At 40.0% G+C, this 72,089-nt stretch overlaps 1 protein-coding gene and 1 long non-coding RNA gene across 2 annotated transcripts; one reads left to right on the forward strand and one right to left on the reverse strand.

Moving 5' to 3' along the window:
* Window positions 1-292: 292 nt before the first annotated feature.
* On the reverse strand, window positions 293-9,244 carry SCOC (short coiled-coil protein). Its single transcript, XM_032857279.1, is given in 5 exon segments — window positions 293-1,898; window positions 3,416-3,499; window positions 3,837-3,908; window positions 9,039-9,186; window positions 9,188-9,244. Coding segments are annotated over 5 exon segments (489 nt in total). The 5' UTR covers window positions 9,230-9,244; the 3' UTR covers window positions 293-1,755.
* Window positions 9,245-9,287: 43 nt separating this feature from the next.
* LOC116867672 lies at window positions 9,288-36,989 on the forward strand. Its single transcript, XR_004382644.1, has 3 exons — window positions 9,288-9,488; window positions 13,928-13,968; window positions 36,888-36,989. It is a non-coding gene; the product is annotated as an uncharacterized LOC116867672 (long non-coding RNA).
* The last annotated feature ends 35,100 nt before the right edge of the window (window positions 36,990-72,089 follow it).

The following is a 72,089-nucleotide window of genomic DNA, read 5'->3' on the forward strand; positions in this document are numbered from 1 at the left end:
AGAAACTTCTATATTTTATTAGTGTATCTCTTGTTATAGGAGCTTAGCCTAACCTAAAAATTACAACCATGTTTCCCCTGGCAATCTTGGATCGCTTTCTGAATTCTTTGCTTTTATTTTAAAAAATTAATGTAGAATACCCTGTAACATTTGTTTTAATAAAAATATTCCCCTACATGTCCAGTAACTAGTACTTAAATAAGATATGCTACTTACCCTGTGGCTTTGACCAACCCTGCATATACCACTACACCATTATACACACCACAGTTACTATATTAACACACACACAATCTCTCAAACAGCTTTTTATTAAACAGCAAAGCAAAATTGCAACACAATTTTAAGTCTTCGTAGATTAGGTCACAAAAGGGATGCAAAATATTTGCAGTGTAACTATTCTATTTATACAGCTAAAGTCATTCATTGACTCATACACCAATACAAACATAAGATTATTCCAGGATTAAAAGTAGCCCAAATCTAACAACCAAAACAGTATTAGTGGATCTCTTCCTATTTAACATTTTAACATTACTTCTGATACTAATTTTCTTACCAGATGGAATCTACAAACTAAATTTTTAGAAACTGTCAAAGAATGACTAAAATTCTGCAAACCAAGTAGTTGGATTTACAGAAAACTCTGGGAGAAGTAGTGAGATTAAAATACTGAGAAAATATCATCTAGTATACATGTAAAACTCCCTCATCTTATTCATGATTCTGATACTAATACACTCTGAACGGATTCTGCAAAAGTTGATCTGCTGGGTGCTACAAAGAAACATTAAGACTAAACTCTTTGTAACTGTTCTCTTTCAGATGTGGTTGACATAAGGTTAGTAACATTTAATCTACTCTCTCAGATCTAGTCTGTGTCAGAGATCACACAAATCTGGAGTAAAAACATTTTGGAGTTGCTTACTACAGTTTGCCAATTATCTTTTCAATCCTATTCATATTTTTCTCAAAATTTTCTATTCCAAACATATAACCAGAGCTCATCTTTTCAGATATTAAGTGGGTTGTTTTGTGCAAAAGGAAGGTTTTAACAACTAAACCTTCCCAATTTGACAACTCAGTTGCAAAGAAAAGTCTTCATACTTATAGCCTCTGTTTTCAACTGATTAAAGAGAAACCAATAATCCTATCTTATTACTAACTATGACAAGCCCTAACTGAGAAACTATCTCATTTTAGTAAGTTTCAACAATTCAAGCTCAGGTTACTCTCACAGATGATTAACTATTAAAATTACTTTTACAAATGTAAAACCAATTTTCTCCTTAAGGAAAAGGAAATGGGAAGGAAGAAGCAAATGGAGAAGAGGCACAACATGGTGGACAGGGTACATAAAGCTGTGCGTTCAGTACATGATTTTGGTCACTTTTCACAACATGGTGGTTATTTTCTTGTATTTCTTACTATGCCTATGTCTTTATCTATTATTATAGATAAAAGACAGTGCTAAACCTATAAATCAAATTTGATAAAACATTCATTTCAAGTTTCATAAATATATGCATTTCTAATTATAAAGTCTCTACAATACATTTGCACGTTTTCATAGACTATTATATGCAAACTCATGAAGTCTTCCGTTATGCTCTTAATTTTGCCTAGATCTGACATTATCTTCATAAATATTCAATTAAGCCACAAACAAAAGTACTATAACTTTTTAAATCTATCCAGGTTTTAAAGAAAAAAAGATCAGCAGCAATTCAATAAAACAGAAGGGATGTAAATCCCTTACTTTCTTTTGCTTTTTGTGTCAGTTGTTTGAAAAACACTAGAAGCTGACATGAGGTTTTCTATATATTGTCCAAGAACTTGGTTTTCTGACTTTAGCTTCAGATTTTCTTCCTTAACTGCATCTACTCTTGCAGAGAGGTCTATATTTAAAAAGAAAAAAAAAAAAAAAGTCCAGTATCAATAAAATGATGCCAATGACTCCATATTATACAAGACTTAGGATTCATTCTTAAAAGAGATAACACGATCTTTAAATTTTCTGCTTTTAAATTCAGGTAACTTTAGAAATTAAGGTAAACAAAGTAAACTGAATCCAAGTTAATAGCCAAATCTTAAAAAGAGATTTCACATTAAACTAAATGTTGGTAAATGGCATCTATGTGGAGTAGTTATTTCTTGAAATTGTTATTTCCATAAGATACAAACTTGGTTTTTAAAATGTGAATTTTGGTTCACGTCTTATCAACATTAAAAAAAAAATCTTTGTTAGAAATGCTTAAGAAAACGTGGCAGGCAAATACAACTCGATTTATACGTTGGATATAGGTCAGCTTCCAAGAAATTGAGCATTTTGTATTTTTACATTAGCAAGAAATTCAAAAGTTCTTAATGATCAAATAAAACATTATCTTCATTCATTCATTTAACAACTAAGTATTGGGTGCCCTTTAAGAGCCAGGCACTATTCTAGAGACAACAGTAACAAAAGTCCTTGCCCTCACAGAGCTTATATTCTTATGTACATGTGGACACATGCACTTGCAGAGCCCCAAGTAGGGGTCAAGAGAAAAAAGAAGGGTATGAGTTGCAGGAACCAAAAGGGAAGTTGTCTTTTTAATACAGTATGGTCAGCGATATTCTGATAGAGGGAATTGACCAGAGACTTAAGAGAAATGAGGGAATGAGCCATATAGAATGCAAACAACCTAAGCAGAGAACAGAGAACAGCAACCACTAAGACCCTCAGTAAAAGCTTGCTGAAAGAATGGCAAGGAAGTCAGTGTCTGAGGTAGACTGAATGAGGCAGAGTGTAACATGACTGATTCTGAAAGGTATAAAGAGGTAAAAGATTTCCAGAGGGTAACCTGGCTTTTATTAACTGTGAAATGGGAAGCCAATGCAATGACATACATGATCTGCTCACCCTGCTGTTAAAAACAAACCCAAAAACAAAAACCAAAAAACACATAACACAACCTCTTAATTTCATCAAAAACCAAGATATTTCAGTGGTAGTATTAATTTCATGCAAGACATTTAGAAAATGAAAAAACTCAGATCAATTCACTTTTAATCTCTGAAGCTAAAACACTTTTAAAGTAAAAACTTTAAAGTTTTTGCATAAAGTGTATACCTTATTAAAGTGGATTTAGTAATATCTTTGCACAGGGGTTTAAGGGGCTCTCATGTAATAAACAGCATTACATTAACCCCGGAGGGATGCACAGGAACACTATTTGACTTTCTTACTGAAGCGAATTTGTTCTTTAAAATCGACAGCCAAAGCTGCAGAGAGGAGGGAACAGAAACTATTGAAATCAACTTTGAAGCTTCTATTTTAAAAACTGGGGGCATGATAAGGAAATTTAGCAGAACAAATGCTTACAATTTCAACTAACTGGATATTGTTCAAGAAAACTACAAAATGGAAGCAAACCTTCAAGTGTGTGTTGAAGTTCCAACACTTGATTAATAAGTCGTGTTTTCTCCTCCAGTTCCACCTGATTTTCAGCATCCACTGCTGTAATACAAAGGCTCAGATTTACTAGTAATTAACATCAGGTACCATCTGGGTAACACAGCACTTAAAGATATGCAAAATGTTTTATATCCATTGTCTTACTTGACTTAAGAGGCCTGGAAAGGAAGAAATTAGACGCCCACAAGGCAGATAAGGACACCAAGGTGAAGATAAATGATTTTGCCATTATTAATCCTTTCTAGAACTAAAGAGGTTATAAATAAGTAAATTAGCCAAATCCAAGCATTCTAAATATTGCTTCTCTCTTCTTTCCATTGCTTAAGCCAAAAGCATTCACAAAACCAGGAACTCACAAAAAGGGGAAAAAAGCACATACCATCCATGTCGGCATTCATCATCTTGGGTAACAAGTTTTTGGGCCTTGGGTACAAAATCCCTGATGAATGGTCTGCAATAAGAGAAAGTTAGAAACAGACACATATGGCAATAAAATACCACTGTACATTTTAAAAAAATTTGAAAGGAGAAAATGATCAAAGTTATGGAAGAACAAATACAAAATATTAGAAATTTTAAATATGTTATCTTCTTGGAAAGTGATATGGTAATAAATCATGCTCATGAAAACATTTAAATATTTTTTACTAAGCAATTTTGCTCTTGGAAATTTGGCCTAAGGAAAATTACAAAGAAGGAAAAAATTATATGCATAAAATTTTCACTTCAACCTTATTTACAACCCACGAAACTGGAAACAATATAAACTGTCCATTCAGTGTCTGGTTAATTACTGTAGTTTCTAATTGAGTGGCAACTAAAAATAATTATGATGACTATAACATGGAAGAATGTTTACAAAATTGTGTGTTCACTGATGTAAATTATGTAAAATATACATAAATACAAATAAAGAGAACAGCAAAATGAAAAAAGCTCTTATGTTAAGGATGATGATAGGGATGAAGACAAATCTCTTAAAAATATTTTTCCTTTTAAAGTATTACCTTATACATACTGTTTAATATTTTTTATTGATAAAGTTCAAGAGAAAAATACTAGTTACCTGAAACACTAAAATGGGAAAAATGAAAAAATATCAACTTGTTACCTTCTGGTTATGGTTAAAACAGATTAAATAGGATGCATATAAGTAAATAAATATTAATATTTTACTGTTTCTGTAAAAGGTTCTAAAATATTGGGGCACCTGGGTGGCTCAGTCCGTTAAGCATCTAACTCTTGATTTCGGCTCAGGTCATGATCTCAGGGTCCTGAGACTGTTGGGCTCCACAATTAGCTCAAAGTCTGCTTAAGATTCTTTCTAACTCTGCGCCCCACCCACAGGCATGCTCTCTCTAAATAAATTTTTTTTAAAGTTTCCAAAATATTAAAGCATAAAATTCCTGTGAAACATGTTCTGCTCTATAGCTAACATTCATTTCATATTCAGTGTGCTCAAGATTTTTAAATAAACCAGATTATTGCTGGAAACAGATTTGTAAACAATCTACTCACTGAAGCAGTGAGTAGACAGGTATAGACCTGCCAATATTATTACTCTTTCAACAAATTTATAGAGCACCTACTATACCAAGGCACTCTTACGCCTCTGTATGCTAAATAGTAGAACCCAGATCCTACTGAACAGGATGTCTATATTCTAGAACCAGAATCCTAAGAGTTATTAGTGTATTGAGTATTCCCTCACAGTTTCAGTTGTTGAAATTGTGTGACACTTCAGATACTGGCATGAACATGGAGATAAAATGCTCAGTGTACGTATGTATAAACTACCTCTGAAATAAGAGATCACTTGTTGGTCTAAAGAAGAAAGACATTTAACATCCCTTACATGGCATTATTAAAGACTTCACTAGCTACAAATGGTATAAAATTGACCTAATGCTTAATAAAATCTACTGAGTCTTCTAGCATCTTTCTACTTATGTAGCATTAGAGCTGCTCTCCCTCAAATTGTTTTCACATGGTTTTAATCCTCAGGTTCTTCGTACTTCAGAGAAAGTTCACACATATATATGTGATATAATATGTACATATTATATACATAGTACATCTGCATTATACATATGTAATATAATAATATAACATAATATACATTATGTAATATAATGTACATAATATGTAATATACATATGAACTTTTTCTGATGCAACAGCCAAAAGCAAGTGATCTTGGGAGTACTTAGCCAACAACAGCCTGCAGCTTGGCTATTTCTGCTGCTAAATAATACACAAAAAGTACTTCAAAATTCTGACATTTAGTGTTTTTAAAAATACAGCTAAAACAAAATTTTCATGACAGCTGAGAAGAGTTATAAGATACAAAAGCAAAGCAACAGATAATCATGCAATCAATGCAACTGACTTTGAAATCAAGTTTAGTATAGGGATGTGGAATACTTCTTTTGTCTATGTTTCAGTCTAATACTAAAATTAAACCAAAAAGTCTTCTACAAAGGTAAAGTGCTCCAAACTGATCAATGTAATAATGAGGCCAGTTTCTGAAATTTTGGCCACATGTAACCCAAACAATGGAAAATCTATGTATGGCTTATCAACAGTTTGACCTCATCTGAAAAAACCTGGAAAAAAAATTTCAGACTTCATCTGAAAAAAAGGCAGAAAAATGGGATGAAGGGGGCTTATTAGAGGAAAAACGAAGCTTAGAAACACACACAGAAGACTGGGGTGGAGGCAAGAGCACAAAAGCCCGGTGGGCACAAGGACAGTGCTAGGAGATATATAACACAACCCAAGAGGACACCATACACATCACAGTCTATGTAAGATAACCTCCATGACTGTACAGCACAAAATCTGTCCAACTCTAGGTGGCAGCCCTGGGCAAAAGGGTATTCATGACTCTTCAATGAAGCAGACAAGAGCACTGTTGGCTGCCTCTGCACAGCAACAACAAAGACAAACAGTAATTTTCTTATTCTGATGTGATTAAACAGGCTGGCCTCAAAATGCTTTCTTGCATATATTCAAGGTCTTCCAGTAAATTTAGAGTAACAGACTGATTTATTTTATAAGGTCAGAAGGTTCATTGGGCTCTTTTATCAAAGTATTTTAGCCACAGGTTTTATTTTCTTTCAAAATAGGGTCAATCCTAAAACCTCACAATGTCTACATTAGCACAGGTACTATGTCATAATATGCACTTAATACCAGACTGAGTTTTTCAACTATAAAATCTTCTTCTCAGTCTATACTTGCTATCACATCAATTCAATTTCATGTGAATTGTACTTTTAAGAATTCATTTTTGGGGCATCAGGGTAGCTCAGGTGGTTAAGCATACTACTCTTGATCTCAGCTCAGGTCTTGATCTCAGGGTCCTGACTTCAAGCCTGGTACTGGGCTCCATGCTGGGAATGGAGCCTACTTAATAAAAAAAAAAGAAAAAGAAAATCCAGACCGAAGTATCTCTAGCATGAGGACACTGAAATGAGTGTGGGGTGCTAAGGCTGATCTATTTATTCTAAAGCTGCCTTCGCTCCGAAATGGATATGGTTCTTAAGGATCTGTCAACTCTGACCTAAGCCTAGGTTGGCTCTTAAAAGCTTTTCTCAAATTACAGTACGTTCTGGTACCTATCTTCATCTAGCCTTGATGGGGAGAAGAGAATCTAGAATTATTTTGATAATATAAGCCCAGGAAGCAAAAAGTACGGAGAGAACAAGAGTCAGGAAGTGTGACAAACATTAGGATGGATCCATTTTCTATGCCCACACTTCTGTGATCAAAGACTACCGTTTTACCAAAGGAGACCTCTACCTTCTCTTATAGTATCCTGAATAGTACCACTGTTAAGAAGCAGTTTAGCACAGTGATAAAGGACATAAATTTATATTACCTGGATTTAAATCCTAGCTCTGCTATTTATAAGCTCTGAAATCTTGAGCAAGGTTAACATCTCAGCCTCAGTTTTCCTTATCTGTAAAATGATGAAAGTATATACCTCACATTTTTGTTTTAAGAATGAGTTGAAATGTATGGTACTTTCAATGGTACCTCATAATGTTAGCTATTATCTCCTCTACCTTTTGGCTCTAATTCAGGCCACAAAAAGAAGTTTTGATAAAATCATCTGGTCTAGCCGCTTCATTTTACAAACAAATGGAGACCAAATAATGGCTTACTCAAAATCACAGAAGTAGTCACTGACAGAGCCAAGACTAGGCTAGTTGTTTTCCATCACACCACGACAGGTATGCTCACCTCTGAGACCTAAGATTTTGAGACTTTTTCCTGATACCCACCTAACTTGTTTGCATCTAAAACTGATTTTCATGTCATCCACTTACTAGTGAATAAGACTACTAAAATAATGTCACTGTTGATTAATATACTAAATGCTTTATATATATTATTAGTTCATCAAATCAACAGAAGGGCATTGTAATTTATATTTGTGGGTGCTGTACCTCAGAAAGGTTACGTATCTGCCTTAGACTTCACAGCCAACATTTGTACCAAGATGCTGAAAGCAGGTCTAACTATGAAGTCCCTGTTTTTTCCATTGTATAATGGAAATACAGCCCTAATCTATGTTTGCCAAATATTTTTGCAATCTTCGATGTTAAATTCCTTTGACATTTTACTAAGCAACTAAAGATAAATTTTACTCCATTCAGGGCGCATCCACTTTCAACTAGGTCTGTCTGTTCAGGCCTGTTCAAGTTTTGCATTGTTCTGGCTAGGTAAATCCAGTTTCAGATCCCACAAGATTAAGGAATTGACTGGCCAAAGGAGGACAGGAACGGAAGATGTATCCCCAGAGAATGGCTAGCTATAGTGAATTTAATCGAGGAGTACAGCCACGGAATACAGGAATATGCATAGCTTCGGATCATCAGTTACAGACAGCGCCGGGGACATAGCACAGCAGGTCCTTAACATTGTTACGTCATAGTAGTGGAATCGATACATTGTATAACAAAAGTCCTGCCTTTCCAAAGGCATCCTCTCTCCTTTTCAATCCTAACTCCCCGAAACTTGCTCGGCAGGATCCTTGTGGGAAGCCCAAGTAGAAACTAACCGGGAGCTCCTTTCGGCGCCAGGAAAGCTGTCGCCAGCCCTTATTTTACCGCTCGCTCGCCACCCTCCCCGCCTCGGCGTCCTCCCACCCCCCACCTCCCACCTCCCGGGCTCTCGGCAGAGCAGCCACAGACTAGTCCCGGCGTGCCAGGCCCATCCTGCCCAAGCGTCCCTCTGCAGTCCCAGTTCAGGGCGGGAGGCTGGACAGCGGCCTTGGACTCAGAAGAGGCGCGAGAAGGCGACGGGGGGGTCCGCCTAACGGACGCGAGCAGCGGACCCCTCCCCAAAGGAACCTAATAATAAGATGAGAAGACGGTTACGCAGGGCTTCTGCAGGGAGTCAGGCCTGAAGCGCCCACCAAATGCCCAGGCCCGAAGCCGCTCTTCCTGGGCGCCTGGGGCGCCGGGCCGCGTCCAGCCCTCCCGCCTCCCACCCCCGCCCCCCCAGGCGCTGTACCGGAGTCGCTACTCCAGTCGCGCGGGGCCAGGCCCTCCGCGGTCCTTGACTGCCCTCACCTGCGGTTGAAGGAGCCAGGAGTGGGAGGGAGCGGGAAGACGCCTCAGGCCCCAACACTTGGACCAACCGGTACCGACAGCTCCGCCCTCTGCGCCCACAGAGCGTGCGCCGTGTCGGGATTCCCGCCCTGTCCCTCCCCGTCCCGCGCCGTGGCCCACCAATCCCCACTCAAGAAGACACGCCTGCGCATTAGCTGTACGACGCCCCAATCGTCCTTTGTCAAAGCCCCAAGATCCACCTTTTGCCATAACAAAAGGACGTTGGCATCCAATCAGGATTGAGGCTGTTGTGGGCGGGTCCGGTAAAAGCAACAGCCAATGACAGAACAGGAGCGAAGTTAAGCGTGAGAAAGCCAGCCCAAAGAAAGCAGCTCTTCAGTCTCAGCAGGAGCCAGAGAATTTGCGGTCAGAAAGCCAGTATGGAAAATTTTGACAGCTGTCAGGAAGGAGGTTGGTAAAACCAAATGCTGGGGAAGAGGGAAATCATTCAAGTTTAAGAAAAGGGCATTTGTGGACATAATAGGTAAAGCCAGTGCAATACCGAGGTACCTCAATTCTAAAAGGAGACTTTTCCAACTTTTCTAACTTCCCAAATCGGAAAGTTCCTAAGTACACCCCTAGTGGATTGTTCCTCTCCACATCCTTTCCAAACGATTATTAAATCCGTAGTGCACTTGACCATTTAAGGATATTTTAGCATTGAGAAAATACCTTAACAGTACTTTGGTATATAGAGCGTTTGCTCACCTTATCTCATTTTGAATCTCACAGCAACTCACAGAAAACAAATGAAGCTTAAGAGTAAATGCCTTGCTCGAGGTCATACATGCAGTGTGAAATGCTGCGGCCAGGCTTTGGGATGTAATGCAATCTGGCTTGATAGCGTTCATTGATATCTAGCACTTGACACAAAGCGGCTTGGGTTTAGTATTTGTAGAGTACAAGGTAGTAATACTATATTGTTTTGGCTTTGGCACATTCTCCTGAGTTGTAGAGGAGAGCCTGTGTCTGCCTGTTTCTTGACTTTTTTCACTTCTGGTTCAGTTTGCTGACCTACTGCCTTAATCCTTTTAAGGAATATGTAAAAAATCTTCCACTTAAGTATTGAGAACTATACGTTTGGCTGGAACCATGATACATAATTTGAGAAAATTACTAGAATGCAACACAGGACCTAAATAAATGGAAAATAAGAAAGGTCCAGGGTCTATCCAGTAAGAATGTCAGAAAGAGAAACTAGAGAGAATGGCTGTGAGCCGTATTCAAAGAATAATAACTAAGAATTGTTCAGGATTGTGGAATATTTGAATGCTCAGATTCAAGAAGCACTTACTCTTGAGCAGGTGTAAAATAAAGAATTCCGTATGTGGTGGCGCCTGGGTGACTCAGTGGGTTAAGCCTCTGCCTTCCGCTCAGGTCATGATCTTGGGGTCCTGGGATCCAGCCAGGCATTGGTCTCTCTGGTTGGTGGGGAGCCTGCTTCCCCCTCTCTCTCTCTGCCTGCCTCTCTGCCTGCTTGTGACATTTGTCTGTCGAATAAATAAATAAAATCTTAAAAAGAAAAAGAATTCCATATGTGGACACATCCTGATGAAACTGCAGAACACCAAAGACTAAGAACTATTAAAAGCAACTTTTTTGTTGTTGTTAGAGTGGCTTTTTTTTTTTTTTAGTTTTAAATAGAATAAAATATACGTAACACAAAAAAATTATCATCTTAACTATCTTAAAGTGTACAGTTCGGTAGTATTGAGTATATTCACATTGTCATGCAACCAATCTCCATAATACTTTTCATCTCGCAAACCTGAAACTCTATACCCATTAAAAAACAACTCTCCCCTTAGCACCTGGCAACTGCCATACTTTTTGTCTCTACAAAACATGACGACTTTAGGACCTCATGAAGGTGGTATCTCTTACAATATTTATCTCTTTGTGACTGACTTATTTCACTTAGCATGACATCCTGAAGCCTCATCCATATTGTAGTATGTGTCAGAATTTCCTTCCTTCCTTTTTAAGGCTGAATAACATTCCCTTGTATGTATATGCCACATTTTATTTATTCATTCATCTGGTGATGGACACTTGGGTTGCTTCCAACTTTTAGCTATTGTGAATGCTACTATGAATGTGATGTGTGCAAGTATCTCTTTGAGACCCTGTCTTCAATTCTGTTCAATGTATATCCAGAAGTGGAATTGCTGGATCATATGGTAATTCTATTTTTTTTTAAGATTTTTTTTTATTTAGTTGACAGAGAGAGAAATCACAAGTAGGCCAAGAGGCAGGCAGAGAGAGAGGAGAAGCAGGTTCCCCGCTGAGCAGAGAGCCCAATGTGGAGCTCAATCCCAGGACTCTGAGATCATGACCTGAGTCACCCAGGTACCCTGGTAATTCTATTTTAAAAACAACTTTTTCTCTCTCTCTCTCTCTGCCTGTCTCTCTGCCTACTTGTGATCTCTGTCAAATAAATAAATAAATAAATAAAATCTTTAAAAAAAACAACTTTTTAAAATGCGGTAATGACACAAGAATAGACAAAAAGAAAATTAGAGGGTAACTGTACCTGGAAGTTGGAATACACTAAATGTGTCTGATAAGAAAGTGTTGAGCAGGTTGTGGAAAGGAACTACTCATGACTGCTGAAAGTACAAATGGTACAATTACTTTGTTGTTGCTGTGGGTTTTTGTTTGTTTTTGAGAAAAAGAGAGAGAGAGGAAGGGCAGACAGAGAGTGAGAGAGAGACTCCCAAGCAGGCTCTACATCCTGTACCAAACCCAGTGTGGGGGCGCTTGATTCCAGGACCCAGAGATCATGACCTGAGTCGAAATCAAGAGTCAGACACTTAGCCAACTGAGCCACCCAGGCACCCTGGTATAATAACTTTGTTAATTGGCTATGGAAAAGACAACTGATGGTGGTTTTAGTTAGATTGGCTATTCACATAAAAAATGAAATTAGATTCTGACCTCCACCGCAAGTAAAACTGAATTCCAAATGAAGTAAATGTTCCCTCTCTCACTATCTCTTGCTGTCTACCTGTCATAAATAAATAAAATCTTAAAAAAAAAACGACTTGAATGAGCAATCATTAAAAATCCTGAAACAGAAGTTATTGAGAGTATAAGCAATATAATAGAAGCTACAAATAAGAACCAAATGGAAACTTTATAACTGAAAAAGAAAATAGCTGAAATATAAAACTGCCAAAAATCAGCAGTAGAATGAAGTTGAAAGAGGAAAGAGTTGGTGAACTTGAGGAAATCTCAGTAGAAATTATTCAGTCTTAACTACAGGGAGAAGAGTTGGCAAAAACCAACCAACCAACCTCGGGAATAGAAGACAACAAAAGAGATGTCGTTTTGTGTCATCAGAGTCCCGGAAGGAAAGGAAGGAGAGTATAGATGGTTCTGAAAAACACTTGAAGAAATAATGGCTTTCCAATCTTCACAAAAGACAGTTTCATAAGAGAAGGGTATGATGAGGAAAATAATGTCTCAAAGCCTCTGAGGATGGGGTATAATGAAAAAAAACTGTTGAGAAACACTAATCTAGAGCACTAACATCACAAAGAGAACCCATTAGATAACATTTATTTCCTGATAGAAGAAGAATGTACCACCATCTATGAAAGAGTCCTACAAAAAAAAAAAAAAAAGGAAAACAAAGTGGAACCTGACCTGATCAAGCCCATAAAGTAGCAATTTAACAGGAAATACAGAAATATATTAAATCTACCACCTGGACAAAATTAGCAAAATGTGGCTATGGACAAAAAACAACAAGACAAAAACAAAAAACAAAGCCTCTTTCTTCAACAAAAAGAAAATAAATTGCACTGGGGGAAAAAAGGAATGGAAAGAACTCTACAGATAAAAGGGCACTTACAACACATATTTTTAAAAACAGACCAAAACACTGTGATTTATTTTGGATGCTAACACCATTTAGGAGACGCATGAAAGTGATTGCCATCAAGTAGAATATGATTAGAGTATTCACCTTTTTTAAAATTCTGGAACCAAACATATATCACATAAGATAATTAGACTTTAAAGGAGGTCTTTAGACAAATTATCTCAAAAAATGTTATGTACCAAAGATAAAGTTAGAGAGCAATATATCAATCACAAAATGTTGCAAATTTGATAAAACAGTGTTGCTGATAATTAAGATCTGCCCTTAAAGATAGAAAAACCTTGAAATAACAAAATGAGACCAAAAAGAACAGTACTCCCAAGTGGATATAAAAAAGGAGTTGAAATTTTAGCAAACTGGTCATGAAGTGAACATTCATTAGGCTATACAGTTATTTTTATACAGTGCTCCATATTTGCATTCTATTTTTCAATTAAAAGTGGTTTAAAAATAACCACAAAAGTTCCCTTCTTCTAAGTAAGGCAAACATATACATACAAATAGAAACTACTGAAATTGCACAGATATATTTGCTTGTAAGAAGAACACTTGTTATCTGGGATATGTGTATATTAATATTATAAAACATCTAAGTAAAGACATACAATTAAAATACTCTTCATAGAGAATGGGGAACTCCAAATTGAAAACTATTGTTACAAAGCAATGTATCATGTGAGGAAGAAATGATAAATAGTAGAGAACTTCCAAGATCATTTTGATGTTCCAGACTGACATAGTCTCATCATGAACATGAAACCTAACTTGTCTTAATTAGAGAGTTCTAAACATACTGGGGATATTTTAAAGTGAAATATGCTAAATGGAGGCATTTTGATAACTTTCAAGTGTAACCAGGTGTGTTCCCTGGTACTTTACGCTCATTAATTTGCAAAAAGTGTTTCATCTCATTCCTAAATAAGAACTCACATTTTCCTTTTTACTTATTTTTTTCCCTTGAAAGGTTATTGAATTCATTGGAGAATGAGTGCTGTCCTAAATTTGGTGAGTCAAGAATATACTGTACTTGTTGAAAATTGATTTCAAAACTAGACTTAATAGGATATCATACTGGGGTGCCTGGATGGCTCAGTCGGTTAATCATCTGACTCTTGATTTTGACTCAGGTCATGATCTCGGGGTTGTGGGACTGAACCCACAGTTGGGCTCTGTGTTCAGCGCAGAATCTGCTAGTCTCTCTCTCTCTTTCTCTTTCTCAAATAAAAAAATAAAATCTTAAAAAAATATATACCATACTCTGCTATTCGGTAAATTAAGCTGTATACTTTTCTCAAGATTGTAATTTCTTGATAATAACCAATAATTGGCTAATTTGATGAGAGTTGTTTTCATTCATTGGTTTAATAGAGAAAAAGTAAGAAATTACCAGTGTATTTTTAGAGTTTCTCTAATGAGAATTCAGAAGGACTTCAGGGTCTTCATGGAATCAAGCTTTGAACTTTATGGCAAAAATGAAAGTAATTGGGAATGATTATACAGTCTTGATGCTTATTTTTCTTTACACAAAGTAATGGTTTTGCTTATTGGTTTGTTTTAAAGATTTTATTTATTTATTTGACAGAGAGATAGAGAGCACAAACAGGCAGAGCTGCAGGCAGAGGGAGAGGGAAAAGGAGACTCTCCGCCAAGCAGGGGGCCTGATGCTGGGCTCTGAGATCCCAGCACCCTGGGATCAGAACCCAAGCCCAAGTCAGACACTTAATGTACTGAACCACCCAGGCCCCCCTACACAAAGTGATGTTTAGTCAGTTTCCCAAAGATTGGCGCTCATCTCTCTGGCTGTACAAGATTAGCTTTTAAAATTCGTTTTTGACATTTTATTGTCATTGAAAAATATGAACAATACAACTAACCCTCAGCTTGCTGATGTCATTGCCTAGAACAAAGCCAAGTTCAAAAATAATGTTAATTATAGGGCAACTGGGTGGCTCAGTCGTTAAGCCTCTGACTCTTGATCTCAGCTCAGGCCTTGATCTCAGGGTCGTGTGTTCAAGCCCCATGTTGGGCTCCATGCTGGGCGTGGCACCTACTTAAAGATAATTTTTTTTTTTTTTAAAGATTTTATTTATTTATTTGACAGACAGAGATCACAAGCAGGCAGAGAGGCAGACAGAGAGAAGAGGGAAGAAGGTTCCCCGGTGAGCAGAGAGCCCGATGTGGGGCTCGATCCCAGGACCCTGGGATCATGACCTGAGCTGAAGGCAGAGGTCTTAACCCACTGAGCCACCCAGGCGCCCCTAAAGATAATTTTTTTAAAAGATGTTAATTAAATGGTTAATTTAATGTGGCAAAAAGTGTGATGTTGGTCGTAAATGACTGGCTTGGAGATCCTGATGTATCAGCATCCCAACAAGCCTTGGTTTGAAGAAGAAGAAACCTGAGTTCCAGCTCTGGCTCAACCTGTATTCGTCCATTCAATTCTTCATATAGTTACTAGTTGAAAAATTTATTTCAGTATTCATTTTGAGCTAGATACTGTAGAATATCCAAATATTTGAAATTGGCCATAAGTCTGTGGGGGATGATGCACTTTACTATAGACTCCTGTTTCCTCAAATGAGGGACTGTAATGAAGTTCATCCTGCTTCTCTAATATTACATAAAATACCACTGAATTTATGGAATAACACTGCCAGTGAATGATAACGGATGGTTCCCATATTTAAGAGTCAGCCTGTGATGGTCTGGTTGTGTCTGACCATCGAGCCCTTGGTAACACACCTATTAGGTTCTGAAAGCTTTCTTGAGTGATTTATTTTGGGGCCACTCCATTCCAGCTTTTATGACTTGGAGTTTCTGTGATTCTTTGTACAGAAATCTACCAGTATCAGTCATTTTGGCTGGGTGCGTGTTCCATTTAATCTTTATAAAACACTCTCCCTTAAAATCAACACTAATCACTGGGCTCCGGGAGCATAAAGGAGATTTGGTTTTAATATGACAAAGTGATTCTTGGAAGGGCACGGGAGTCAGGGTAATAGTGAAACTGATGTTTTGTATGAGAATGCATGTGAGTTGCTAGCAACGCTCTGCAAGGCGAGAGCTGGTGGGCTCTCAGACTTCTAGTATACAGGCCTAGTTATCAGAGCCTTCTGCTCCTCTAGGAACTGTTTGCACTAAAAATAACCAACCTGGGAGAGCTCCTCTGTCAGACCCTGGGGCTTTATATTACTTTCTTTTTTTTTTTTTAATTTTATTTATTTATTTAACAGAGAGAGGGAGGGAGAGAGATGGCACACAGGGATGGGGAGCAGCAGGCAGAGGGTGAGGGAGAAGCAGGCTCCCTGCGCCCAATGTGATGTAGGGCTCCATCCCAGGATCTCGGGATCATGATCTGGGCCTAAGGCAAGACACTGAACCTACCAAGCCACCCAGGTGCCCCTGGGATTTTACATTGCTTATAAGCTAACAAGTTAGCCTGTTTCACACTCAGGAATGCTGGAAGGAGACATGAGGTGCCTGCTCTGAATCCAAGGACTCTCTTACATGTAGCTCACCGGCAGCATGAGCTTCATCCTGGTTTGCTTCTGTTCTCCATGCCCCCCAAGCCCCACAGTAGAGAGGCCGGGGGTCCAGCTCAGGGCCTGCACACACAGTGGGTTATGGTGTAGGGAGGAGCACTGTGCTCAGGGAATCTATTGCTTTTACAGGTAGTGGAAGCAAGGAGAGGCATTACCTCAACCCTTAAAGTTGCTCTTGGCAGACAAACCCCAAGGAATGGTCTGGGTGAAGAAAGACCTTGTGCTCTTGGCCTACCTACCCCAAGGGTGTCCTGACGCTCAGGGCTCGTTACGGACTACCTCTCCCCCTATACCTCTAACTCGAATAATCTTTAGTTCTGTGACGAATTCCCATTTTCCTTCCTCCAGCCTAACCCAGTTATTTCAGGGAAATACTACAAGATGTCTGTCTCATAAAGTGATGGTGGGAGGCCTAGAAGGCAAAGTGGAAGAGAAGCACACGAGTCTGCATGAAAGAAGCCTCAGTAGGAGAGTCAATGGCACAGTAACAAGTGTGTTTTAAAAATAAGTCGTATTTTATAGCTGTTTTGGAGTCCTACCCTTTCTTTTTCACTGTTTCACCACACTTTGCAACAGTTGGAAGGAAGGACAGACCTCTTGGGAGTTTGTTTTAAAATAATGGTTGAAATGAATAACTTTCCGGATAGTGATACTCATCACAGCAAAAGCACATGAAAGCGCCCTCAGTTTGAAGCAGAGAGTATGTCCAGGCTCCCTTTCTTCTTTTCTAGTGAAGGCGGAAGACAAGAGAAAGCCTGGCTACTCAGGGATGAGTAGTGGCCTCTGTGTCTGGTCTACAGTCTGATGACAATTCATTTAAATCAGTTCAAGTCCCCTTAAAACTGTAGCAGGTCCTCAAGTTGTGGGAAGCACCCAGAATGCCTTATTCCTCATCCTTAATGAGAGAATTGTGGGTTTTTAGTTTCTTTATGTAGGACAGGCAGCAAATTATAAGAAAATATAATGTAGTTTTCACTTTGGGAGAAAATTGATACGGCCATCTGGAGTTCATCCTTCTTTCAGAAGTTTCTTCAGAGGCTATCTCTCTGATCTTTAAGTGTCAGGGCATTAATTTTACTTAGAGCATTGTTCTTCCCTTCCAAAGAGTTTTCTGTTGAAATAAATTTTAGTATTTTTGTCTAACAAGCATCTCTGGCCACAGCCCAACTCAGTATTTTAACATTTCTTGCAAGGATCTCTATGGCTTTGGATTGAATGTAAAAGTGTGTTGTCTCCTCTTAGCATTACCTCATAAAAGCCACTGGCCCTTTTTGTGCTGCAAGGGGCCATCTACAGGAGCGGGAAATATAGTGCTTATCCTAAAGGTCTGTTGGGAAGATGAAATAAAAATACTTGAGGGAAATTTGCCTGGCATGGTGGTCTGTAAGAACTAATTGTATCTAAAACCTCCTATACCTGATGCCCTAAATTCCTTGATGGCACCAGTCAATCTGCGTCATTAATGAATCCCCATTACCAAGCTCAGGGCCTACATGTGTGTCCATAAATGCAGGTTGAATGAGTGAATGAATGAATGAATGTTCTGCCACTTTTTCTGTCTTATAAAAAGCAGACATGTCTGTGCTGCATTAGAAGATGATACTGTATTTCCACAATGTCTTTCCATCCAGAGCTCACTTGACTTTCTGTCAAATGACCTCACTGCTCCTTACCCTATCCCAGTGAGAGGGCAGAGAAGCCAAAGAAGTAATTTTCCTTGTGGTTCTAGTCAGGGCTCTTCACGCTTTCAGAACATTAGGCACACATGAAACATCACCTATAAGTGACAACCAGTGTGACCTCATCACAACATATCCCTCTGACAACTGCCAGGAGATACATAGAATAAGCCTAAAGACACCACGAATGCCATTTTGGGGCCATAAAGAAGGAACAGCTTGATTGCATGCATTTGCTTTTGAGATGGTGTACTAGTGACCTCTAGTGGCAAAATGGATTCAAGATGTTTTCTATTTCACAACAAAAAATTTTACTTCATTACATCAATCCTATGTTTTCCCTTTGTTTATTAACATTTTCTACTTGTAGAATAACCTGAATTATGCACAGTGATTTATATATGTAAATATCCAAATATTATTTTCGCATTTCAAAGAATCATAGAACTTTTGAGCTGGAAGAATTCTCAAAGGGATTTATTGGTTTTATTTCATCATGTGCCGAAAATGAGCCCCAGAGAAATAAAGTGACTTGCCTGAAGTCTTACCCCAGGAGTGGGACTAAAAGTCTAATTATTCTAAGGGTCTTTCCGAACTCCGGAAAGCTGCACCCCTAGCTGACGTCTGAGCTCAGCATGAGAGACTCCCAAGTGAGAACAACCCAACTAAGCCCTTCCTGAATCTCTAAGTCACAAAAACAGTAGCAAAATAAAGTGAATGTTGCATTACAACACAAGTTCTTGGATATATTACACAGCAATGATTATCAGAGCAAAGAATTTATTTAGGAATTTTTTTGGACTCTATAAAAAATGCCCACTGAAAAATACAAAGTGATGTATGCTTCTGAAATACTCATGGAATCTCAGTTGACCTATTAACAGGCAATAATAGCAGCTCTAAGAAATCAAGGAGCTCTTGGTGAAAATGAATGCATGTTCTAACTGATAGAAATATAAATTCTCCTTTCATTAGACTTCAGATTTTAAATATGTAAAATTTGAAAATTTGGATTAAAATGAGAACATATGTGTTCTGTGTCCTATAAAAAATCTATGAAGTCCTTTAAAAGTGAGTCAATGTCAATTGAAAAGTGTATTTTGAGCTCCTAATGTGTTAGTCATTTGAGAGAATATTGAAGTCACTCAAAGAGTTTATTATCTATTTGTTAAGATACATAGGACCCACACTAGATAGAACAAGCATAAAAGAGGGTGGTACTAAGTATGATAGAACTTTGAAGAGAAGAGAGAGCAGTTGGGCTGGGTTAGGAACACACAGAACATTTGGAGAGGCATGTGAAGACACTTTTCTGACTAGTGTCCCTACTGTAAATTCCCTGAAAGTTGGCAGTGCTTTTGCCACAATTTCTACTATATATCCAATACCTGCTCCATAAGAGGGTCCAGTATAACATGCCAAATTAATAGTTGAATGATACATGTGTGGAGGTAGTAGGAAATAAATTGGATATCAAGAGTTTGAACCAAAGAGAATTAATAGATGAAGGAGTAAATGAATGATTCAGCTGAAGAGGGTATGGAACGCCAAGCAGGAATTTGCTAAGATAAATTCCTAAGGTGGTAAGTGACATGTTTTCTAGAAAAATTTGTATAGACGTAGTTTGCAGGAGGAGTTTGGTAGGAAGAGACTTTACAGCAAGAAGAGTACATAATAACAGCAGTAATAGCAAACGGTTATTGAGTTCTATTTGTAAGGTGCTGAATTGAGCACTGAAAATATCTCATTCAATCCTCACCATAATCCTGTAAACTGGATACTATGATTCCATTTATTTTGCACATGAGGAAACTAAGATTCTGAGCGCTAAGTCATATGACAGTTGCAATCATGCAGCGTGAGAAGTAGAGGCAATGGAAATGGAGAAGAGGGAACATTACCAAAAAAACATTTTAAAGACAGTAAAAGCAGGATGTATTGACAGATTAAATTAACTGGGGCAGAAAAAGGTGTGGGAAGGGTCAAAGATGAGTATGGTTTTCAGCCTCAGGTTCTAGAAAATGATAGTACTTTGGTGCAGCTCTGCCCTGAGGATGGGTTAGCTTATAGTTCCTCCAGCCCTTTTTAGCCCAATGTTCTGAGAGAGAATTAAACCCTCCTAAGGTATCCATTGTATGAAATAAATGGTCTCCTTGCATTTAGAAAGGTACTAGTTTTATGGTATCCCTGGAGTATTGAGAAAGTAGTCCCACGTCCTTTTCTGTGTTTCATGGTTCATTTCCTTGTTGAGAAAGGCTGAAATTATTTAGCAGAAGATTTCCTTTGGAAAACTGTAACATTTACTTAGTCTATTTACCCTTGTCCTTCGCTGATCTAGTAAATCACCTCAAAAAAACTGTTTAACTTTGACTACGAAAGTACTGGTTCTAAAGTTCTGACTTTGCTAAGTAATTTCCTAGCTCTGAGCTCCCAGATCATTTGATGGCCCAGTCGATTGAATTTAATTGTTTTGCTTTTCTGTTTGTTTTCTCTATAAAGAATTTTCTTGGAAAGAGTTTGTTCTTCCATCAGTAACTCTGCCTTTGTAAAACGATGACTAGAATCTAGACCTTGTCATTTGGTCCCACTGTCCCACTATGTAGACAGTCCAGAATTTCTGGGGCTCTATAGGTACTGAAGCAATGAGTGCTTCCCCTTTCCCTCCATGGGGTTGATGCCCTTTCCCTGCTTTGTAATCCACAGAGGCTGGGAAGGGCTTACCTCATGGTGACCTTTCACTGGGGAGTCCTGGGCATCGAGCAGAACATCTGCAGAATCCTTGCGGTCATTCACCAAGCTGATGAAGTCAAGTTTCTACAGCCTCCCAACCATAAGTCATTCACCTTTTATGTCTTTTTTTTTTTAAGATTTTAAGTGATCTCTACACCCAGTGTGACTCGAACTCAAAACCCTGAAATAAGAGAGAGTTGAATTCTCTACCAACTGAGCCAGCCAGGTGCCCCTATGTCTTTAACTATTTAAACTTAATGAAATTCTCTGAGAGGGATTACTAGGACTGAGGTGGGGACAGAAAAAGAAAAATAACTGCTCTCTCAGGTAGAACTATAAAGAATTATGGGTGGATTTTAGCTAACTACAATACAGAGTCCATATTTTGAGCTTATTTTTTGCATATTAGCAGTGAGAATTTTAAAAACTTCAAAATAATTTGCTTAGTCAGGAATATTAATTATGGGTAATTTTCCATTATATATACACATATTATTACTGTATTTGTACATAGATTTTTTTGGGTACAAAAACCATAAAAGAACATTGTACCATCTAGTGTCATCTGTAATAATAGATCACATTCATTCATCTTTCACTAGGTGCCACATGCTTTCACAAGAACTATCTTATTCAGTTCTTGCAAAATTTTTATGAGGTAGGCACTTGCTGTCCCCATGCTCTGGAAGAAGAAGCCAAAGTTAGAGAGCTTAAATCACTTGCCTCGTGTTACCGTGGCCATCTGAGCCAGGATTTAATTCCAGAGACTTCAACTGCAGAGTTTGGGGACTAATCATTACTCGTTGCTGCCTGAAGAAAAGGTATACTCCATACATGATAAGCAACCAAGAGAAAACAACCAACCCTTAGCAGCAGTGTTTGCATGGGAGCAGTTAAAAACTTAGCAGCAATGATTGCAACTATTGCACAATGTAAGTGCTTAAGCCTAAATTTACCTGAGCCATGGACTTCCTTTCCATGTACTTAAAATAATAAAACTGAAACTTTTCAAAAATAATTATTGAACTCAGATTAGTCAGGTATTGCTTTATCTCCAAACCCTTAAGTCAACAACCAATAGGGAGCGTGGTCAATGTTGGAATGAAAGGAACGAAAAGTGTGAAGGAGAGCAAGATGGAGAATAAAAGGAGGACCTAGAACCTCTTAGATATGTGAGAGGGAAGATGGGATAGAGGATAGAACAAGGCCACACAGGGCAATCAAGAGAGGATAAAAGGCAAGGTAAAGATAAAGAACAGAGTGGATTTAAAAAAAAATGTGGAGGGAATGAAGAAAAGGGGAGAAAAAAGAGAAGGTATGTATTACAATGAATTAAAGATGCTACTATGGGGGCGCCTGGGTGGCTCAGTTGGTTAGGCATCTGTCTTCAGCTCAAGTCATGATTCTGGCATCCTGGGATTGAGTCCCAAGCCCCATGTCAGGCTCCCTGCTCAGTGGGAGTCTGTTTCTCCCTCTCCCTCGGAAACTCCCACCTGCTTGTGCTCTCACAATCCCCCCTCTCAAATGAATAAATTAAAAAATCCTTAAAAGAAGAGAGGCTACTATGAATTGATTTTCCTTAGTGTTGAAAATGAGACCAAATGTGCTGAAGTGGTTTTCTTAAAACAAGCGTAGGAGGAAGGTTATGAAAAGTAGTATAATGAAATGACAAAGACAGCTGGCTTTGCCCTGTATCACTCTGACATTTTGTAAGGGTGTTCTATCTGATACATGGAAGTGAAGGTCGTAATCCTAACCTAAATCCTGAATTTGAGACCCACATGAAATACCAGTGTTTGGTTTATAAACATCCCATCTCCTGAGGAAGTAAAGGTTCCCTTAACGAAATTACGGCTAACACCTTTGGGGATCCCAGGCACAGGGTGATAGGAACAAGTGCTATCTACATCCGGTGGCCATTCTCTTCAGGAGGAGCACAGCTCGAGGCTCAGACCAGATGTGCCAAAGTTATAGCCTGAACTGAGTGCCTCGTACATCGTAGACTCTATGGAATATTTGTTAAATGGATGAATAACTAAAGAATATTCCGTTGTTCCTTGCTGGTCATCCTTCCCTATCTCTCTTTTCATATGCTAAGAATTATAACCCAGTCAATAAAATTAGGACATCATGAGTCTACTCTGATATAAATAAATACATATGTACATAGTTTGATGTGAAAATATTTTGTCTCGAAATTATAGAGAAGAAATAAAGTGAATATAAGTGAGAATTTTAATAGCTCAAGGTTGTAGGAATAGAATCTATGTATACTTAATTAAAACACTATGTATGAAAGATTTCAAAATACTATGTAACTCTTCCTCTTCTCTTTCTCTAAGGATATAGACAATTATAACCCATGCAGTAAATTAGGAAACCATGAGTTTACTTTGGTGTAGATAGATATATAAAGAGAGAGAGAGATGTGAAATGGAATATTTTCATTGTCTCAAAATATCTCACTCCAAAATACTGGCTGATTGCTAAAAGAGAAAGGAGTGAGATACCACCATAATCAAAGGATCCAAGTTAATCTCACTAGTAAAAGGGCAATAGAAATTATGTACCACCTAATGGGATGCAGTGAGAAGGACACAGCATCACTTCTGTCATATTCTTGCCAAACTTACTGATCTTGAGGAATATTTTATAAAATTACCACCCTGTAATCCTTAAAAGTGTCACGGTCATGAGAGTCAAGTACAGGTTGAGGAATTGTTCCAGATCAAAGGAGACCAAAGCAACATGCTGCCCAAATGCAATTCATGATTCTATTAGGCAATGCTGTCAAGGCAACCGGGGACACGAATGCTCTTGGCAGATGGGCTGATAGGAATGTGCGAACGTCATTCTCCTGGTTTTGTTGTCTGTGTTGTGATTATGAAGGAGGAAATTCTGGTATGTAGGAAATACACACTGAGCCATCCAGAGATGGCAGAGCAGTGGGCTGGCAACTTGCTCTCAAATAATTCAGGAAAAAAGAATCCTTTTTAAGGTACTTGCAAATTTTCTCTAGTTGAGATTGTTTCCAAATAAAAAAAAGCAAGATATGGCTGTGCTGAAGGGTGCACTTATAATTTCTGTCTCATCTGCCCTGCTCTTCTGTGCCTGCGTGTGTCTGTCTGTCCTAAACTGAAGTTTGCCCCATTCTGCATGTTCTCTGTCTAAGACAACTTTCTGTGCGCATCACTAAAAATGCAAAAGGCGGTTAGTGACATTTTGACGCATGTCCCTAATCCTAGCCTTGGTAATTTCACAGGCCTCTCAAGATCAGCACTCATGTTAGGATTAATATTTTACTTGCATAGAGTAGGAAAACTCTTCATGTTTATCTTTTTTTTTTTTTAAGATTTTATTTATTTATTTGACAGAGATCACAAGTAGGCAGAGAGGCAGGCAGAGAGAGAGAAGGAGAAGCAGGCTCCCCGTTGAGCAGAGAAGCCCGATGTGGGGCTCGATCCCAGAACCCTGGGATCATGACCTGAGCCGAAGGCAGAGGCTTTAACCCATTGAGCCACCCAGGCGCCCCTATCTTATTTTTAAAGAAGAAATTATTGCATAAGTATGACATGGAAATGTAATAACCTACAATCCCTTCGCACTAATAAATACATTTTTCTGGGTTCTCGTCCCATCCTAGTCCATATATATAAATTACCTTCACGTGGCTGTAATCACAACATAGATACAATTTTATATTCTACCTTTCTTGTCTCAACATATTCCAATATTGTCAGAGAGCCTCTGGGGCACTTCTTGCCCTCTGATTCTATGATTACATTTTTGAAACACTGACCTCACAATGTAACTTAGGGACCACATTTCATTATTCAATAGCTGCAGCATGGGCACCTTATTGCTTCTACCTGGTCGGTATAAGGTAGTTATACGTTCTATCTAGTAACTTCCATTCAGATGCATTGTCATTTCACAAAGGCTTTGAAGTCCCTGAGACCTGAGCTGGAAGCCCAGCTCTGCTTTGTACAAGTCACCCGTTTTTCAATTTGAAAAGTAGGAATAATATCAATCACATGGTATTTTTGAGGATTAAATAATATGATGAATGTGGAGTTCTTGGCACAGTGCCTGGCATGGATTCAGTTCTCAGTAACTGTTTGTTATCATCATTTATCTAGGAGATACATGACTAGTGAGTAAAAGGTGAGCTTACTCCAAGTACTTTAATTTCATGACTCTCAGGTGTGAGAAATGGTGGGTTATTTTTCAGACGGTATCACGCATCCAAAGAGTTAACTAAGATTTATAAAGAAACCAACTGATTTTCTAAGCATCACCAGAACTAAGAACCTGTAGGAAACCTAGAGTAATAGCTGATTAATCCTCTTTCTCGAACACCTGCTTTGGTCTTACCTCCTCTCCCACGAAAAAAAGAAAAAAAAAAAAGAATTAGTTAAAAAACAAAACAAAAAGATGTAATTGTTGGAACATGACAGAAACACTACACATACAGTTTGCTTTTTTTTTTAAAGATTTTATTTATTCATTTGATAGAGATTATAAGTAGTCAGAGAGGCAGGCAGGGGGAGAGGAGGAAGCAGGCTCCCCGCTGAGCAGAGAGCCCAGTGGACCCTGAGATCATACGGGAGCAGAAGGCAGAGGCTTTAACCCACTGAGCCACCCAGGCGCCCCCACAGTTTGCTTTTAAAAAGTGATCAGTTGGCTATGAATTTGCCTAATTCCTTCACAGTCAGATGACTACATACTATGGGAAGAGGATGATGTCCCAACTTACAAAATGGGCCAATAAAGGAGCTACTGTTTGTGTTAAGACACATACTGTAAAAAACAAAAACAAAACAAAAAACTATTCTTGGAGAAATTCCTTGAAATACAGGCTCTCCCTGGACAATTGTATGGTTTGGGATCGAAGCATGTAACAGAGAGAACTTGGCTGAGAAATTTGGTATATTTAGGGGCCAATCGCCACTGTTAACTGTGACAATCTCTCAAAATATACATCAATTATACTTTATTTACAGAAATTCTGTTTTTTTTTCCACCATTTTAAAGCAGAAGGAACAGGATTCCTCTGTGTAAGTTGAGGAGCACTATAATAGCACAAAGCCCAAGCTGTCTAAAATTCTAAAATAAAAAAGGATAAGAAACATTGTTGAAAAAATTCTTCTAAATATTTTTATAAGAGAAGCTTTCTGAAGGGTTATCACGACCTTAGAAAAACCCACTAACCTTGCCATTAAGAAGGAAAATGAAAGCAAAATTTCACATGGACGAACAGATAATAATAGTCTTTTGTCCACTGGGAAAAGGTAGTAAAGATTCTCAGGAGGGATAAAAAAGGAAGAGTGTGTTTTAAAATGCAAGCTTTTTCAAACAGCTTTTACTAACATCATGCTACCAGCCATGAGAGAACCACGCATGTGCACAGCCAAGTGCTCTGAGCCAAAGTCATTAAGCTGACAATGAATTGTGTGTGTGGAGAAACAAGGGAACAATGGTTAAATGGGGAAGAAAGCCAGTGAGGGCTGAAAAGAAGCGGCTGTTGGCCGCGTGCAACCCGGGAAGGCTGGTGGAGGGAAGACCCAGGTCACTGGAACAGAAAGAAAACTATTCTCCCGAGCCATACATGTGGGCTGCCACCGAGTCCCTTCCGTTTCCCAAGTCAAGGATTGAAAATGAATGCTAATGTCTATCCGTGCAAGCAAATCATGTCTTTCTGGAACAGTTTTCACAGTAACTGGTTCTATGATTGATATACATATTATTTCTAGCAGGGTCGCTTATAGCTTTTGGATCATTGAAAATTTTTATTCTGAGGGGAGAGGATTTCAATGGAAGCTGGTTCATCCAGTTTGCCCTATTCTTCTAGAGTTATCCTCCCTCTCTATACACTTCACATTCTCTTTGAAGGCTCAAAGAGAGCCTTGAAAGGGTTGCTTGAGGGAACTCCAAGGGTCTTTAAGGAAACCAGGCTCTGACCCTAAAATTCTGAACAAGTCAGGCAGACAGGAGACCTGTGAGAAGTGTGTCCAAAGCTGATCCAATCCCACTGGAGCCTTGATGAAAGGAAGGTCCCAATGTTGGGAAATAACGAACTCACCCCCTACTCCACAGGAAAATGACCAGGGAAAAGTCAGCTTCTCACTGGATCATGAGGTCAGGTAAATAAAATTCACTCCTGACTTTTTTAGATCGCCTGGATTTGTCTTCAGAAGAAAAAAAAAAATTAGCACAGTTTGTCTTTGTGGATTTGTCTTTAGAAAAAAAAAATTAGCACAGTTATGAAGGATTTTGTATAAACATAAAAGATTCTTGCTCCCTTTTTTTGTTGTTAATCTAATGAAGAATAAAAAAACATTGCTGATACAAGGCAGCTGATGGATGGTTTTGTCTTTTAAAGGAAGAGTCAAAATATTAATACTTCTCCTTTGATGAGAAAATGAGAGAACACTCTAGATTCCTGAAAACATTTAGATATTGCCCTAACACTCTATTTCTTAAGCTTGTTTATTAGAACCAGTTTTTGCATTATGCTAGCTAATTTATTTCTGTTAAGTGGATTTCCTCTGATTGAAGATTTTTTGCAGACAGGGCATTTACAATTTCTAGCAATACATCAGTGACCCCAGAGCCGTGCCACTCTCAGAAGCTACTGAGAAGCAGAGTTAATCTCCTTTTTCTCATTGAATCTTTTGCGCTAAGTCTCTAAGGCATTTTGCTGGGCCAGGGGACGTATTCCTAATGCCACTGTCCATATTACCGTCAGCTTACAGGAACAGATATCCCACTCAACCAACGTCATTATCTATACTTACACGGATCCCACATGCCAATTAAGATTTGCTGAAACTTTTCTGCCATTGCTGGTGCAGTGAATACACTTGTTTGGTTCTCTTACAAAACCATTTCTAGCATGTTAGAGATGAGCTTCCTTTGATGTCCCTAAGGATGTCTGACTCCCTTTTAAATTAATATTCATGGCCAAACTTATCAGAGAGGGTCCACAGGGATGACGTAGGGAAAGCTTCACTTTTCCTGACCAGCACCCACGCAGACACTTGCCTCCTCCTCGTGTACTTATTAACGATTTCTCCCCTCCTGGACTCTTCATCCACACACTATCCTCCCAAGAGGTCCAGCGTAACTGGCAAAGCCATTACCAGCAGCGCAGCCGGACACTGCAAACACTGGCTCCATTCACCATCAGAAAAGAAAGGCCGGCTCCCTTTTCAGGGACAGAACTCCTGCTATGGCTCAGTGTGTCTCCCAGCTGGAGAGCCACAAGTCTGTTTCCTTCTTTAGCTGTATTATAATGGAGGCTGAGATGAAAAGGAATACAGGCCCTTGATACCTTTTACTTGGAGTGCTAACTAATGCAGGGCCTCGTGTCTGATCTTCTGCTTGGCTGAGGGGATGGCAGATGGCCTTCTGAAAGCTTTTCAAACCCAGGCTGCTTTCAGCCGGGCATGAGGGGGGTATTGTTACATTTTCCGTATAGTGGTAGGAAGCGGCACGGAATAAAAGCCCACAACAATCGTGCCACTTCTCTGGGAGGCTTATTACAACCTTACAATGAGGGCTAATTGGCTGATGCCAAAAGCAGACGCAAAAGCAGCTTTGAATATTATTCAGGAGAGGTTTTGGAGAGCGGAGTCAGGAAGGAGGCTGAGACAAAAAGGAGAAGAGTGACGGGAAGAATAGTAGCAGGGAGGGCGTGAGGGCCAGGACGGAGAGGAAATGGAGGAGCTGTATTATTTTTATCAGAGAAAAAAACCCATGCCCTTGTTTCCAGTTCATTCCCATCCACCACCTCCTCCTCCTCCCGTAAGCCTCCTTATCAGGAGGATGTCCACGGGCAGTCCTGGCTCACAGAGCAGCGGCCACAGGATGCTGCCGTTACCATGACAACTGACGTGGCCAAATCTTGGAGCCTTTAAAGAAACTTTTGTGTGAGCTTCTTGAAGTGGGCAGAGGAGGAACTAAAGTGTACTGAACACTCACTGGGTGCCAGGCGAGTTCAAGAAGCTTCTTTTTGTATTTCATTTAATCTTCAAAACAATCCTGGACCTATTCTTACGATCCCTTGGAATGGGGGAAACTGAGGCTCAGGGATGTCCAGCAACTTGCCTAAGGTCTAACAGATCCAAATCCAGGCATTTCTGGTTCCAAAGTTCAAGCCCTTCCCACTATACCACCCTGAGCCAATTCTTTAAACAGCCAGGTCCTATCTACTACCTGACTTGGGATATAGTAGGTGCTCAGTAAGTGTTTTCTGAAAACAGCACTAAACTGATCCATGAAGGAAAATAGGAAACTCTATAAAGTATAAATAACTTAGGAGAGCTGATCCTGGGAGATGGTTTTCAGCTAGGGACTGTCTAACGGGCCCTCACCCCAATACACACATACACTCAGTAGGAATACTTTGGCAAAAACCTATGTGGGAAACAAAAGCAGAAGAAAAATTATTAAATTTCCTTACTACCTACAGCCACTGACAAGTCCTCAAAACAGGCAGAGTGACATTCCTCTAGGGACTCAACTGCTTTGATGTTGCCGCTTTCCTAAGGGCAAAAGGCAATCCTAGCCCGACTCCCTCCCCACCCCCCAATCCTTTTGTATGTTAAGCATATAAAAATTCCTTTAGAAATTTTCTTTATCTCTAAACCCCCCAAGATACGTTCCCCGCCCCCCCGCCCAGCAAGCATACGGCCAACCAATATACATCTGAAGGGTCTCATGACTAAGATTTTATTAGAAGGTAATAAATGACCTTTTCCCAACAATAGCTAGCCCCCTCAAGGTTCTGGAAACCTTGCTTCCAAAATCCCTTAGAGACTTAGTGTTATCCCTAACCCCCTCCCACTTGAAAGTATGCAATAGGCCACTTCTCCTGACCCTAGTGCGGCTGGGTCTGCCCACGGGTCCTGTCCCCGTGCTTTAATAAAACCACCTTTTTGCACCAAAGATGTCTCAAGAATTCTTTCTTGGTCATTGCCCTCAAACCCTAACATCTTTCCTACACGAAAAACGTATTGTCTATTTTGTGCCAGACACTGTGCCGGGTTCTGGAAGCACAGACATTTCAAAACCCAGACTTTGTCTCCTAGCAGTTCACCATTTATCGGGGAGGACACATATACATCAAGTACAATATGCTGTGAAAAAATGTAAGTAGAGGTAAGCTTGGGGTTCTCAGGAAGGAGAAAGGAAAGACCTCCTAGAGGAGACAATGCCTCAGTGGGTTCTTAAAGGATGAGCAGGAATTAGCTAGCAAAAGAAGGGTGAGTGGTATTATTCCAGGCAAAGGGAACAGCATGACCAAACTACAGAGGCATGAAATAATGTGTGCCTAGAACTTGGTTTCCTATGGAGCCCAAACCGTGTGACAGGAAGTGGCACTGAAGTGAAAGCTAGAGCCAAGCAGAGGGAACCGCTAAATCCCATGCTAAGGGTCTTGGGCTTCATCCAGCAGGGGACGCAACACAGTGATTGTTCTCTGCAGGGAGAGGGAATGATATGGTCAGTGTGGAGGATTGATTTGAAGGGATGAGAAATGAAATAGGAAGAACAGTTGGGAGGTTGATGCTGCGGTTTATGTGGGAGATAAAGAAGGCCTTGTTCAGGGAAGTGGTGGTAGGGATAGAGAAGGCCAGATTTAGCTGAGAAACAGTTTCAAGGTCAAGTGAACAGGCATCAGTGATGGATTGGATTGTGAGCAATGAGAATGGAATGATGACGTGTAAATGTCTATCTTAAGGAACTGGGTGGATGATGGGGCCGTTCATTAAAATTGTGAATCAGGAGTGTGAGCAGGTATAGGGTGGGGGTGGAGGGAAGATAAGTCCTTTTGACACACCTGGGACATATCTAGTTGCCTAGCGAGCAGTTGGATTATGAATCAGAAACTTAAAAGAGAGATAAAGGCAGGTGATATAAAGAATAAAGATTCAAGACCAGAAATCTGAAAATAGTTTTTTCTGCAGTCACATCTGTCTTGCAGAAGTGTTTTGTTTGGACCTCTGTGATATCGCTTCTAAAATAGAATTAGGTAAAAAACATGGAAAAATCAGGAAGTTGCATACACACAAAAAAATCTTTATTTCTGGTATCTCTTGAAAATTCTGCTTATTTGCATTTCTCTTCTTTCATGGCAACAGTCAGCTAGAAGTGGGAGGCAGCTCTGCGTTCCGAGCAGGACCCAAGCTCTCCATGGAGCCTGAGCCTTCACCTGGCTGGACTCCTGGCCCTGAGACTCAGCATTGGTTACCATTTTATCAGCATAATTGTTCTGTTGCCTTTCTTGCAGTAGAGTTAAAAGCAAAGTAAACTTTTCTTCTTCCTTTATCTCAATCAAAAGTAGTATATGAAATCTAATCCAAGAGGACTACATGTTTCAAGAAAAATAGTGATAAGAAATGAAGAATATTCTTATATATTTGATATTCAGACAAAGCTTGTCTTTGAAAGAATTAAAGTTAAGACACTGTCGTGAAACAAATCTTATTTTATTTTCTTAGAGGATTTTACTTATTTATTTGAGAGAGAGAGCTTGTGAGAGAGAGAGATATCATATCATGAGCAGTGGGAGGGGTAGAGGGAGAAGCAGGCTCCCCACTGAGCGGGGAGCCCCATGAGGAACTCAATCCCAGGCCCTGGGATCAAGACCTGAGTCAAAGGCAGGCACTTAACCGACTGAGCCACCCAGGCACCCTGAAACAAATTTTAGAACAATATCTGCTATATTTAAAAGATGCATGATGGCTTTCCATTTGTTTGTATCCTTTATGTCTTTCATCAGTGTTTTATAACTGCAGTAGTTAAAATGTCCATTCTATCCAAAGCAATCTACAGATTCAGTGTAATCCCTATCAAAATTCTAAGGACATTTTAAAAAATAAAAACAGAAAAAATAATTCTACAATTCATATGAAACCACAGAAGACCCCAAATAGCCAAAACAATCTTGGGGAAAATTAAAAGAACAAAGCTCAAAGCATCATACTTCCTGATTTCAGTGTAATAAAAATGTATTACAAAGCTATAGTAATTAAAACAGTATGGGGGACACCTGGCTCAGTTAGTGAAGCGTCTGCCTTCAGCTCGGGTCATGATCCCAAGGTCCTAGGATCAAGTCCCACATAGGACTCCTCGCTCAGCGGAGAGCCTGCTTCTCCCTCTGTCTGCTGCTCCCCCTGTTTGTGCTCTCTCTCTCTCTCTGACAAATAAAATAAAAACAGGAGAACAACAACAACAAAACAGTATGGTACTGGCATAAAAGACAGATGTAAAAGCCAGTGGAACAGAATAGAGAGCCCAGAAATAAAGCCATGTATATATGGTCTCCTGATCTTTAACGAGAGTGCCAACAATATGCAATAGAGAAAGGATAGTCTTTTCAACAAATGGTGTTGGGAAAACTGAACTTCCATGTGCAAAAGGATAAAATTAGACCCTTACATTACACCATACACAGAAATCAACTCCAAATGGATTAAAGACTTAAATGTAAGACTAGAAACCGTAAAACTTCTGGAAGAAGGAATAGGGGGAAAGCTTCATGATATTTTGTGGATATGGCACCGAAAGCACAGACAACAAAAGCAAAAACAGACAAATGAGACTACATCAAACTAAAAAGCTTCTGCACAGTCAGCAATCAATAGAGTAAAAAGGCAACCTATAGAATGGTAGAAGATATTTGTGAATTATATATCTGATAAAGAATGAACTTCCAAAATATATAAGGAATTCCCCCAACTGAGTAACAAAACACACTAATAACCCAATTAAAAATGGACAAAGGACTTGAATGGACATGTCATCAAAGAAGACCTACAAATGGCCAACAGGCATGTGAAAAGATGCTCAAAGTCACTAATCATGAGGGAAATGCAAATCAAAACCATAATGATAAGACAGCTATTATTAAAAAAAAAAAACAGAAAGACAAGTGTTGGTGAGGACGTGAAGAAAGTGGTACCCTTTCACTCTTTTGGTGGAAATATAAAATTGTACAACTGCTGTGGAAAACAGTACGAAGTTTCCTCAAAAAAGGTAAAAATAGGGGCACCTGTCTGGCTCAGTAAAGCAGGCATCTCTTGATCTCGGGGGTCATAAGTCCGACCCCTCATTGGACATAGAGATCACTTCAAAAAAAAAAGTTAAAAAAAAAAATCGTGTGATCCAGCAATCGTACTTCTGGATATTTATCCAAAACAATTGAAATCAGGATCTTGAAGAGATATTAGCACTCTCCTGTCCATTGCTGCATTATTCACAATAGTCAAGATGTGGGAACAGCCTAAATGTGCACCAGCAGATGAATGGAAAAATAAAAAATATGTATATATATGCAATGGCGTATCAGCCTTAAAAAGGAAAGAAATCCTGCAATGTGCCACAACATGAATGAACCTTGTGGACATTATACCAAGTGAAATAAGCCAGTCACAGAAGGACAAATACTGTATGATTCCATTTGTGTGAGGCATCTAAAATAGACTCATAGAAGCAAAGTCTTCTTATCACATTAAAATTAAAAAACTAAAAAAAAGATACATAATGAAAAACCAAATAGACTGAAAAAAGAGTTGAAATTTCAGTTGCTTTTTTTTAAAGAAATTGAATGAAATAAGTGATGCTATAACATGAGTCACTGCCTGACCTATAGTTGTTTGAATCTGCATCCTCTTTTGTAGTGTCACTGATACATAGCATAGGCGTGAGGATGGAACTAGGAGGCATGGATGAGATCATCCAGAGAGTGTGTCTAGAGAGAGAAGAAAAGTAGGCCAAGGGCAGGATCTTAGGAAAACACCTGAGGAAAGGGGTTCCCAAAGGAGCCTGAGAAAGATGAGAGAGGTTGAAGGAAAACCTGGGAAGTGTGATAGCATCAAATCCAGTGGAGCAGAAACGAAGGAAGGAAGGAAGGAAGGAAGGAAGGAAGGAAGGAAGGAAGGAAGGAAAGAAGGGAGGGAGGGAGGGAGGGAAGGAGGGAGGGAGGGGGAGGAGATCAACATTATCAAATGTCTTTGTTCTGTATTATGTGTCTCCAAACCAGAAGGGAGGCCAGCCCAGCTACTATAGCTTAGTTCAGAGATTCCCAAACTACCTTGGTTCACAATGCCCTTGAGTCTAAGTAATTTTTTCACAGTACTCCAAGGCCAAGAGCAATACTAAACAATTGCATGTATTAAGTATTTAGGTCCAAACATGTTAAGTATTTATGTCCTTAAAACTTAGTAGCCATTTGAAAAAAATACTACACCTAAAAGAAATTTTAACTTCTTTTTTTATTTCATTCTTAAACAAAATGACTTACTTATGGGATGTGTGCCCCTGTTGGGCACTATACAACTTCTCCAACCTTCTCAAACTGATACCCTCATTAACTGATCTATATCAATTTTTATACAGAACTTACTTTTTATCATAGCAACTGCAGGAAACCCAGCATGGAAAGAGATGTCACTGAAAGAAATGTAGCTCTATCTCCTCGGACATTGTGAACAGTCTCTAGCTAGCTGTTTTCACAATGTCTGAAAGAGGTTGAGATGCCCTCATAGAGCCCCATAGGTTTGCCGCAGTGCCTGAGACACCTTGGCACAGAGTTTGGGAACTGTAGGGTCAGACAATATGAGCTGGTCTAGAGTCATATCATTTAAAACTGCGCTTCTGTGGAGACATTTGGTCTGAAATCCATACAGCTCACCTACAAATGAATTTATGGAGTATAACTGGTTTCCGACTTGAATAATTACTGCCACTGCTAGTTTTCTTAGCTTTACACTAACTTGGGAAGTAGGATTACCTAAATAAATCCAAAGTTTAGTGCCTTCAGTGCTCTCCCCAAACAAACCTTTCCCCAGAATTAGCAAATATATTCTCCTTTCTCTTGCCTTCCTCTGATTAGAAAAGAAACAGGATAAAGTGTTAGGGAGGGGGTAAGAGGAGACAGTGACTGGGGCTAATGCAGCCGTGGTGGGAATCTGCACGAGAGTACTTGAGGCCTGACTGTGTGCTCAAAGACTATGCATGAGATCGTCCATTACCTAACAGCTCCAAATACCACAGGTGGCTAACCAGTGTGGACCTTGGGCAGGTCACTTAACCTTTCTGGACGTCCTCTCTTGATATGTGTGTGTGTGTGTATGTGTGTGTGTGTGTGTGTACCTATATGTGACATGTAGCAATACAAATATTATGTATTAAAAGAAAAGTGAGAAATTGGACTAACAGTACCACATCAAATTGATCAAGTTATCTCCAAAAGCCAAAAAAACATGGGCTTCGGTTTGTTTCTGTCATAAGTAGATGAACAGTTTCCATTTGCCATCTTGAATTAGTGAAACAGCATCAGTTAGTTCCAGTCCCTCAGCCCACTGCTGGCTACCATGCTGGACCATCCCATTCCTTATGGCCCTTTGCTTGCCAACATTCCTCCTCTAACCAAGGAGGAGGAGGAGGTCCCGGGTGGCAGCAAAGAGACGCTGTCCCTGCCTCAGCCGCCACCACTCTCACTACCAACCAGAGAGTTCTGCTTATCCAGCCCCAGCTTATTCAGTGTTCACACCCACTGGCTCAGGCTCGGTGAGCAGGCTACGGAGTCTCTCTCAAAACCATTGTCAGCAGGGGACGGGACACCTGAATTCAACCCCACCCCTGCCCTCATCCCCTTTTGTGTGCACTGCCAGTGTGGGAGAGGCCCAAGATGAGACCTGAGAAGCAGGTCTGAGGCGGTGCCAAGGGTTGGAGGAGAGAGAGAGAGGGGTTTCATCGAGTCTTGTTTCCCAGCCCCAGCCCACGCTACTGTCCAGAAAGAATCCCGGACTGGGGGGAATTTAGAGCAAGCTCTCTAACGAATCACACCAGCCCACAGCATCCACGGCTCCTCACTCATGGTGCCATCTAGAAGCTAAGAAACAGGTTTCCCCTGGTCTTTGTTTCCTTCACTGCCTTCTGCAGCCCTGTCATTTGCTCAAACACCCTGGTGGGAGCATGTTCGGGCCAGCGGTGTCCCATTTCTTCAACAGCCCCTGTACCTTGTACCTTTCCTTTCCTCATAAAGGCTGAAAAGGCTCCTCTTTGATTTCCAAAGCCCCCAGCATGTTGATGCTGTGCCAGGAGGGGAAGCTTCGCTCTGGCTGGCTGGCTGGCTGGCGGTTTGTGCTAATTGTCTGGCTGCACTTTAGAAAGAGGCTTTTTGAATCTGAGCATTTAGGGGGAAAGTGGAGAAGTGTGGCTGTATGAAAGAGCAATTGATGTTAAATATTCATGCTCTGCTCTCTGTTAATCAAAATCACTAACCCCCATTGCTTGGCTGCTGTCTTGCTGGCTTCTTGCGATGATGGTGCTAAAGAAACTTGGATACAAAACAATACCAACAACACGCACACACACACACACACACACATACCAAGATGTGGGTGCTTATGGGTCTGAAGTGTTTCCAGTTAAAATTGTGCAATTCAGCATTGTCTGTTTTCTCTGGGATGTTGAATGAGCCATCGCTATCCCTTCCATCAGCATTTTAGAACCACTACCCTCCCCTTTTTGCTTCTCTCGTGTTGAGTTCACCAAACTTTGTCCTTGCTTAAAAGCAAGGCGTTTTCCAAAATAATTCATATTCTAGTTCATTTTTCAGACACGATAAAATTATCTTACAAAACAGAAGAAATGGACTATAATTGAACAAAATATGGTAATAATATCACGGGTTGTTTCAATAACAACTTTTCGGTGAAGGAAATAAACATTTTGTGTTTTTGTTTGTTGATTTGTTTTAAAAGAAGATGTGATACAACAATGGAAACTTTCCAACTAATCACTTAATTTAAAAGGAAGAGAAAAATAGCTCCTAAATAAAACTTTGTGTTTTATTTTTGTAACTGTATTTTGTCAAGTTTTCTACAATGGGTAGTTTTACCATTACAATAAAAATAAGTTATATTTGCTAAAAGCTGAGCAATTGCTAAATTTTATGTTTCAGAATTCATCAAGTTCCTCCTTACCTGTGTCATCTGTGAGAGAAATGTTGGTGAATGTGCTGTCCTCCTCTTCCTCTTTGCTGGACCCGTCCATCTTGTTTACTTTCCGGCCTGTTAGTGAGAATAATGAGGGCAGGGAAAACGGCTGCTCTCCCTTGTGATCACCCTTGTTGAATCATTAATAAATGAGCGTCCACGCAGGTGGTATCTGATCCTTGCACAAGCCACCTTCTCCCTGCTTTCCGCCTGAGAGGTTCTTACCTGAGTCTTGCAGTCCTAACCGGAAATAGTCAAAGACCCAAGTTAAAGTGTTATAAACCTTTACCTGTAGCTGTTGAGTTAGCATGACTGCTGTACCTGGCAGAAGGCCAAACCTTACTTTCAGTCCAAGGACAGTCTGCCAGAGCTGAATTGCCCAGGAACATTGCCCAAAAAAGCACTGCAATGACGTTGCAGGAAGAAATTAAGTTGTATTTGCTTAGCATATTTTGGGGACCCCTGCAATAAACTTGTCAAGGATTTTGGTCGGTGACCTAGCAGCATGACTTGGTCACAGAGCCTCAGTTTCCTGTCCTATATGATGATAAATCTTTTGTAAGGATTAAAAGTGAATAGCATGCACTTGTTAAATGTCAGCCACAATAATGACCACAAATGATCAGACATATGCAAGGAAATAAAATTTGCTATGTAGTGAGCTTATGGGTCCCCTCTCATATTACTGTGTCTATACCTGACCCTATGAAAGTTTATTAAAATGACAGATCTCCCTTCTCTATTTTGGAGGAGGGCACAGTAGCCTTGCTAGCCCTTAGGCCAAGGGCCCTTTGTTAGAGGAGGAAGCATTCTTTTACAACTATTTTCCTTGGTCTCCTCATCCATACTCAGATACATAGACAAACCCAGGAGTATTTTAGAATTTCATGTCATCACTCTTTCAGAGGAAAAGGAAATCAGCCAAATTTGATGAAGAATTTTAAGCAGATATCAAAATTGAGTTACTACATAGTAAGTTCTGCCTTCAGTGCTTTGAAACATAGGATTTTTTTTTAATTCACCTGAGTTCATCGTTGCTCTATCAAGCAAAATGGTTGTAAGCTGTTAGAAATCCTGCATGTTAAAAATTAAATTCACGAGGATAGAATTCCCCCTAATTTCCTAATTACAGTCTATAAATATTGAGTGCCTATTCTATATAAGCTAGGGACTTTGGAGGTTCAAAGTAACAGATGGTTATTGCTGTTAATAAGCTTATAAAACAGCTCAAAGGCAAGAGTTCTGGAGGTTTAGAGAAGGGAAAGAGTATGTCTGGCTAGCAGATCTTGAAAAACTTAAAGAAACTGACATTTAAGATGCATGATCAATGATAAGTGGGATCCAATAGGCAAAAATGGCCAGGTGGTGAGCACATTCTCAGTGAAAGGTATGGAAAAAGGCTCAGAGATGGGAAAGTAGTAGGCACATATGGGAACCAAGAGCGGAAGACATTAAGTAGCTAAGAAGTAGGTAAAGCAGAATAGAGGTTAACGTTGTATCTAAGAGAGCTTTGAATGCAAATGTGTTAGTCTAAGTCCTCTAAGAACTGGACACTTAGATGGGATTAAAAGGGTGAGAAAAATTAGAGAGGGAGCAAAGGAGAAGCTGGGAGAGCCATTAGGCCACAATACTAACCCAGCAAGGAGAAAGCAGGAGGGAAGGTCTAGCTTATCTTTCACACTAAGGAAGTTTCAACAAGATTGTGGAAAATTACTCTAGTCAAAGCTGACCATAAGAGCAGTCCTGTGTCTCCAAGGAATGGCCTCCCTTGACATTCCTGCAGCAGCACTTGGTTACTGGCTGGGAGCAGCTGGCAGGAAGTAAGTCCTCTGTGCAAACGTGGTAGTGGGTTTTCAGAGCACAGCAACTGAGGCCTTAGTCAATTACACTCTAGCAACTCTCTATATAATCATGGACGAATACTTTAAGAAGCATAGAAATAACCTCTCTTGCCTGACCCATCCTCTGTCAGTCCTAGACATAATAGCACACACTTAAGTAATGGTTACTCCGTGCTGAGCAACAACCCCACCAATATTATCCCCATTTAAAAGATGAGGGAGCTGAGGCATGAAAAGAGAATAAATAAGACAAGCAGCTAAGTGAGTAGTAGAGCTGGGTCCAGAGTCTGTGCTCTTAACGACGATATTAACTACTCCTAATAAGATTATTAGGGAGGGGAAGGAAGAGAAGCATTAATCTACCTGGCAAAATAATTTAGAAACCAGGGGCACTTGGGTGGCTCAGTCAGTTAAGCAACTGCTCAGGTCATGATCCCTGAGTCCTGGGAGCTGGCTACCAGCTCAGTAGGGAGCCTGCTTCTCCCTCTCCCTCTCTGCCACTCCCCTGCTCATGCTCTCTCTCTCAAATAAATAAATAAAATCTTTTAAAAAAAGAATTTAGAAACCAAAAGGCACATTTGGTTTAAATTGCATATTTGGGTTTTATTTTTATTACTCATGGCCAATTGTACTTTTTGCTAGAATTAGCTTAGGTCCTTGATTCTTTGCCTCCTTTCCGATTACCTTAAAAAGGTCATTTATTGGGTGCCTGGGTGGCTCAGTCAGTTAAGATTCTGCCTTCGGCTCAGGTCATGATCCCAGGTTCCTGGGATCGAGCCCCACATCAGGCTTCCTGCTCTGCAGGAAGCCTGCTTCTCCCTCTCTCACTCCCCTTGCTTGTGTTCCCTTTCTCTCTGTATCTCTCTCTGTCAAATAAATAAATAAAATATTTTTTTTAAAAAGGTCATTTTTTATGAAGTATTTATCCTAATGGACAGGGGAATGAACAGAGATAAAACTCAAGTCAGTCAGCATCGCTACTATCTCCATAGTCTTTGGGGAATAGTTATGATGGAGATGTTCACTTTTAACTGGAGTAGAGAATTATCTGTGGGTTGAAATTATCCATATTGACCATTTCCCGCTATGTTTTCTCCTAATAGTTTTGTTGTTTTAGCCCCATTTTAAGTCACTGAACTATTTTGAGTATAATTTTTTTTTAAAGATTTTATTTATTTATTTGACAGACAGAGCTCACAGGTAGGCAGAGAGGCAGGCAGAGAGAGAGGGGGAGGCAGGCTCCCTGCTGAGCAGAGAGCCCGATGCAGGGCTCGATCCCAGGACCCTGGGATCATGACCCGAGCCGAAGGCAGAGGCTTAACCCACTGAGCCACCCAGGCGCCCCGAGTATAATGTTTGTATGTGGAGTAAGATAGGGGTGCAGCTTCACTTCTTCGCATGTGGATATTCCGTTGTCCCAACACCATTTGTTGAAGGGAACATTTTTCCCTCCTTGGATGGTCTTGGCATCCTTGTCAAAAATCAACTGGTCTTAGACATTTGGGTTTAGTGTTGGAATCTCTGTTCTATTCCATTGGTTTATATGTCTATCCTTATGTCAGTACCACACTGCTTTGATCACGATAGCTTTGTGGTAAGTTTTGAAATCAGGAAGTGGGAGTACTCCAACTTTGTTTTTAAATAATGTTTGACTATTTGGGGTCCCTCAAAGTTCCATATGGATTTGAGGACGGACATGGATCTGTCAATGGACTCCTAGACTTAACACCAAAAACATAAGAAGCAAATTAAAAATAACCTGGACATCCTAGAAATTTAAAAAGTGTGTATATCAAAGGATATTATCAAGAATGTGAAAAGGCGGGGCACCTGGGTGGCTCAGCAGGTTAAAGCCTCTGCCTTCGGCTCAGGTCATGATCCCAGGGTCCTAGGATCGAGCCCCCCATCAGGCTCTCTGCTCAGCAGGGAACCTGCTTCCCTTCCTCTCTCTCTGCCTGCCTCTCTGCCTACTTGTGATCTCTGTCTGTCAAATAAATAAATAAACTATTTTTTAAAAAAAAGAATGTGAAAAGGCTATTTACAGAATGGGATAAAATAGGGTGCCTGGGTGGCTCAGTTGGTTAAGCGTCTGCCTTTGGCTCAGGTCATGATCCCAGGATCCTGGGATCAAGTCCTGCATCAGGCTCCCTGCTCAGTGGGGAGCCTGCTTCTCCCTCTGCCTACCTCTCTCTCTCTCTCTCTCTATCTCTCTCTGACAAATAAATAAATAAAATCTTAAAAAAAAGAATGGGATAAAATATTTGCAAATCCCATATTTGAGAAGACTTCAACTTCCAGAATATATAAGAACTCTTACCATTCAACAACAAAAGGACAACGTAATTTTTTAAAAGGGCAAAGAACATGAAAAGATATGTCCTCAAAGAAGATATATGAATGGCAAATAAACACATGAAAGTATATTAAATATTATTGGTCATTAAGAAAATGCAAATCAAAACCACAACGAGATACCAACTCACCTACTAGGATGACATTCATAAAAACAATAACAAAAATGGGGCACCTGGGTGGCTCAGTTGGTTAAGCAACTGCCTTCAGCTCAGGTCATGATCCTGGAGTCCTGGAATTGAGTCCCACATCAGGCTCCCTGCTCAGCAGTGAGTCTACTTCTCTCGCTAACCTCTCTCTCCTCTCATTCTCTCTCTCTCTCTCTCAAATAAATAAATAAAATCTTAAAAAAATAACAAAAATGGAACATTAAGGCAATGATACAGAGAAATAAGACCTTGATCCATTGCTGGAGGGGATGCACGACGATGCAGCCACTGTGGAAGGCATTTTGGTAGGTCCTCAAAATATTAAACATAGAGTTATCATATGACCCAGAGATTCCACTCCTAGGATATATATCCAAAAGTAATGGAAATATATGTCCACATAGAAAATTGTATATGAATGTTTATAGTAGCATTATTTATAGAAGCCAAAAGGTGGAAACAGCCTAAATGTCCATCAGGGGAAGAATGAATAAACGTATTGTGATATACAAATATCACAATATTTGTATATCACAATATACAAATCTTTTGAGATATTGTCAATCAAAAAGCAGGACCACAGTGCTGTTACGTGCTACAACTTAAATGAATCTTGAAAACATGTTAAGAAGCTAGACACAAAGAGTGACATATTGCATGATCCCTTTTATATGATATATCTAGAATAAGAAAGTCCATAGAAGCAGAAAACGGGGTGGGAGAAGGAGAGGATGTAGATTATTTAATGAGTGTGGGGTATTTTTCTAGGATGATGAAAAGTTTGAAACTAGAGAGAGGTGATGATTGAACTACATTGGGAATATACTAAATGCTACTGAGTTGTATAATTTATAATGGTTAATTGCTTATTATATGGATTTTACCTCAATTTTAAAAAGATTAAGAAAACTCAATTAGGAAAAAAATTATCCACGGTTTGTCTGTTTCTCTATAATGTGAATGAGAGAATTGGGTTACATACCCCAAATCATACTTTACAATTTCAAATTCAACATATGACTAGTCTACAATCTACCATAGAATTAATAAGACTAGAATAAACTTTGTATCCTATGTACCACATCTCATAGAATTAATAAGGCTAGAAAGTGAAGGACACAACTCTTTATTATAATACAGTCTACCCTAAAACAGGATTCAAAAGGTAAACACTAAAGTGAATATGGATATATAACAAATCATCTTCTCTCACTTTTTAAGTGGGGAGTATGAGATACAAATGCATGTGTCTATGCACATCAGTGGGTGTTGGGGGTAACAGAGCTAAAGAAAGCATAAGATGGGGGCGCCTGTGGCTCAATGGGTTAAGCCTCTGCCTTCTGCTCAGGTCATGATCTCAGGGTCCTGGGATCCAGCCCCGCATAGGGCTCTCTGCTCAGCAGGGAGCCTGCTTCCCCTCCCCTGCCCCCGCCTGCCTCTGCCTACTTGTGATCTCTGCCTGTTCAATGAATAAATAATTAACTAACAACAACAAAAAAAAGAAAGCATAAGATAAAGAATTCATAAACTAATCAGGATTTTCACTGCCTTTGTCATGATCTCAAAATATCAATATTAATAATGAAACACATTGGAAGCTGGTATTTACTATTGGCTCTCTCAGTGCTTTTTAAAAGCAATAACCCGGGGAACAGCTCTAAGGGTCCTGAGTACCAATTATGCCATCTGAAGTGTATGTAATCAGATTCCTGGAGAGAAAGTGGCATCTTTAAAGAAGGTGCTAAGCATTCCTCTGCTGTATAAAAGGTTCTTTTTCTTTAGTAGTAATTTCACATGAGACTATTTGGATATTTTTGACAAACTAGTGCAAATTGGATTAATTCAGCCCATTAGCTACAAAGAGGGATGTGATAGCAGAGCTTTATTTTCATTCTATATAGCTGATAATAATAGCTAGTATTTATTGAGTGATTACACTCAGTGATAGTCTAAGTGTTTCACCAGTAACCATTGCATTATTCCTCACAACAACCTTACAAGGAAGTAGAAACATGAACAAGATTGTTCGCCCAAGACCCTCAGTCAGGAAGTAGCAGAGCTGGAATTCATACCTAGGCAGTACAGGTCGAAACCCCACGCTCCAACCCCCCTGGTACGTGGCATCCAAACTACATCAGTATTAAAATATCCTATCTGATTCATATTGCACTTTTTACCTCTACTTGTTCATTTCAAAGGTAAAGATCAAACACTAAAACATGTGAGAAAGGAAACATTAGGAGATTTTAGATTTGTATTCTTCTTTAGGCTGCTATAAACCCGGTTAGCTATTAGTATGGTTTTTTTTTTTAAGTAGAAACTGCTCCTTAATTATTCCCTGTTTTATTTTGTTTATTATTTTTATTTATGTTCAGTTAGCCACTGTATAGTACATCATTAGTAATTATACTCTGTTTTAAATGAATTTATCTTTGGTTTTCATAAGTATATTTAAACGACATGTCATTTAGATCAGATATTCAATTTCAAATATATTTGAATATGCTAACAGTTCACATCAAGGAATTTTTATATAAATAATTAGTTTGGGCCATCGGGTGATAAATAGAAACAATGTTGACTTCCCTCAGGGAGAATAAAAATGGCAGATTTCTCTCCAATATTCATTAAACCTTATATGGCTTCATTGTGCTTCAGGGGTAAATACTGTATCTCTTTTTTTTTTTTTTTTTTTTTTTTTTTTTTTTAGGCAGACAGATCATAAGTAGGCAGAGAGGCAGGCAGAGAGAGAGAGGAGGAGGAGGAGGCAGGCTCCCAGCTGAGCAGAGAGCCCAATGTGAGGCTGGATCCCAGGACCCTAGGATCATGACCCGAGCTGAAGGCAGAGGCTTTAACCACTGAGCCACCCAGGCGCCCCAATACTGTGTCTCTTTAAATGCCTTTCAAGAAACCCAATCCTGCTTGGGCAACATGGGAAAATTTAAGGCAAATTTTAACACATTTTATTTTATATATTGTATGTAACTTTTAGTCAGTATATAAACTGCCTAGATGCATTCAACATTCATTCAACAAATATTTATGGAACACCTTTCATGTGCTAGCATTTTCCTAGACACTGGGAGATATAACAATGAATGAAACAAAATGCCTTCTATCGTAGAGCTTACATTCTTGGTGGGGAGACAGTGACCAAACACACACACACATAGACACATACAAATGTATATACTGCATGTATGTACAAACATGTATACCCAAACACATATCTGTACAACAGACAGAGGTGTTAGGAAGCTCTAGGAAAGAAAATAATACAGGGTACAGGAGATAGAGAGTGATAGAAGTGTGGTGTTATTTAGTATAGTGTGTCAGGGAAGACCTATCTGTTAAGATGACATTTGAGCAGACACTAAAGGACTTGAGGAAGCAAGTGTAAGGAAATCTGAAGGAAGAGCATCCTTGAGAGACAGACCAGCAAGTACAAAGTCCTGGAGGTGGGAGCAGGTTTGACATGTTCAGAGAAAGTACACAAAGGACAGTGAGGCTTGAGCAATATCCAGAAATACAGCATGGGGCTGTCCACATAGAGCTTTGGAGTCAATGATGCAAGGTTCATTGACCATGTAGAGTCCTCAAGATTCTTGGGTTTCACTCTGTGAGGTGGGACTTACTATGCCCTAAAACAGACATAATCTCTCTTAGGTTCACTTAGAATCACTCTGTTTGTGGTAAAGAATGTTGACTCTGGTTGGAGAGTGGGGAGGGGAGGAAGGGGAGAACCAGGGAAGTGAATTAGAAGCCAGTGCAATAATCCAGGCCAAGAGGTGGTGCTGATTTAGACCTGAGTGATAGCTGTGGACGTGGTGATGAAGTAGTCCAGTTCTGGACGTATTTCACAATAGGAACCAACAGCATTTGCTGACGTGGGGAGTGAGACCCAAGGATCACTCCAGGGTTTTTGGCATAAGCCACCAAAAAAGGAGATATTATTTGCTTGGGAAGGAAAAACTACGAGAGGAGCACATGGTGGGGGGAGAAAATTAAGAGTTTGCTTTGGGGCATATCCATTCAATGCCTTTAAACATCCAAACAGAGATGCTGAGTAGGCAACTGAATATGAGTCTGTAGTTCAGGGCAGAGGTTGGAGGTGATAGGGACTTGGGAGATATTCGTGATCGATGGTGTATAAAGCCATAGGCCAGGTGAGATCACTTAGGCAGTGGTGTGGACAGAGGAGAGGAGAGAATTGTTTGTGTATGTCCACCCTAAGAAATCAGGAATATAAGGAGGAATCAGAGCAAGGGCTGAGAAGGAGCAGCCAGCATGGAAGAAGGAGGATCCGAAGAGCCGTTTCCTGGAAACCAAATGGAGACACTGTTCTTTCACAACAGAGTAGCCAACAGAGTTAAGAGCTGTTGTCAGGTCAAATAAGGGAAGGATTGAGAAATGATCGCATATAAGATGTTTAAGTGAATGCCTGGTTTCAGTATCCTCCTACAAACATTTCCATCCAATGAGAAAGATTCCTTTACAAAAATAAGCTGATGAGGAGTGATCAGGAAATGGAAATTATTGGGGTGCCTGGGTGGCTCAGTCATTAAGCGTCTGCCTTTTGGCTCAGGTCATGATCCCGGAGTCTTGGGATCAAGCTCCACATCGGGCTCCCTGCTTGATGGGGAACCTACCTCTACCTCTCCACTCCCCCTGCTTGTGTTCCCTCTCTCACTGTGTGTCTGTCAAATAAATAAAATCTTAAAAAAAAAAAAAGAAGAAGAAGAAGAAATGGAAATTATTTTTAAAAAAGGCAATTTGGGAAATATGAGCAAGACCTTGCCGGCAGGGTAGATTGGAGGCAAAGGAGAACAGGATGAAAAATGTTCACTTCCATAGCTCAGTTAGTGCATCCAGAATTTCTCTAGAGGAAGAACTCAAGGTCAGCATTCTGATTGGAAGGGGGCAGTTGCCCACTTCTCTTGGAACTGCATTTGACATGAGATTAAGAAAATATCATCTTTATGAAAGAGCAGGCCTTATCAAAGCATTCCCTGGGGCCACCACTGCCCAGACTCTGGGACTGCGAGTTTCAGTACAGAGCTGTCTGGTGGGGTGTGTAGGGCCTGGGATCTATCCCCTGCCCTGCTGAAAAAACCATGCCCCAGACCTCACAGGTCTAATTTGCATACATGCTCATGATAACCCTGCATCAATGCAATGGAAACTGCTTTTTCATCTCCAACAGGTGCAAATTATATTTATAAATTAAATTTCTGTATTAAGAAGAACAATTGCCAAAATTCATTTCTCATTTCTGAAAATTCTTAATAATCTGTAAAGTGTTTTTCAAAGGTGAGCTGTCCTTTTTTTTTTTTTTAATTTTAAGATTTTATTTATTTATTTGACAGAGACAGCAAGAGAGGGAACACAAGTAGGCAGGTGGGTGAGGGAGAAGCAGGCTTCCCACTGAGCAGGGAGCCTGGTGTGGGGCTCAATCCCAGGACGCTAGGGTCATGATCTGAGCTGAAGGCAGACGCTTAATGACTGAGCCACCCAGGCACCCCAAAGGTGAGCTATCCTTATTCTTAGTAGGCATTTATTAGCATCAATTTCTCTGAAGTCAATTGCTTCTTATTATTAAATGTCTACTTTTCAAGAGAAAAATAAAGCCATGAATGAAATCTGACTTCAGTAAAATTGCACATGCTTTCCTAGGCACTAAGAAATTGATTACTTGCATTGTCCAAACTCTGCAGTCCTTGTCTGAAAAACTTGGTTGGTGATTTGCGAAGGTCAGTATGTTATTATTCTGGCTGTGTTGGCTCCCTCTGGTGGATAGATTACATGAACATTAATTTTGGGTGCTCCTGTAACAAAAAGCTTCAGTGTTTTGAAGCCTTGAGGTCTTGCCTATTCAAAGTGAGTAACAGGAGATGTCCTGTGATTATATATTGTGTATACACAGGTTGCCTTTGGGAGCAGTAGTTGGGAAATACGAAGAAAGGGACACTTGGGGTGGCAGTGGTGATCTTGTAAATATGCATCACATGGAATTGCTATCAATGGCCAAAGAACTTTTTAAAAATTTTGTTTTAAGGCTATATATATATATGTATATATATATATATATTTCAAATTGTAAGATTAAAGATATGTAATATATATCCAACATTCAGACCAAAACATTTCTAGCACCTTAGGATAAGGCTTTTTAAAAAAATTGGTTCCCTTATTAGCATTCAGGTCTATTTTGCAGCAGATAAAACAAACTGTAGGTACAGAATCACTGTCAGTAGCGCACCCAAAGGCATTGCGAGGAATAATTTGTTAAATGCATTGAGATGAAAATACGTTGGGTTACAGAGGTTGACCTGAAGTGGCACACAGGTGTCGCTATCCTCCACTCCAAAGTGAAAGATACTCCTTTTTGCCCCTTGGCTTGGTTGCCATGTTTTTGCTCTCGCATGAATAATTTTCCGATTCTCCAATTTGATTCACGCTCTTCAGTTCAAACACCCTGACAGAGTGTTGTGTGGTCAGAGCTATGGGTACAGAGAGGGAGAAGGTGTGGTCCCAGTCCTCCAGGGACTCCTGGAACCATTGAGTTTAAAGCAGAAAGAGGAAATGGGTGATCCCAACCCAATGTGTTAGGAGTGACAGTAATAATAGTTGACATTTGTAGAGTACGTCCTGGTATCAAGCTTTTCTCTCTGGACATTACCTACATCTCCTCATTTGATACTCATCCCTGTTACTGTTACTTTACTGATGAGGTGATGAAAGCACAGAGAGGCTGGTGATTGCCCAAGGACAACATAGCTGGTAAGTGTGGCTGCCAGGACTTGGAGCCATCACCTACACGCTTACCCATTTCCGTGCAGCTCTTTCCCAAGCACGGTGTTGGAGGCACGTGCAGGGAGTGGAGGGAGCAGGGAAATCTTTGTCTGTCTTATCTGTTGAGCTGTCCAACCAGGATTCACACTGAGCACTACCGGAAAATATGCCAATCATTGTCCCCCTCCGACATAGCCCTAGTCCAGCCCCCAACTTGCCATCTTACATACTTAAGCAAAAGCTGGAGACACCGTTGTAAAAATTCAAAGGCATGCTTTTTTCTTCCTATGAAATATATAAAAAAAATTACTCTAGTACACACTTGACTATCTATTGTTATGACACAAATTTCTTCAAAACACAGGTAATCGACAGAACCAGGTGTCAAACAATTTTTTATAGATTTCTTTTTAAATTGATGCATTCTGTTACTGAGTTATCGTCATCTGTAAGTGATTTTTTTTTCAGTCTTGAAAGCACAGTAGAAAGCATTATTGTAACCTTAGGCAATTCCAAATAGTTCAAAACAGATCAGTGTAGTGGTGCAAGATTCTGAAATCCCACCTGAAGGCGGTGTTTGCCTCTTCCACCTGTCAGAATTTTCTAAAGCAAAGTCTCGGGACAAAGATAGCTGAGCCTTCCCTCATAATCGCCAACAGTCTTTTCTCCACAAACATAGACAGATTATGTCCATCTGCATCACTGTGGTTATCTTCACACTTGTGCTCCTCCTCCTCCAAGGACCAAGCTTAGCTTACATGGAATCTCATTTACCACAGACGAGGTACAGCTAGGAACAGAATAAACCTAACAGGTTCTAGTAGTAATTATGATGGTGTTAACGTGGGAAGCGAGTCCCAATCTCTTTAGGCCATCTTATATGACATGAAGGTCTGCTATAAAAAATGAGATTTGTGTAAATGAAAAGAAAATAGCGACAGGAACATTGATTAGACTCAACAGTAGTCCAGCCTGGGAACGTCAGAAGACCCAACCACATTGTGAGCAGTGATTAGGTTTCACCAGTTTAATGTTACTAGATTGAGGTTCATTGGAGTTCCAGTTTGCTCTTCTGGTTTGACATTTGCATAAGAATTATAAGCATAGAGTTATATATTTGTATGTTTATACATAGTCTTAAAACAAGATGATAAAAGATGTCAACATTATGTGTTTGACAACCTATGAGAAGGTTTTCTTTTTTTTTCTTTTTTAAGATTTTTTTTTTTTTAAAATTTGACAGACAGATCACAAATAGGCAGAGAGGCAGGCAGAGAGAGAGAGAGGAGGAGGAGGCAGGCCCCCTGCTGAGCAGAGAGCCCAATTTGGGACTCATCCCAGGACCCTGAGATCATGACCTGAGCTGAAGGCAGAGGCTTTAACCACTGAGCAACCCAGGTGCCCCGAAGGTTTTCTTTTTAAAAGTGTGTGTGTGGGGGGGGGGGTGTCCATATATTCTTCATTTGAGAAACACTGTACTGTAATCCTTAGGCCTACAGGGGGAGACAAACACAGGCCTTGCTCTTTGGGAGTTTACATCAACTCAGCATTCCTCACAGTGGACAAGAGTGAAAAAGTTATACACCAACTTTTTTGAAGTCATGATACCCCATTTATTGGTGGTGGTTTTTTCTACTCTTCGACATTCTTTAAAAGTTGCTACTCAGTGAATAGTTTTTTCCTGTATTTCCTATTGGGGAGCTCCCTGACATCTTGGTTGATCTTTTTTTTTTCAATGTGCATGCAGTAAAATTCACTCTTTGTAGTGAACAGTTTTATGGGATTTGACAAATGTATAGATTCATGTATCTACCACCCCAGTACCATATAGAGCATTTCACTGCCCTAAAAATTACCTGGTGTGGCCCCTTTATAGAAAACCTCTGCCCACCCCCCAGCCGTGGCAACCACTGACCTGCTTTCTATCCCCACAGATGTGCCTTTTCCAAAATTTTCTAAAGGTGTGATCATACCAGATGTAGCCTTTGGGGTGTGATTTCTTTCATTTACAGAATGCATTTAAGATTCATACATGTTACTATGCATGAATCAGTGGCTCACTCATTTTTTATTGTTGAGTGATGACCCATTGTATGAATATCAAATTAATTTACCCATTATCCCCTGAAAGTACATCTTGGTTGTTCCCAGTTAGGATGACTATGAATAAAGTTGTGATAAACATTCCTGTGTGTTTCCACTCATCTGGAGTTGAAATGTGTAGGAGTGGGATTTCTGGTCATGTTGTAAATATATCCTTAACTTTATGAGAAATAATCAAACTGTCTTCCAACATGGTTGTACTGTTTTCCATTCTCAACTGCAAAGAATGAGAGTTCCTGTTGTTCTGCTCCTTACCAGAATTTGGTACTGACAGGGTTTTGTTTTTTTGACTTGAGCAATTCTAATAAGTACACAGTGCTATTACAACATGGTTTTCATTTACATTTTCTTGGTAGCAAATGATGTTCAGCATCTTTTATATGCTTATTTGCATTAATATCTTCTTTGGTGAAATATGTATTCAAATTTTTGCCCATCTAAAAAATGGGTTGTTTCTTTTCTTATTGTTTTAAGATGTTACCAATTCTGGATACAAGTTTTTGTCAGATATGTGATTATAAATATTTTTTCCCAGACTGTGTTTTATTTTCATTGTCTTAGGTATATCTTTGGCAGAACAAAGATTTCAGTTTTAATAAAGCCCAATTCATCCATTTTTTCTTTTGTAGAGTGTGCTTTTAGCCTTGTATCTAAAAACTCTGCCAAACTCCAGGTCATTCCAACATTCTGCTGTTTTCTTCTAGACGTTTATAGTTTTACATTTTACTTTCAGGTTTATGGTCTGTCTTTAGTTAAATATTCTTCAAGATGTGAAATATATGTAGAGGGTTTTTGTTTGTTTGTTTTGTTTTTACATGTATGTCCAGTTGTTTCAGCATCAGTTGTTGGAAACACTCTCCTATGTCCTTTGTATTGTCCTGACAGCTTTGTGCAAACTCAGATGGCTGTATTTCTATGGGTTCATGAATGAATTCTCTATTCTGTTCCATTGTTCTGTGCATGTTTCCATTAGCCAAAACAACACTGTCTTGATTACTATAGCTTTATAGTAAGTCTTTTTTTTTTTTTTTTTTAAGAGTTTATTTATTTGACAGAGAGAGAGAGATCACAAGTAGGCAGAGAGGCAGGCAGAGAGAGAGAGAGAGAGAGGGAAGCAGGCTCCCGGCTGAGCAGAGAGCCTGATGTGGGGCTCGATCCCAGGACCCTGAGATCATGACCTGAGCCGAAGGCAGAGGCTTTAACCCACTGAGCCACCCAGGCGCCCCTATAGTAAGTCTTAAAATACTATAGTGTGAGTCCTCCAACTTTTTCCTTTTCTTTTTCAGAATTGTTTTGTCTAGGGGCACCTGGATGACTCAGTCATTAAGTGTCTGTTTTTGCCTTGGTTGTGATCCTAGGGTTCTGGGATCAAGCCCTGCATCAGACTCTCTCTCCAGCGGGAAGCCTGCTTCTGCCTCTCTCTCTGTTTATGTTCCCTCTTTCTCTGTGTCTTTCTGTAAAATAAATTATAAAATCTTTAAAAAAAAGTGTTTTGGCTATTCTAAGTCCTTTGCCTTTCCATATAAATTGTAGAATTGGCTTGTCATCATCTATAAAAAGCTTACTGGGGTTTTGATTGAGTTTGCATTGAATCTGTAAGATCAACTTGGGGAGAAATGACATCTTAATATTGATGCTTTCAAACCCAGAACACAGTATATTTCTCAATATATTTTCTTTAATATATTTCATCAGTATAGTTATAGCAGCTTTCCCACATCTTTTGTTAAGTTTATACTTAAGTACTTAACTTTTGGGTATAATTATAAATGGTATTTTTTCTTAATACCACAATCCAACTCTTCATTGTCAGAAGATAGGAATATGATTGGCTTTTGCCTGTTGATCTTTTACAACTTTCTAGTTTCAGGAGTGTTTTTGTAGATCTTTGGAATTGACAATGGTATCGTCTTCAAATAAAGGCAGTCTTATCTTTTTCCTTTCAAATCCGTATGCCTTTTATTTATTTTTCTTAGCTTATTTCACTGGCTATGAGTTCCAGTATGGTGTTCAATAGGTATAGTGAGAATGGACTTCTTGACTTATTCCTAAACCGGGGGAAAAAGCATTCAGTATCTTACCCTTAAGTATAGTGTTAGCTGAAGAGTTTTCATAGATTCCCTATATAAGGTTAAGGAAGTCCCTTTCTGTTCTTAATTTTCTGAGAGTTTCATCATGAATGAATGTTAAATTTTGTTTTTACTTCTATTGAATAGATAGCTATAGATGATAGATAATAAATAGATAGGTAGATAGATACAGCTGTTGACATGGAAATTATGTTGATTGATTTTTTAATTTGAACCAGCCTTGTATTCTTATAATTCTTGTATTCCTAGGATCTGGGATAAATCTCAATTGGTCATGTATTATCCTTTTTTTTTTTAAATTTTAATAAATTTTATTTTTTATAAACATATATTTTTTTCCCCAGGGGTACAGGTCTGTGAATCGCCAGGTTTACACACTTCACCGCACTCATCATAGTGTATTATCCTTTTTATATATTGCTAGTCAGTTTGCTAATATTTTGTTGAGAATTTTTGACTTCATATTTGTGATCTATCTTGCTTTATAGTTTTCTTTTCTTGCAATATACAGTTTGGTTTGGGTCTTAGGGTAATGCTGATTTCATAAAATGAACTGGGAAATACTACCTTCTCTTTTGTATTCTGGAAGATACTGTGTATAATTGACATTATTTATTTCTTACATTTTTGTAGAATTCACTAGTGAAATCATTTGGGTTTTCTTTTTGGAATTGTCAAACTACAGATTCAATTTCTTTAATAGATATAGGCCAACTCAGGTTAAGTATTCTTGAGAGTCTTAATGGTTTGGGCCTTACAAGGAATTGGTCCATCTTATCTAAGCTGATGAATTTATGAATATGGACTTATTTGTAGTATTCCCTTGTTATTCTTTAATGCCTACGAGATCAGTTCATTCCTGATACTGGTAAATTGTGTCTTTCTCTTTTTCTTGAGCAGCTGGACCAGAAGCTTACTAATTTTATCACTTCATCAAAGAATCTGCTTTTGGTTTTCTGTTTTCCATTTCATTCATTTCTGATCTATATTACTTCCATATTCCCTTTTTCCATCTGCTTGCTTTAGACTCAGTTTGATCCTCTTTAATGTCTTTTTTTTAATAAAGATTTTATTTATTTATTTATTTGACAGAGAGAGAGAGAGAGATCACAAGTAGGCAGAGAAGCAGGCAGAGAGAGAGGAGGAAGCAGGCTCCCCACTGCGCAGAGAGCCCGATGTGGGGCTTGATCCCAGGACGCTGGGATCATGACCTGAGCTGAAGGCAGAGGCTTTAACCCACTGAGCCACCCAGGCACCCCAGATGGAAGGTGGAAGAATAGGCTACTGAATTCAGATCTTTCTACTGCTCTTTTCTATTATAAGCATTTAAATATAAATTTCCATTTAAAGATGCTTTAACTGCATCCTACAAATTTTTGATATATTGTATTTTTATTCTTTTTCAGTTCAAAATACTTTCAAGTTCCCTGAAGGCCTTTATCTTTAATCCATGCATTATTTAGACATGTGTTGCTTAATTTCCAAATATTTGGGTATTTACTAGATATCTTTTTATCAATGTTATATTGATATATTATGTCATTATGATACATGGTATCTTTGATGTCTATATCATATATTATTGATATTATTATCTATTATTATCAATTCCATATGGTTTGAGTATATACTTCATATATTTTCATTCTTTTAGATTGCGAAGTTTTTTATGGTTAATAATATTCTCTGTGCACTTGAGAAGAATTTGCATTTTGCTGCTGTTGAGTTCAGTGTTCTATAAATGTCAAATGGGACAAGTTGGTTGATGGCATTGCCCTGCTGATTTTCTTTCTACTCATTTTCTACCTACTTCTGTCAATTTTTGAGAGGTGTTAAAGTCTCCATTTAAAATTGTCAATTTGTCTGTTTCTTCCTTAAGGTCTGCCCATTTTGCCTCATGTATTTTGAAGCTTGTTGTTGGGTGCATACACATTTAAGATTGTTATCTTTTCTTGAAGAATTGACTTCTTTTTCATCATGCAATATGTCGTCTTTATCTCTGTTAATATTCCTTGTTGTGAAGCCTACTTTGTCTAAAATTAATATAAATACATTGTTAGTGTTTGGATGATGTATCTTTCTCCATATCTATTTTTAACCTAAATATGCCTTTTTATTTAAAGTGAGTCTCTCATAGACTGCATAAACTTGAATCCAGGTGGGTTTTTTTAAAGTCAATTCTGATAATTTCTGTCTTTTTAACTTGTATGTTTAGACTGTTCACATTAAAGATGATTAATGAAATGATTGGATTAAAATATGCCATCTTAGTAGCTGTTTATTTTTTCACTTGTTATTTATTTCTTTTTGCCTTTTCTGTCTTCTCTGGGTTTAATTCAATCTTTAAAAACTTTTTTAATGGTTGCCCTAGGGTATACCATAAAATTTTTAAAAATCTGAATCCACCTTCAAATATTACACATATAGTTACAAAACCTCTAAGAGTATATTTCCAATTCTTCTCTCCCTCTCATAATATTACTTTTATATATGCTATAAACACAAAATTTATTGTTAGTATTATTGCTTCAAATGGTCAGTTATTTTTTAGAGCAATTAAAATAAGATAAAAGTGATTTTATAAGCCCTTCATGTATTCCATTTGTGATACTCTTCGCTTTTTGGTGCAGATCTAATATTCTGAGGTATGTCATTTTTTCCTACCTTGAAGAATGTCTTTCAATATTTCTTATAAGATGGGTCTGCTACTTATAGGTAGGTCCTTACATTTTTGTTTGTTGGACAAAGTCTTTACTCTTTCTATACTTTAGGGCATTCCTTCTGAATGTAGAATTCTGAAGTAACATTTTTTCCCTTTTCAGTGAATTAAAGATATCATTCTATTTTACAGTTTCTTACAAAAAGTCTTCTGTAATTCTTATCCTTATTTCTCTATAGGTAATGTGTCTTTTCCACTGCTTCTGTCAAGATTTTGTCCTTCGTATGTCTTAGTGTTTTTGTTTAGTTATTTTATTTGTTTTGTTTTTGTTTTTAAATTTTTCTTGTGTTTCTCTAAACCCCTTGGATCTGAGGTCTGGTGTTTGTCACTAATTTAGAAAACTCTCAGCCATTATTTCTTGAATATTTTTTCTGTCCATTCTCTCTTTTTTCTCCTCCTGAAAGTCTAAATTATGTCTATGTTAGACTATCTGATATTGTCCAATAGCTCTTTGATCCCTTGTGCTGTTTGTTTGTTTGTTTGTTTTTCCAATTTTTTTTTCTACTTGTGTTTCCGTTTGGGTACATTTTATTGATGTATAGTCAACTTCATTGATTCTTTCCTTGACTATGTCAAGTGTACTGATGATCCTCTCAAAGATACTCTTAATATCTCTTACTGAGTTTTTGATTTCTAACATTTCATTTGATTTTCTTATCATTTTTAATTTCTTTACTAAAATTATCTGATTATGCATTTTATTTACTTTTCCCATTCGAATCTTTAATGTATTGATCATAGTAATTTTAAGTTCCCTATCTGATAAATCCAACATATGTCTGATTCTGGTTGTGATGATTGCTTTATCCTTCCAGATTATGATTTTTCTTGCCCTTTTGTATGCTGTATGCTTTTGTTGTTGAAAGGTGAACATATTGTATACTAAAATAGATACTAAAACAATGTTTCTTACGCTCAGAGAGGAGCAAGATTTTCCTTTTTGCCAGGCCTTTGATGTGAGAGTTTGGGGTGTTCATTTAGGTTGATGCCCAGAGAAGGTCTGTCTGTACCTTGTAGCTCTCTCAGCTCTATTACACAGCAGCTCTTGCTAGCATGGTGGTAGTAGATGGCAGAGGGTTGACGTCTTTTGTTCTCATGAAGCCTCAATCTTAGACGGACACTAGAAACCAGGGTCTCAGGTGTTCCTACCCCTTCTCCAGCTATAGTGCTGGCCCTAGCAAGTATTTTCACCCCTCTCCCAATGGAAAAACTTCTCCCCCTATCTCTCCACCCCCATTCTCCCCTTCTAGCTAGAGTTAATTTCTACCAATACTCTCAGGGTATAGTTTTGATCCTCTTTCTGCTGCAGATTAATGCTTTGTTGCATAGAAGAGATAAAGGAAATCTATCAAGGTGACATTTGGGCAGTGGGCAATGGCTGCTGTTCTCCTTCCCCAGCTAGGACCTTACAGGACATTTTTTAAGGATTCTCCCTGATCTTCCCTATGAGCACCTGGTGTTCCCAGAGGAAAAACCTGCAAGAGGGTATGAACCATCCTATGTCTGCAGCCCCCTGGGACTTCACACTCTCATGCTAGCCCACACGTGGCCTTTAGCAATTCTTTAAACATTTCTGGTTTAATCTTCTTACCAGCTTGTATGGGCTTTGGCAGCATCTGTCTCAGGTAAACAAATGCTTGAATGCTGTTTCTTCCTGCAAGCCTTTTTAAGTCTTTTTAAGTTAGTTATTTGCCTGCAATATTAGTTCTCTGATAGGTACTATAAAAGTTGTTAATTTGAAGCTTATTCAGTTTTTTCTTCTTGTAAGGGTAGGAACAATGCTTTTTTTAGCTCTTAAATCTCTGGCTTTAACCACAACCATTAGTCATGTTTTAAAATTTAAAATTCCAGGGGTGCTTGCCTAGCTCAGTCGGTAGAGCATGCAGCTCTGGATCTCGGGGTTGAGTGCCACATTGGGTGTTGAGATAACTTAAAAATAAAATCTTAAATAAAATAAGGAAAGACTTAAAATTCCAGAAAATAGAAGCAGAAGGCAAACTTCCAGATTTATTCTGTAAGGCCAGTATCACCCCAATACCAAAACCAGATAAAGATACCACCAAAAAGAGAGAGAGAGGGAGAGAGAACTATAGGGCAATTATCTCTCATGGATATGGATGCAAAAATCCTCAACAAAATACTATCAAACCAAATCCAATGATACATTTTAAAAATACACCACAGTCAAGTAGGATTTATTACTATGATGCAGGGTGGTTCAATATTCATGAAACAGTTAACATGATATGTCACACCAATAAGAGAAAGGATAAAAAACATGGGATCATTTCAATAGATACAGAAAAAAACATTTGACAAAGTACAACATCCATTCATGATAAAAATCCTCTGCAAAGTAGGTCAATAAGGAACACATCTCAGTATAATAAAGGCCTTATGAAATACCCACAGCCAAGACAATACTCAATGGTGGAAAAACAGAGCTTTCCCACTAAGGTCAGGAACAAGATGTCCACTCTCACCAATTTTTATTCAACATAGTATTAGAAGCCCTAGCCACAGCAATTTGACAACATAAATAAAAGGTACCCAGATTTTACCCAAATTGTTAAAACTCTCACTATTTGCAGATTACATGATATTATATAAAGAAAACCCTAAAGATTCCACCAAAAACTACTAGAACTGATAAATGAATTCAGTAAAGTTGCAGGACACAAAATCGATGTATGGAAATCTGTTGCAATCCTATCTGCTAATAATGAAGCAACAGAAAGTGAAATTAAGAAAACAATCCCACTTATAACTGCACCAAAACCAATAAAATATCTAAGAATAAACTTAACCAAAGAGGTGAAAAAACTGTACTTTGAAACTGTAAAATACTGACGGAAGAAATTCAGGATGACACAAAGGAATAGAAACATTTCCATGCTTACAGATTGGAAGAACAAATATTGTTAAAATGTCTATAGTACCCAAAGCAATCTACAAATTTAATGCAATTCATATCAAATACCAACAGCAAATCCTAAAATTTGTATGGAATTACAAAGGATCTTGAATAGCCAAAGCAATCTTGAAAAAAAACAGAACTGGAGGTATCACAATTCTGGACTAGTTACATTACAAGGTGATATTAATTAAAACAGTATGGGTCTGGCATAAAAATAGATATATAGATCAATGGAATAGAATAGAAAACCCAGAAATAAACCCACAATTATACGGTCAAGTAATTCTCGACAAAGGAGGAATGAATATACAATGGGAAAAAGACAGTCTCTTTAACAAATGGTATTGGGAAAACTGGACAGCCACATGAAAAAGAATGAAATTGGACCACGTATCTTTCACCATACGCAAAAATAAACTCAAAATGGATTAAAGACCTAAATTTGACTCCTGAATGCTTGAAGAGAGGACAGACAGTAATCTATCTGACATTGGCCATCACAACACTTTTCTAGGTATGTCTCCTGCCACAAGGGAAACAAAAGCAAAGATAAACAGCATCAAAATAAAAAGTTTCTAGGCAGTGAAGGAAACAGCCAACAAAACTAAAAAGAAACCTATTGAATGGGAGAAGATATTTGCAAATGGCATACCTGATAAAGGGTTAGTATCCAAAATATGTGAAGAACTAATACAGCTTAACACCCACAAAACAAATAGTCCAATTAAAAATGGTTGGAAGACATGAACAGACATTTCTCCAGAGAAGACATACAGGTGGCCAGCAAACACATGAAAAAATGTTCAACATCACTCATCATCAGGGAAATGTAAATCAACGCTACCATGAGATATCAGCTCATACCTGTCAGAGTGGTTAAAGTAAAAAACACAAAAACAACAAGTGTTGGCAAGGATGCAGACCAAAAGGAACCATCTTGCATTGTTGGTGGGAATGCAAACTGGTACAGCCATTGTGGAAAACAATATGGAGGTTCCTCAAAAAATTAAAAATAAAACTCTCCTATGATCCAGTATCTGTGCTACTGGTTAATTACCAAAAAAATACAAAACACTAATTCAAGGGATAGATGTATCCCTATGTTTATTATTTACAATAAAATACAGCATTATTTATAATAGCCAAAATATGGAAACAGCTCATATCCATTAATAGGTGAATGGATAAAGAAGATGTGATACATACGTGGAGTATTATTCAGCCATAAAGAAGAATGAGATCTTGCCATTTGCAATAGCATGAATGGAGCTAGAGAGTGTTATGCTAAGTGAAATAAGTCAGTCAAAGAAGACAAAAAACCATATGATTTCACTCAAATGTAGAATTTTAGAAACAAAGCAAACAGGCAAAGGAAAAAGAGAGAGATAAACCAAGATTCTTAACTATAGAGAACAAACTGATGGTTACAGAGGAGAGATGGGAGGGGGAATAGGTGAAATAGGTGATAGGGATTAAAAACTACACTTATCATGATGAAAAATAAAATGAAAGAAATTTAAAAGTTTTAGGGGATTTTTATAATAGCCAAAAGACATTTTTCTAGGAATATTTGGAAACTAGAACTGGGAATCACTAATGAAGAGAGTATAAAAATGTGATGGGGTATTTGGGGCCACTTATTTATGTGTTTTTACATGTTTTCTGTATGTTTCTATTACTCAGACTTGGAGCTCAAGTGCCTCAAGTTTGGGGGATTGGTGGGGGGAGGGGGGAGTTATATGTGGGACAGAAAGGAGATGTAACTTAAAAGAACTTCTGGTTTTTGTTTCCAGAACCCTGAGCCTATAGTAGAACTTAGAAGATTTGCAGGGAAAGAAGAGCACAAGGGTTTATAAGAAGCAAAGAGGGTAACAGAAGGACAAGACTCTTTCCCAGACTAGAAAGTAGTTCCTGACGAGGACTGGAGACCAAGGGCCATCTTGGAATAGAGCTGGAATGGGAGCCACAGAACCCATAAAGGAAGAGTTGCATGAGCTATGTAGACAGACAAGACCCCTAGGCTACCTCATAGAAGATTCCCCTGTCTTAGCTGTGACTTGGAAGCATAGAGTACCACCAGTCCTGAAAAGTCCTTAGGACCAAAGGCAATGGAAGTCTTAGCGGAAGCCTATGGGACAGATGACAAATACCAGAGTGCTCCACCTCCACAGATATGACCTTGGAGGGGGGTATTCAATAATGGCAGAGATTATAGTTTCACACGAGTTTGGAGGGATTTGAGTTCCAAGTCAATATAGTAGACTTCTGGAAAATAGAGATTTAATATTGCTTGCACATCGTAATTTGTAGACTGAGAATCATGCCTGCTAATAAAGAATTCAATTCCCAGGGACCTGGTTACCATTCTGTTTTGTTGAAAATGTTTTGGATTCCAGTAACTAAAGATTTTTTTCTTCCACTCTGGTGCATCTGAGGGCTTCAGTGTGCCTTCAATTCTAATGATTCCTTCTAGGGTGAGGTGGAGTAGGGTGGTGGAGCCTGCAGGGGAAAAGCACTTTGAATAAATCCCCCAGGTGTTCTGAAAAACCTCCCCCCTCCTCCCTCCACTAGCTCCCCATGCCTAGTGCTTCCCTGAGAATCCCTATTTTTCTCTCTTGATCTTTGTGCACTTTTTTCAATGAAGACACTGAAACAAAGGCACGATTTGACTCTTTTAAGCAGGAGGTGTGTTCTTAGAAAGGTTCATGTAAAAGCAAACCTGTTTCTATAAAAACACAGAGTGCTACATACATAAGTTGAAATGGTTGCTGGTATTTGCATTACAAACAACTAAAGAATATTTGTGGGAGAGGAGGTGGTGGAGGGATGGGGTAACTGGGTGATGGGCAAGAAGGAGGGTAGTGATGGAATGAACGCTGGGTGTTATATGCAACTGATGAATCCCTAAATTCTACACCTGAGATTAATCATACACTATATGTTAACTAAACTGAATTTGAATTAAAAATAATTTTAAAAAGAATATTTATGAATCTGTAGCTAGGAGAGAAATAAAAGTCCATGGATTTCCTCCTTGGGAAGTGGCCATTGACTTGGGAAATTGTCCTCCTCCTGACCCAGCCTCCTACCAGGTTGTAAGTAAGAAGGATCCTGTGAAACTCAAATAAGCATCTGTATGAAAATGTCCCCAAAGTGAACAATTTAGAGCATTACAGCAGTTCTCCCATTCAGTTCTGTGGACTGAGGCCCTGGTGCCAGGTGGGTAGATGAGAGGTCCTTGACATCACCACAGCAGAGATGTGTGTTTTTAGCTGGTGTTTCTGCCATTGAGACCAAGACTGACTGACTGCCTAAGCTTGAGCGACAGTGCATTTTGTCTGACGTTTCCAGAGCTGCGGTCAGATGCCTGGTTGTAGGACTCATTTTCTTAGTTTGGGCCATATTTCACCACCACAGAAGGCTCACAGGAACCCGGGATTTTAAAGCTGCTGCCTGTTTCTGATGTCTAATACAATCACATTACAGTGCTGCTTCTCTCCCCTGGGGGGTTGGGGGGAGGAAGGCCTGAAACCAGGAATCTCTTGGAAATGGAAGCAAAAAGCAAGAAGCAGGGAAAGGAGAAACGTCTAAAAATCTAGGTTAAAGTGTTGAAAAAAGAGCATGCAAAGAGAAGGTTATCCCTTGTGATTTGTCAGTGAAAGACAGAAAATCAGCGAAATTTCACCAGACAGGGTGGGTGTCACTGTAGATACACTGAGAGGACCTATTTGCTGCCCAAAGAGGCTGGGTGTGGGCCACGACTTGGACCTGCTAATGAGAGACGTTACCGGAAACAGAAAATGTCCCATTCAGAGACAGGATGAAATATTCTTGAGAGTTTACGTCACGTTGGTTAGGAGCTCAAACTCTGGAATTAAAGCTGAGTTTGAATCCCAGTTCTGCCACTTCCTTGTTTTGTGACCTCCCGTTAATCATGAAGATATACAAAGGGCTGCTGTGAAGATCAGATTAGGTAACAGAGCGCAGAACCTGTGGAGATACACAATAAATGTTAGCGATTGTTACCCGTACTCTCCCGTTCTAAAATATTTAAGCTACAGTCTACTACTTTGTACTTTTACTCAAAGGTCACTTCCCCCTAGAAAAGGAATGTCTGTTGACATCCAGGGGAAGATTAGAGATTTGCATTTTTATTATTTCACTTGCTGAGGAGAGAGAATATCACATTCTTTAGGGGATTTCTTGGGGTCAGAGAACCAGGTAATTTACATGGGAGTCCCAACCTACTACCGGGACACTGGCTTGCCTGCTAACCCTCAGATTCTTGACAGAAAGTATGATCCAGTGTTTGATTCTCTTGGGTTCAAGGGACTCTGACTTACTTGGTGGTAGGGGGTTACTATAAGAATAGATAGGAGAGTAAGAAATGGCAAAGAGCCATCTCAGCAGCCACATAGCCATCCCTCCTGGAGAACTGCTGGCACATTCATGACTGTACAGAATCTCAGGTCCCGGGGGCCCTCTGACCCTGGTCATCTCATTGTCCTCTGATTACTCCTGACACTAGGGTCTCCATCGAACAGCTGGCCTGCCGCCTTGTCAACTTCCACATTTGCTACTCTAGCTTCCTTGTCTCCTAGAGATTCACCCTGGGGTATTTTGTTATCTTCTGATATATACGGCTTCTCTTATGGGGCTGAGTTCTCACTCAGGGGAACCACTAGAATCCCAAAAATGCATAAAGAAGCGGATCCAATTCTTTCATGAAACGATGACTTGCTGCTTTTTCCTTGGTTTTGCTTTATAAATTAGTAAGAGAGTCTTAAACTGAATGGTCGCCTCCGCCAGGATACTAGCCTAGGCAACTTGGATTTGAGACTCCTATCTCTTAGGTACAGATGGAAGACCTGCAATAAAACAGATGAATTTTCTGTTCTTATTACACTCCACATTAGCTCATATGCTAAGCTGAAAATCCACATTTCCAGTTTGGTGGTGTTTTTGCTTTCAGGATAAACTTCCGGTTAGTGACTGTTAGTTTATTTGTTCAAGGAGAAATGCAACAATTTATGACAAATACATCAAATGACATGAGGCTCTCCTGGCATGAAAAGATGGAGAACTGACTCATCAGGAGGGACTCTCAGGAGACTCACACCTGGACATTCCAGCAGGAGGGGAGGAATAGAACCTACGTGACCAACATTTATTACGTCACCTTCACTTAGGGAATGAAAGATGTCATCTCAGTTTTATAGAGAATTCACATAAAGGCTAATATAACATCCAAATGAATTTCTTTCTTGGTCATTCTCTAGGTTGCAAAATTTCTAAGTGGTAGAATGACCAGTACCTTGAATTAAAAAAAAAAAAAAGAAAGAAAGAAAAGAAAATCAGCAAAAAAAACCATTCAGCCCTGTGGTGATAACAACTACAAATTTATGGTATGAAACAACAAAAAAATCCCCAGATTTAAGGACAATTTTACTCCAAACTACCAGTTAAATATATAATTATTGTAATCACATATGTAAATCTGAGTCTCCTTTTACTTTCAGTGCCCCTGGTTCAAACATAAATGGTATTTTTAGTTCTTGTGTTTCCTTTTTACCAAGCTTGATCAGTGAACAAGAAAGTCTTATCAATCATCTACTTGTTGGAAAGCATGGAGCTTTGAACCACATAGCTCGTTTCAAAATTAGAAATGCCCCCACTTAGGGGCCCATGTCAAGACTTTCAGGAGGCAGTTGTCACTACATCTTACGTCTGACATGTGTCTTTGGTTTAAAAGCAGCTAAGAAATGTTCCTTGAGATGGTGTGGATGGGGAAGGTGATAAAAATGGTATTTGTTTTTTTAATGAGTAAATTACAATTCATATTTGCTAGAAAGCACTATAGCTCTTTCTCTCTTAAATAAGGTATTCATTCTAGAATATTTATAAAACAATTATTTTAAGAGCAAAGCACATTTCTTTTCATTGACATGTTCTAAAGATGCATCCTGATGGAATATTTTTGGTGACAGAAAATTATTTTATTACTGCTACTACTAATCACTAACATTTATTGAGGGCTTACTACTTGCCCAGAATTGTTCTAAGATCATTACACAATTCTGTCATTGCAACAATGGTAGGAGATATTATCCCAATTTCTCAGATAAGAAATCTTTATTAGGGAAAAAAGAGCGTTAAGTTCCCAGCCCACAGCCTTAGGATTGAAGTGGAGAAAGGATGAATTCGAGTGCTGACCCTGAGCCACGCACTTAACCACACCACTGTACTGCGACCTGCCCGAGTCCAGGTTCACTGGGAGGAGGGGGGACTTTCACAGGTTGTCTGACATTGAGATAAAAATCCACTGTAAGTTGTATCATGGAGCTTGTCTTCATCCTCACCCTTGATATCATCCTAGGAATTTAGCTGGGATGGCCCTACAATTTCACTTGGTTTTAAGACTCACTCATGGTGAATGGTTGGGAAATGTTAATTGCATGATCTAGATGAACTCGTTATAAGGGAAAGAGTTAATGTGCTCCCTCCCTAGGGGTATGTACAAAATAGTTGAATATTAGTTTAATTGAATGAAAGGCAGACATTATGGTTTCACAAGTGCTATGGAGAAACAATTGCAGAAATCAGACAAATGGAGATTTTAAGAATATGTTTTATTAATGATTAAGCTAGATTGAAGAGTAGAGCTTCATTGTGGTCACAGTCAGACTCCCTAGTGCTTTTTCCCAAGTCTAAAACTTGGCACATCTCCCCGAAAGGGAGGGCTAGCCCTGTAGAACGCAGGTGCAGAGCAAAAGGACTGCGTCTACTTTGTCCCTCCACTGGAACACAGCGAGAGCTAGGTCTTTAGAGCTGGCTCTAGCAGCAGGGGGACTCTGACCCCTTCCTGCTTGCCACCCAGGAATCTGGAAGTAACCAAAACACACCCATCCTCTGCCAAGGAGATCCAGAAAAGAAAGAGAAAGAAAGGGTGGAGTTTCCTGCTCAGTCCTTCTGACTCACCAAGCAGATAAGGGAGTACTTGGCCCTCAGGGGAGAGTAAGCAGGGTAAGAGAGGGGCTGCAGCCACTGGCCAACACTTTCAAAAGGGTCAGAGTTCCGGTGATTTGGTCTGAGGCCAGACCCCTACAAGGGAGAGAAAAGATTCTCTCCAATGGCAAAGATTATGCTGAGTGCTCTGAGCTTGCTGGTTGCTGCTTTTGGCACTGAGTCCTCCTCAGGTAAAACAGCGACACAGATCTATTGCACGGAGAGGGAAGGCTTCTGAAGGGTTTATTTTTCTTTGGGGTTGATTTAAGGTTTGACCATAACCTCATGAAATAGGAGATATGAATCCAGCTGGCAGCAGCTAGGTAGCTGGGAATGCACCCACCATGGCATCCTAAAATCATTTCTGTCCAGGGGAGAAGCTGGCCATTATCTGTGTCTGAGAAGCAGCAGCAGCCTCTTTAAAATAAGGATGCCTCAGATTGAGGGAGCCTTTGATTAATACTGTATTACTTCCGGCACTTTAGGAATTCGATAATGGAGGAACCCAACCAAGTACAACGGGTTGCACATCAGCTTGACTTGATAGTTCATGTGGCAAGGATGAACATGTAAGAATTTACAACCATTCCTCTCCCCACACTTTGAGGACAGTTGTCCCAGTAGCTCAGGGAAGGGGGTAGAAAGTAGAATTGGGAGAAAGTGAAAAGAAGTGACTTGATTTACACAGGAAAAGGCATGGAACCACCTAAGGGAGCAAAGAAAACCTCCAGGACCCAGAAGGATCCCAAGAATGGGGAAAGGAGGGAGTGTCGGGATGGAGAAGCAGCCCTGGGCTGGAGATTTTGCAAGAGTGGAAGAGAGAAATTTGAGTAGCTTCTATGCACTGCGTGTGAGACTTGGGGGAGAACAGAATGGAGAAGCTGATTTGCAGCAACTTTTCAATAGGCAGTTCTGAGTAACTCTTTCTTACCTACATCAAGGAAAGCTTGACTAAAGATCTTTGTCACTCTTCAGGATTTTGAAGTGGGATCTATTTTTTTTCCTGGATAAGTTATTATCAGGGAATAGGTTTTAAGGAATGGCAAAGAAGCCCAGATTTATTTGGATCTACCTTTCTTTCTTCCCTTCTTTCTTTCAGATTTTACTTATTTATTTGAGAGAGAGAGAGAGAGAAAGAGCACATGTGTGTGCAGGGGGCAAGGGCAGAGGGGGAGGGAGAGGGAAAGCATCTCAGGCAGACCCCATGCTGAGCATGGAGCCCAATGTGGGGCTCAATCCCATGACCCTGAGTTCATGACCTGAGCTGAAACCAAGAGTTGGAGGCTTAACCGACTGCACCACCCAGGTGCTTCTGGATCTTTCCCTTTGGATATTTCTAGGCTGAGTCACCCTGTGGGTACTGACGCTGAGATAGCCCACAAAGTCTAAAGTGGTCATTGTTGAAAGGATGTGCCCAGGAGTTGGCCCGCCTGCACAGCGGGATATGACCGAGGCTCAAGCACAGAGCGGTGACAGGGATACGTTAGCAGGTGGCCCTCAGCACAAGGCGGAGATCTGACAGAGAGTGACCTTTCTAGTCACTCCTTACCAACACACTTCTTGCTGCCTACCAGTGGGCTTCCCTGGCCAAGACTTGTGAACCGTCTTCGGCCCATCATCTTTGGGCCTTCTGTTTTGAAAGATGTTTGCTGGAGAAGGCCTGCAGCTGAGCTGAGGCTCTAGCTGCTGGGTCCAAGCTCGCTGAAAGTCACTGTACTGGGATTCAGAAGTGCCCTGCTTCGGGGTCAAGTGCCGGTACTGGATGATGCTACTTGCTTGGCTTTGGTTTCCTCACCTGTGAGATAACAGTCTTGGGTAGATGCTACCAGTGATCCCTTTCAGCTCGAACACCGCATGCTAACTTCCCAGGTCCTCCTTCCTCACTGCAGCCACTGGTCCCAGTCTGTCCTGCCCCGGAGGCCGGACCGGCCAGCTTCCCTTCCCCGATGGGCCGATGTTCATTCTGCTCACATCGTCCCACTCCCAATCAGACCTACCTAGGAGCCAGCAAGGACAGCAGGGCCACGGGCTAGAGCACGGAAGCCGCGTGTTCCTGTATGGTGAGCTCTCAGCCGGCTGGAAGGAGGGAGAAGGCGTCTCCTCAGTGACCCGGCGCTCCGGGAGTCACAGCCCCTCCTTGCACACACACACACAGACCGAGACAGTAGCGCGTGTCTCTGGAGCTCAGACAGCTTGCCTAGCAGGAGGAGGCAGCTTTGGTTTGTTGGTTTTTTTTTTTTTTTTTTTTTTTTTTTTACAGATGCTTCTCAGAGCCAGGAAAACAGCAACTGGATAAATATAGGAAGATGACGCATCAGCCCCACGTGGACATGCCCGCACTAGCGCGCATGCGCAGACAAGCCGGCAAGCCGGCAAGCCGCGCACCACCACGTGGCCCTCAGCCTCCAGGAACTGACGCTCAGGCTCCTCGAGCCAGAAACTCTGAACCGAACGGGGCGTCCTCCGAGAAGCCTGGGAGGAGGCCGCGAGGGCGGTCGTGCCCTCAGCTCCTTGGAGCATCGTCAGAGGTCGCCCTCCGTCGTCCCTGGCTATATATAGCCCTGCTGCCTGCAGCACAACCGCCGTCTTTGTGAATGAAATCCCGGACGTCCTTCCCAGCTCCGTCAGAGCAGCAGGGGCGTTTGAAAGTTTTGGAAAATGAGTGGGGGAAACAGAGCAGGTGTTTTGCTCATTGTGAAAGGCAAACGCCGATTTGGAAGGTTTCGAGGTAGGGAACGAGAGCCAAACTGAGGACAGCCTATTTTTAATTACCAGCACAATTAGCAGCCTGGCTTAACAACAAGCCTGTTTTGTCAAGCTCTGTTTAAGGATTAGGGCGTTGCGGCAATAGTACCAAACAGGTGAATGGAGCAGTGATCATATCCCACTCTTGAAAATCAGTGTTCTGCCTCTACGGTCCTGGGCAGCCACCAGCAAGCCTCTGACTCCCTCTTTCTGGCCCTGACTGAATTGGCATAAGGGCAGGGATCGGGTGTCTGTAAGGCCATCTGCTCTGTGGTGGATCAGTCCATGTTAAGTGAACTATATTAAATGAATGTGTTGTACATCAACATTAGCTTCTTGGGGTAAAACAAAACAGAGTCTCTCTGTCTTCTTATCATCCCTAGTTGTGACCACTATTTGAAATTTTGAACTGTTTAATGGAAAGGCATATGACTCTAAAGGTTACTCAGTAATATCTCCTTGGGGACAGGATTTCTGTGGGAGACCCACTAAGAGCATCCATTGGGCCTTAGAATGTTTGGTGTGAGCCTACTTGGTAAAACTTGAGTGTGCTTTGCTCTGTTACTCAAATCAGGCCCAAGAGACTCAGACAAGTCAAGAATGCTCCTCCGAGGTGTGTGAGGTCTCCAAGGAACGATAAAGGCCCAGAAATGACATCAGAGGACCTTTGTAAGAAACCAGAGACTGGAGAGTTCTGGGCCATCAGACTTTGCCTCTGGAATTGAGTCAGAGGAGCAGAAATCATAGACTGGTCAGTTCCTGCTCAGCCTTCACTGAGCCTGAATGCCTCTCATTGGGCCAGACAGGTGTTGGCTCAGTCTTCTCCAGAGCTAACCTTAGGGCAGTCATGGTGGAAGGAGTCTCAGACCCCTCAAGAGAGATCTCAGCAACTCCCCAGCTAAGCTGTGATCCTGATTTCAGCTCTTCTACTATAGGACGGGTGGTGGACCGAGTATTGTTAATTGCAGAGTCTCTAAGAAGATCATATCCCAAAATATTGCCTCATGGGATGTTTGATTCCACCAGTTTGAATCCGTTTGCAAGTGAGAGGCATTGTTTTCCTTTGAGGGTTGTCTGCAAATGTTGTATTGATCATCAAAGGAATAGCTATTATTCCCTACCCTTCCACTACTGATATCTACAAATGTACAAACTTCCTTGACTATGTTTCCTTACCAACTGGCTTCCAGTTAGGTTAGGCCAAAGGGAGGCCTCAGCAGGAAGTTGGAGGGCAGGCGAAGGGACAAAGTGGTGGTATTTCCACCCCTCTCTTGGCCTCAGGTGCTGTCTTCCATGGTGTCCGTGTTTCCTTTGTGGTCCCAGCTCCTATCAGGCAGCTCCACCATGGCTCCATGTCCTCCAGGAAGTCCAGGCTCTTCTCCCTTGGTGTCTCCAGCTCCAGCTGTTGCTAACCGCTGCCTCAGCAGCTGCTGTTGGCTCCTCTCTTCTTCCAGCCCATTTGTGGCTAGTTCCCCTATTAATTCCCTTTAGTGAACTACCTGACTTGGGCTCTGTTTTCTTGTCTTGACTCTGACTTATTCCGAGGGTTAGTATATAAACATCTTATAAGTAAGTAATGATTTTTTTTTCTACAAGACCTACAATAGCAAGGAAGTCCTAGGGAGCTCAAAAGAGCGGGACTCAAAGTGGGAAAAGGGTGAAGACATTTCCCCAGGTCTTCTCTACCCTATCTAAGCCCCCTCTGACTATGCTGTGGGGGAAGCCACAACCTACCAGCCCCCTTCCACCAGCCTGACTTGTTACTCTCAGATTTTTACACCATAGAGTTTCTGCCCCAGCTGAGATCTGTTTGCTGACACCCGTGATTCATGAGCTCCCAGCTAAACACTCTGGCCCATCCATCCTCCTCGCCTAGAAGAACATCTCTCTTCCTCACCTCTCCATCTCTTTGGCTCTTTCTTCTTTGCAATCCTGCTGAAAGCCTGAGGTCTGAGCACTCTGTCACTGTTCTGTGCCCCGCCACAAGTTATATATGCACTCTGAGCTCTAATGCTCTTGCACTCTTCTGTTTATTTCTGTCAGACATCTTGTCCTTTTAATTACACGTGTTTTCCTATTTGGCCAATGGAATTTTAAGGTCTGTGCCGCTACAAGACCAGGTCTACTGTGTCTTCTGCTGCCTGTTCCTACCTTTCCCTCAGCTTCACCAGTCGCCGGCAATTATAACATTTAGCATTGCTCTAGTGTGTTCAACAAATATTGATATGTCGCCTAAACAAATTCCCTCAGCTACGAAGACAGGCTTATATCTGTTTTTCAGGACAACATGCTTTTTGGGGGAGCAGCGCTGGCCAGAAGAACTTCAGATCTGTTCTCTCTTTGACAGACCATCCCCAGTAGAATCCAGTCTCCAGGCATGAGGTTTGCTCAGTCATTATTTTTATTTCTCCCTGGGCCTTGCGTGTTTAAACTACATTTGGAATGCAGTTGTTTTCCCCCCAGCCCAAACCTCCTGAAGGGGATTCTTGCTGATGGCATCTGTGGCAGAGACGAGCTCATGCCTGAAGGGATAAATTATTTATGGTGAATGGTGCCCTAATGGATTGTGTGATCGATAATGCTTATAATAGTACAGCAGCAGACAGATCACAGAAGGGCTAGAACAGGCATCTACATCATTCGGAGGAGATGGGGTCCACCAGACAGCAAGAAGAAAAAGCGGGTATTCATGACGTCAACCTCAAAACAGTGCTCGATGAGAAAAGAACAGCATTCTTTTTTTCTTTTTTTTTTTTTTTAATTTAAAGGGACAGATAAGCTTTTAATCATGGGATCACTGTACCAAAATGCCCCACCAGTACCCACTTACCAGAGACCAGGCTTATTTGGAGGTAATCTAGGAGAGAGTCTCCCCAAATTTCTAAAAAGCCGTGTTTCTCCCTTTGGTGCGGTATATGGCCTGCCTGCCAGTAACGAAGACATTAGTATCTGTTGCTTAGTGTTAATTGCTTCACTATAGGGCTTAGCTCCAGTTCCTAAGCAACATCCAATATCTCAGCAGGCCTCTTTGTGCAGACATGATCTCAAGTTTAAACTTTCTCAGGATTGCTCTTTTTGCCTGCTGGAAAGCTCCACTGGAATCTCCAGCTGCAATTTCAAACTCTACATGTCCAGAACCAGGGCATTATGTCGCCCCTACCTCCTACCTGCTATGCCTCAACCGGTAGCACCCACCCACCACAACCACCCCCCAAATCCCTGTCTTTCCTCTTTATCTACTGATGTCCCATCAATGGCACCAGTGTCCTGTGGCTCCCTGTGCCGGGGTGCCATATTCTTCCCGTTCAAGGCCCAGCTCAACTGCCACTCCTTCCTTGAGCCCTCTTCTCAAATCTGAGCCCTCATGGTATTGGGTTTCTCCCACGGCACTCATTATCTTTTAGCTGATTTTTATGGATATGTATTTGTACATACATCATCTGTCAAACTAGCGTGAGTCCCTTTAGGGCACGGACAGTACCTTAATCATCTTTGAAGGTCCTAGAGAGACTGGGGCTATGGTACACTTAGAGTTTGTTGAATAAAGGATTGAAGAAAAGACAGTAGAAGCAGGCAGTGGTGGTGACACAGGCAATGTTTTCTTTCAGCAGGAAGGGATTAAGTCATGTCAGGGGAATTCTAGGCGAAAGTTCTCCAGACTCTGTTTCATGAGACAGAGCTCATTTACCCTTTCCTGGGTTCTAGAAGGTATTTCAGAAAGACACTAAGAGTTCCCAGTACTATTCCTACAGTCCAGTTGACCCGAGGAACTCAGAAGACAATTCTGTAGAAATGAGAGAGGAACCTGGGCTCTTCTGGGCTGGTTTGGGTGTGAAGAAGCCACATCAGACATTTCTAAGGCTCCAGAGCTCTCCAAAGGAAAGAGATAGATCAGGACTTAAACCAGAAGCACTGCAAAGGATTGAAGGTCACCACAGTCTGTGGCTTCTCACCTCACTCATGTGCTCCAATAACAAAGCAAGGTTGGTGACAAGACCACAGGGCCTGACCACACTTCCACACATCACAGGGTTTGTCTCATCTCTTTGAATTGATAGGGTTGTCTCAGTAGACATAGAGGACACAGAAAGACAAAATTATTTACAAAATTACTTTCACATAAAATTCATGTAAGTTCCTATCTTGTAGGATATTCAATAAGTGGCCACCTTCTGTCCCCTGCTTCAGTTGGTGCAATCCACAGTACAAATCCTAGATGTAACTCTCAAGAGAAAACTTCTGTGTAATCTCAAAAGAAGGCTTTCCTTCAGGCTATCAGAAACGGGCAGTCATGGGTTTGCAGGCAGTTTCCCAGTCAGTACAAACATCACGTTGAGTTCCAACATGTGTGGCAAAATCTGTCCTTGTTACTAAGCACTGGAAGACTCAATTGTTGCAGTGAGAACTTTCATTTTGTATTTTCTCACTTGGGTGCAATTAAGTTTTCAAACATAA

The sequence above is a fragment of the Lontra canadensis genome, unplaced genomic scaffold (genome assembly GCF_010015895.1).
Source record: "Lontra canadensis isolate GAN:19392208 unplaced genomic scaffold, GSC_riverotter_1.0 scaffold1, whole genome shotgun sequence".
Taxonomy (NCBI): Eukaryota; Metazoa; Chordata; class Mammalia; order Carnivora; family Mustelidae; genus Lontra; species Lontra canadensis.